This window comes from Aegilops tauschii, chromosome 3 (assembly GCF_002575655.3).
Source record: "Aegilops tauschii subsp. strangulata cultivar AL8/78 chromosome 3, Aet v6.0, whole genome shotgun sequence".
Lineage (NCBI taxonomy): Eukaryota > Viridiplantae > Streptophyta > Magnoliopsida > Poales > Poaceae > Aegilops > Aegilops tauschii.
In genome coordinates, this window is record NC_053037.3 from 607,129,491 (window position 1) to 607,201,579 (window position 72,089).

A 72,089-nucleotide genomic window follows, 5' to 3' on the forward strand; every position below is an offset into this window, starting at 1 on the left:
AAGAAAATTACGCCACGTTCCAGCGTGGGCAGGTGCATTGGATTGGCAAAGATGTTGAGTCATTGGTGTTCCAAATAAATTAGGTTGGCAACACGCATCTCTTCACCCCTTCGTCTCTTGTCCCAAGGAAAAAGGTGTCTAGGGTTCCTGTTTCTCGTTGGCGGCGTCGCCGATCCACCATGTCTTCTGTGGCCTTAGGGCCATGGGGCGCAGTGGATCCAAGCCCTTGTCGGCGGGGGGACTTCATTTTTAAGTGTTTCTTCAAGTTTTGTTAGGGTCTGTGTCCTGTTAAGGTAGGAGGGAAGACGACGACTCCCTGAGGATGGAATAAGGTTCTTCCCGCCGAACTCCTGTCCCGATGGTGCGTCTAGCATTGTCAGAGGGTATGTGGAGGTGTGTCTCCGGCGAATCTTGCAGGATTCGGTCGGTTGTTCGGATCCGGTCTTCGTTTGTCTATGTTCATGTGTCTTCAAGTTGGATACCTCCGACTATGCTTCTCTTCATCGACGGCGGTTGCTTTTCTGGTGAAGGCCTTAGCACGGTAACTTTTCGACTGTCTAATACAACAAGTTCTGGTGCGAGGGAGGAACGATGATGGTGGCGCTCTTCGACTCGCTTCAGTGCTTGTAGTCGTCGCTAGGTGGTCTAAGGATTTGTATGTAATTTTTATTATTTCTGGTAATTAAAACATCTGCCAGTGCAAAGCAAAGACCTGCCTAGCCACCGAACGGCCAAAGCGAGCAACATCGGCAAAACATCGAGGATATACAACAAGCAAGACAGAAGATCAAGAGACTGATCCTTGGCAAGAACAAACACCCCTCCAGATCCTAGTCATCTCCTCTCAGCCTTCAAGTTGTCTACTCGGTGGATTCCAACCGTGAATTCTGGCATATGCTTCTTCTAGGATCTTCTTGATCTTGATCTTCAGAGAAGCCTCCTTAGTTCTTCTTCGGCCTTGTTTTTTCTGCAGAATACTCCAACTAGTGAGGTAATGGCATATGCTAAAAATCACAACAGCAGGATCTTTTGGAGTTTTCTTCTCAAAACAAGCCTTCTTTCTGGATACTTCAATAAATAATACGTGGGTTCGTGTACAGTCATATAAAGAGGCGTGGATACACTTCTCCTCTATCAGCCAATCAATAATAGAACCAATCATCAAGCCTAAAATTAGTATACGTGAGTCAGCAACTCAGCATCACTTGTAAGTATGTGTGCGTGTGTAGGTGAGCGCATCTCCAATATCATCCTTATTTTTGGGCATGAGATGTTTTTAGGGCACGAGAGGGCAAAAATTGGCCTCCAACATCTGCCCAATCCTAAAAGTGTGTTGGATTGATGTCCATGCCCTCTCAGTGCTGGTGTCAAGAAAAGAGGAAGCAGCGTGGCGGCAATTGTACCGTGGTCGAAGACGATGACCTGCTTGCGCCTGGTTACAGATCCTTCTACTGCAGGGGTCTTCTCTCAAGATCCAGGAATGATGACATAGGGCTCCGGAGATCTTCTTGTGTTATGGATGTCTTAGGGCACTCTAGGTGTTCATGGTCCTTTATGTTTGCGTTTCAGTGTGCTTGTAAGGATCAACTACTTTGTACTGTTTCGTAATTTGAATGAAAAATTCTCAAAAAAAGTTTCACAAAAGCTTTTTGGGCAGCCCAAGAAAGAGGCTCCAAGTATAACAAATATAGGGCAGTTGGGCGGCTGCCGAAAAAATGTGAGGCTGCATCCAGACGATTGCGCGTGACTGTTTTTCTGTCGTCCGCAGCCGAAAACCTCGGATCCGCCCGCTGGCCGGCCACAGCACGCCATGGCCGACTTCGATGACACCGCTACCGACCCTGATATGGTGGCCGCCGCTCCAGCCCTCCTCTCAATGGCCTGCGAAGGCCCTGCCGCCGCCGCCGCCGATGACCGTTGTGGTGGGTTTGTAGCCCCGCGACCGGCTACCGCCATCGGAAAGGAAGATAGCTGGGCGAAGAAGCCCACTACTGCTGCCAAGCCTCGAGGAGGCAGCGTCAAGCGGCCGCCGCGCGACTCAGCAGTTGCGGTCGCGGTGAAGAAGGCCAAGGCGGAGGCAGCCACGGCAAAGAAGGCTGCTACTGTGGCCATGGCTGCAGCGGGTGCCCCGCGACCGCCACCACCACCACCACCTCCTCCTCTGTCCCCGCCGGTAGCCGAGTAGGAAGAGCCGTTGACGCCCACAGTCACAGTCACCGGCGCCCACAACACGCTCGATGATATGTCCGAAAGGTAAAAAAAAAATCTTTTTTTTGTTTTGATTGTGTTTGTAGTTGATTAGTGCAATGATAGGAGCATGTATTGATGCGTTTTATGTTCAATTGTACACATGTAGTGCCGACGATGAAGCATTTTTGAGATATACAAATGTGTCAAACGAAGAACTTGTCTCTCAAGAATTTGAAGAAACCTAATGTGATCATGACGAGCTTGAGTTGGATGGTGAAGAGCTTGATGAAGAGGAAAAGGGGTTTCTCGATTCTATTCCAAATGGGAGAACCGCAGACTGCACAACTTGTGAAGACAAATTTCTATGCACGGCAGGGAAGAAAATTTCTCTAGATGCGTCCGTCGAAACCGATCAACCAAGCTTTACCTACTGGAAAAGGATCAAGGAGTATTTCGAAGAAAGAACACAAGTGGATATGACCGCACGGTTGGGTCTCTTCGCCACTGGTGGGGTACCATATCCGCTGATTGTTTCAAGTGGTTATGTTTCTTGAAGAATGTTGATCACATAAACCCAAGTGATTGCAATGATGATGACAAGGTAGATTGTTGTCTCTCAATTATGACTAACTTTGTTCTCAAAAGTTTCTTGTAGCTCAACCTAGCTCGCTCAAGGGATGTACTGGAGTAGAGGGAAGAAAGTAGAGAAGAATAAGAAATGGAGCCTTCACTTTGCATCATTGTTGGGCCGAACTTGAGCATGATGAGAAATGGAAGACCTGGAAGACATTTGAATTTCCAAGCAAGAAGAGCTCGGTTGGGCATGAGGATGATTCAAGTGGTGACAAAGAGAAAAGGAGTGGCACTCCCAACTTGGTGATGGCTAAGTCCAAATGGCCAGATGAAAGGAAGAAAGATAACGGTACAAAGGCCGGCGACAATGATATCAAAGAATCACTTGAAGCAATTATGAATGCAAGGTAAAATGTATGCCGAGGAGAAGAAGGCTTTGAAGATAAAAGACATGAAGGAGAAGGCGGCTGCCGAGGCCAAGAAGGCGGTGACCAAGGAGAAAAGGGCAGCAGCCGAGGAGAGGTTGGTTGTAGCCGAGGAGAAGAAGGCGGAGGCCGAGCATTGTTGGGTGCAACTAGAGGAGAGGGAGCGGCGGCGGCCGAGGAGAGGTTGGCCGACGAGAAAGAATCAAAGATCATGTTCATGGACACAAGTGGCATGGACGTGAAGCGAAAGTCATTTGTTGAGATTTGCAAAGATCAAATATTGGCGAAAAAGTCCATGAGTATGATGAGCTTGATAAGTGGTGGCATGGGCGGCGGCATAAGTGGCAGCATGTGTGGCATGGGAGGAGGCATGAGCGGCATGGGAGGCATTGGCAGCATGTGAGTCATGGGTTGTGGCTTTGGAGGTACGATGAATGCCATGGGTGGTGTCATGGGATGTATGAATGGTGGCATGGAAGGTAGGGGTGGCGACATGAATGCACAAAGCACGACAACGAAGAAAAAGATGGACATGATGAAGGTAATGGTGAGGATAAAGAAGTTACAAGTGTCAAGGAGAGTTGAGAGACTATGTTACTTCCTCTATGTTGGCCATGAACTTTTGGTTATGTTGGTTAGCACTATGTTTGAGACTTGCATTTCAAATTCATATGCGGAGTTGAAGTTGACTTCATATGTTGTTACTTTATTATGTGTGTAGTGATTTTGCGTAATAATAGTGATGCAAACATTCATACCAATAAATCGTATAAATTGTGGTTGAAATGCATATGCAAATTGCCGGGCGACTGCCCTATTTTAGGACAGTTGTTGGAGCTATTATAGGGCTGCTATTGGAGACAACACTTGCTGGAGATGCCCTGGGGGGGCTCTTGGGGGCGCCGGCGAACTCCAGGGTCCCGAGGCGGCCGCAGAGGACCTGCGTGGACATGGACATGAGGTAGTTGATCATGTACACCACCACCGCCGGCGCCGCTAGACGCGCCAGCATCCCGAGCTCGATCGCCGCCGCCCATGCACGCCTCGCCAGCGGCACCGACGAGTCCGTCAGAATGCTCTCCAGCCGGCCTGACGCGTCCCCGTCAACCATGCTCATGTGGTACAAAAAGTGGCCCTGAAGGCTTTGGGGCGTGGCTGGAGATGCTCTTATGCCCTCATGGGCTCGTCCTCTCCCGTCCATCTCATACTATACTATCTAGGTCATTCGCGTGCCTCCGAGCCTCCGACGGACTGTACGCTGAGAGTTGGAGTGTTGGACCATATGCTCCGAGCCTCCGACGCCTGTTGGATCTTAATTATGGGGGGTTGATTTGGTGAGCTAATTTGTTTACGGGTGAGAGGTTGATGGATTGCAACCGGAGATTTTGAGTCACAATATGCTGCCACTTGCTGCTAGCTACTTCTAGTATATTATTCACTTGCCCACACCGTAGACCGACCGAAATGTTTCAATGAACATGCCATTATTGGACGTTGATGGATTTGACCAAAAGGTTTCACAAAAATTTTTACGGCAACGAGCCAAGCTCGTGTGTCATGGACCGATTTGTTTATGCATGGATGAGGTGTGTACGATACGGCGGAAAAGGAGTCCATCTTTTGTGCGTTGGCCTTGTGAAAGAATGATTTGATCGAACTGTCTCTTTCATTGATGATTCAAGGATTATATACATGGGAACCGTCGCCACGAGCGGTGGCGTCGGATCGTGGGGGCGTGGATATGTCAAACCGTTGCCATACCCGGCGGTTGTTTACACGAAGGGAGGATTATCCCTGATTATAGAATTAATTTAAAACCTAACACTCCCCTTAATCCTCGCTTGTCTTTGAGACTGATCATCCTTGAAATATTCTCCTTCAAAACCCAGTGGGAAAACTGAGAAGAAAATATACAATATGCCATGAAAAACTCCTTCTAAAACCCAGTGAGAAAATAAGGAGAAAACGACATGTATCGTCCATGCTTGCATTGATATTGCCTCATTAAAAACCTTACATGAGAAACCATTTGGAAAAACTCACAAAGGGAAAAAGAGTGCAATACTAAAGATCTCAACAGGTTATATCCTAGAATATTCCTCCCCGGAATTTTGCAAATCTCGTAGTCGTGTCATACCAATTCCAGTTACATATTTATGGAACAGAGAACTTGGTAAGGACTTAGTAAATAGATCAGCAAGATTATCGCATGACTTCGTTTGCAAAATACTTATCTCCCCCTTTTCTTGCAGATTATGGGGATAAAATAATTTCGAAGAAATATGCTTTGTAATATTGCTCTTAATATAACCCGTTTGCATTTGTGCAATACAAGCAGCATTATCTCCATAGATAATGGTGGGTGATTTCAAAGAACCAATCCCGCTTGAACTTTGGACAAAGTTCATCATTCTGTGAAGCCATACACATTCCCTTGATGCTTCGAACAAAGCAATTATCTCAGAATGAATGGTGGACGTTGCCACTAAGGTTTGCTTTGTTGACTTCCAAGAGAAGGCCGTACCTCCGTCTAAGAAGACAAAACCAGTCTGCGATCTGGCATCATGGGGATCTGATAAGTATCCAGCATCGCAATACCCCACCATGGTTCTCTCTTGATTTTCTGATAGAATAAACCAAGATCTTTGGTGCCCTGAGGATATCTGAAAATATTCTTCACACCAACCCAATGCCTTTTCGTAGGTGATGCGTTGTATCTAGCTAGTAAATTAACTGCAAATGCTATGTCAGGCCTGGTGTAGTTCGCTAGATACATTAGTGCTCCAATAGCACCGAGGTAAGGAAACTAAGGTCCTAATACCTCTTCATCATCACCCTTAGAGCATTTCTAGTAGTACCCCTAAACCCTCAAACCCTCAAAAATAACCGCTTTTTTACGGGTTGAGACGAAAAATTCCTAAAGAATAGAACCCCTTAACCCTTAAACCCTCAAAAAAATTTAGAGGCTCAACCCCTATTCTCCTTCCCAGCCTGTAGAAACAGGGGTTGGCCAGCCCAACCCCTCCCCGACCCGGTTCCATCGTCAACGACGCGCGGGAGGGAATTTTCAGCTCCCCCTCCCCGGATCTGGCCGCCGCCGGCCTCCGGCCGCCCTCCCGGCGCTCCATCCCCGGCCGCCCCTCAGCCTCCCCTCCCCGCCCCGCCGCGCACCGTCCCGCCGCCTCCCCGCCCCGCCGTGCGCCCTCCTCCCCGCCCCGGCCGCCCTCCCGCCGGCCGCCCCTCTCGCCTCCCCTGCGCCGCCGCGGCCCGGCCGCCCAGGAGCCGGCATCGAGGAGCCGCGCCGCCGCCCTGCCCTCCCGCCGGTCGCCCAGGCCGTCCAAGCCGCGCCGCCGCCCTGCCCTCCCGCCGGCCGCCCCGGCCGCCCTCCTGCCGTCCGAGCCGCGCCCCGGCCGCCCTCCTGCCGGCCGCCTCCGCCGCCTCCTCCGAGGTAAGGTATGTGCTTTTTTATTCATTTTGTTTCATTTTCTTTATTGTTTCATTTTTTAGCACTAATTAGTGACTGTCCTTTGCAGATGGAGATGAACAATGAGGAGATTGTCATGGACTCGATGTCCGATTCGTCAGATTGGTCGACATCCGACGATTCCGACATTGATGAGTTGTTGCAAGACGACGACGTCGAGATGATGAGCCTCCTCATCGACATGCAATCGTTTGAAAACCGCGTGAAGCTGATGGATCAGAGGAGAGGGTCGAAGATGGGGCGAGTCACCATCTACCGGAACCGCGCTCTCGGACACGAGCATTTGATGGAAGAATACTTCGCGGAGGTACCTACATACCCTCCTCGTCTCTTCCGCAGAAGGTACCGAATGCGGCGTAGTTTGTTTGTGAAGATTGTCACCGATTGTGAGGCCGCCTCCTATTACTTTAAACGTCGTAGATCCGCCGCCGGTATCATGGGGTTTAGTGCATATCAAAAGATATCGGCGGCAATGCGGGTACTCGCTTATGGCATACCCGCGGATTATACCGACGAGTATCTTCGCATTGGGCAAGATACAACTACGGAGTCAGTCCGTAGGTTTGCCAAGTTGGTCATCCGGTTGTACGGTGAGCAGTATCTTCGGGCACCAAACGAGGAAGATACAAAGAGATTAATGGAAATGAATGAAAAAAGGGGATGGCCGGGGATGCTTGGTAGTCTTGATTGCATGCATTGGAGGTGGAAAAATTGCCCAAAGACATGGCACGGAATGTATTGCGGTAAAAGCCGTGATGCTACCATTGTGCTTGAGGCCGTAGCATCTCAGGACACATGGATTTGGCATGCATTCTTTGGGTTGCCGGGAACACTCAATGATATCAATATCCTCAATAGATCTCCTTTGTTCAAAAGATTAATTTCTGGGGATGCTCCAGCTTGCAACTACAAAATCATGGACAATGAGTACTCAATGGGATACTATCTCACCGATGGCATCTATCCCGAATGGGCAACTCTTGTGAAGTCCATCAAGGAGAAAAATGGGGTGCCCTTAACAAGAAAAGAGGCTCATTTCACCAAGGCACAAGAGGCAGCCCGCAAGGATATTGAGAGAGCTTTCGGTGTTTTGCAAGCAAGGTTTGCCATAGTTCGTGGTCCAGCTCGGTTTTGGGACAAAAAAACCTTGGTGAACATCATGAAATGTTGTGTGATTCTACACAACATGATCCTAGAGGATGAGAGAGGGTTAAACCTCCCTTGTTTCTATGACAATGTTGGCACCCGTGTGCAACCGGAAAGAAACCCTTCTCGCATACACGCTTTTCTTCAAGCACATCGTGAGATTGAGGATGCAACCACTCATGGTCGGCTCCGGGATGATCTAGTAGAGCACCACTGGCAGTTGGATGGGCGGCGCATTGGCCCATGATGTATCTTTGTTTTACTTTTCTATGTCCTATTTGATTCGAACAATTAGTGTAATTTGCTCAAACATTGTTGTAATAATTTGAATGATTATTGTTTTATTCGGTGTTGTAATAATAACTAGAATGATTATTGTTTTATGTCAAATGTGATGGAATTTGTGATATGTCATATGATGAAATGTGATGAAATGTGTGATATATGAAATGACAGTTTTAAAGGTTGGGGTTGAGGCAAAGACTAGAACCCTCAAATCCAACCCTTAAAGCAGTTTAAGGGTTGGGTTTGAGGGTTCTAGTCTTTGCCCCTGTTTTTCAACCCTTAAAAGTGTCAAAAACTAGCACTTCTCAACCCTTAAAACTGCTATAAGGGTTTGAGGGTTTGAGGGTTCTACTAGTAATGCTCTTAGGTCTAAATTGGTCTTTATCTCTATCAAGAGATCTGACGACCATAGGTGTTTTTGACGGATATGCTTTATCCATATTGAACTTTTCCAATATCTTTTGGATATAAGCAGACTGGTGAACAAGTATTCCTGAAGAAAAATGTTCAAGCTGCAAACCAAGACAAATTTGGTTTTACCCAAATCTTTCATCTCGAATTCCGTCTTCAAATGATTACATGACTTATGTATTTCTCGTGTAGTCCCAATGATGTTCAAGTCATCAACATACACGGAAATTATACAAAATCCATCAGTGGATTTCTTGATGAACACACATGGGCAATCATTGTTGTTTGAGTAACCCTACTTCAGAAGGAACTCACTTAATCGGTTATACCACATTCTACCCGACTGTCTCAAGCCATATAACAACTTCAGTAGCTTTACGCAGTACATGTTGCGATTAGCTTTCGGATCCGGAATCTTCAGTCCCTCTGGAACTTCCATATAGATATCCGTCTTAAGTGACCCATATAAATATGCTGTCACCACATCCATCAATTGGATATACAAATTCATTTACACTTACAGTGATATCAACTACCGGTACGTGATTCCATGGCGACGGAAACCGTTCCGGCGGCCTCCGAACTTGCGAAGATCACGGGCGTTGCGGTTGTGGCGGCGAAGACCGCCAACACCATGGCGACGGCGACGGCCCTGTCAACGTCGACCGCCGCTACGAACAAGGCGCAGGAAGAAGGACGGGAGACCACGAGGCATCCTCTTACCTTTCCTTTCTTCCCTTCTAGTTCTCTTTTCCGGCGACTGTCGCCGGCGTGATTTGCCTATGTGTGCTCTGGGCAGAGGCAAGTGCTGCTAACGTGTGAAAGAATGATTTGATCGAACTGTCTCTTTCATTGATGATTCAAGGATTATATACATGGGGAACCGTTGCCACGAGCGGACGTGTCCGATCGTGGGGGCGTGGGTATGTCGAACCGTTACCATACCCAAACCGGCGGCTGTTTACACAAAGGGAGGATTATCCCTGATTATAGAATTAACTAGCAAAAGGGCCCGTGCGTTGCAACGGGGAAAAATCGCACATGGTATAGTCGGTCTTTTAGATTTGGCAAACTACGGTTTTCAGTTAAAGCATTACCGACTTGGGCATCTTGAGTAGCATTGTATATCAATGGGGGAGGAAACATCAACAATGTTTATTCCTTTTTTATCAGGTCAGTCTTGTAGCCACTTTATATAGCCACACAGTCTTTTTATTGTCACGTTATAGCTACATACATCAACCCACAACATGCATTCCTTCTTTACTGGGCATGTCATTGTCAAATTATAGCCACACCTCACTCTATGTTTTGTTTATTTCCAAAGAGGCTTGTTGATTGTCTCTTTGAGGATATATATATATATATATATAAATTGGTGAGATCTTGTGTAAATTAGTGAGATGGTACTATTAGTTAATAAGAAAACATTTTTGGTAGACCCAAAAGATGGCCTACCACAATTTGCTTGCCTTGGCCCAACACCGGCCTACCTGGCCACCCTTTTTAGCCGGCCCACGCCCGACGAACCCTAGCGCAGCTCAATCCCCTCCCCCTTCCCTTGTGCCTAAGGGTGATCATAAAAACCGAGAACCAAAGACCAAAGCTGAAAAACAAGAACCAAAGTGGAAAAACCTAGGACTGAAACTTCTTGTTCAATCGGTTAGCGAACGACAAAAACCGGAATTATTTCGTTGAGTTCGGTCGTTGGAATCTACTGACCGAATTCCCAAATTAACTACAGGGAGCTTTTCCCCACCCTTTTTCTCAGCCACAAATGTAATACCTACACCACCTAGAATAAAAGAACCAAGAACAAAGAACGCAACTCTCGCATGATTTTGTACCTTCCCAATAGTGGAAAATCCCTTCTTTTCTTTAAAAATCGACCGGCCCAATTATTTTCTTTGCGGGACATTTTCTAGCAAACCCCAGCCAGCCCAAGGCCCAGCCGGGCCTCCACTTATCCCCACCAATAGAGAACCCTAGCCCGATTCTCATCGCTTTCACACTCGTCTGCCTCCCTCCTTCGATCCCCTCGACCTCACCTAGCGCCGCCAGGACAGAAGCAGCACGCGGCCGACCCCCTGCACTGCTGCACAGGCCGGCCGCTGCCGCTGGCGAGGTCCTCCACCGCCGCCACCCCTATCTCGTGCACGTTATCCTCCTCCCTCTGCGCCCCATCGTCCCACTCTCACTCTCTCTCTGTTCTTCCCTCTCACCCTCTCTCTGTTCTTCCCTGCTGCTGAAGGAAGCCATGGCCGCCTCCTTTCAGTTCGCGCCGCCGCTGTCGGTTGCCCTCGCCGATGCATTCCCGGTTGCCCCGTCGCCGGCATCCCCCATTTTCGATGCTCCCCTCTGCTCGTCTTCTTGTTGCCCCCTGCAAGATTGCGCCGCCATGGTCCGTGGCATCGACGCCGGCGAACTCCTCGCCCCCGGACGACTCTTCATTTTCTCCTCCATCTCCGTGCGTGCCTCCTGTCTCGCTGCCACTGTCTGATGCGACGCCCGAGCGCAGCAAAAAGGATTGCGGGCTGAATACTTTAAAATGCAGCGTGTTCTTTATAACGTGCTTTATTATTACTAGCAAAAGGGCCCGTGCGTAGCAACGGGAGGAAATAAATCACATACCCATATGTTGTAGGTCAAGTTGAAACAAAAGGTGCCACGAGAAAGACTGTAAAGATAAAATACTGAAGATTTAAGTTGGACGAAAATCTTGTTACAGAAAAAAGAGCTAGTAAAGAGAATGCAATACGTACTCGTTCTTTTTCCAAGATTTGATTTATGAATTCATGGTCGATGCAGTATATCACATCACTGGCTGCTTCCATATTCTCTCAAGGCAACGTTTATATTATGCTAATCTCGTATCCCGGCACCTAGCTAGCCGCCAGCTATATAGGTGATGTTCCAGACAACTTGAGAACGTATATGAATTGGTGAGAATTAGTCTAAATTGGCGAGGTGGGACTATCCAAACAAAAATATCCACGCATCATCACATCAGTATGCTTTCCCTGTTGGCTACTGACTTAGCACACAACACCTTTTTTTTAGGGTACTTAGCACACGACACCTGAGGTTACAGGTTCGATCTTCACCTCAGGCATCCTTTTTTTTCGGTGGCTTGCGCGAGAACTGGAAACATGACTTGTGGCCCAGGCCCAGCAACGTAGCTACGAACAACCTACGACACATTTAGCCTATACTTACGGAATATCCTGACGCTCACTGCGGCAGAATGTCGAGCTAACGCACAGAGGCGAGCGACCTAGCGATCATGATGGGCCGGCCCAACTACGAGATAGTACACGCGCTACAGTATCCTTTTTGGTACTTTCTGGAAGGTTCCTGACCGGTTTTGGGAACCTTCCGGAAGGTTCTTGAACCGGTTTTTTCTTTTTCTGTTTATTTTTTTCTTTCTCTTTTTTTCTTCTTTCTTTGTTTTTCTGTTTCTTTATTTCATTTTCAATTCCTTTTTCTTCTCTTTCTATTTCCTTTTTGTTCTTCAGATTTGCAAATTCCTTTCTGTTTCTTTTTTCTTTTCTTCTTTTTTTTTTCTGTTTGTTTTCTTTCTTTGGTTTCTTATTTCATTTTCTCTTTTTTTTCAAAATATTCAAATTTTGTTTGCCTTTCCATAAAATGTTCAATTTTTAAAAAAATGTTCTCAAAATTCAAAAAAAATTCTCATTACACAAAAAAGTTCAAAACTTTCGAAATTAATATAATGTACCAGACTTCAATTATTTTGTTCACGTTTTCAAAAAATGTTCGGGCTTCCAAATTTGTTCGGGATTTTTCAAATTTGTTCTCCGTTTCAAAATTTGTTCTCAATATTCAAAAAATGTGCGTGCTTTAAGAAATTGTTCGCGCTTCCTAATTTGTTCTAAGTTTCAAAATTTGTTCTCAAGATTAAAAAAAATGTTCATGCTTTAAAAAAAATCTGCGGTTCCAAATTTGTTCTCAAGATTAAAAAAATCCGTGCTTTAAAAAATGTTCATGTTCAAATTTTTTTCTTGATTTCAATATTTTGTTCTCTAAATTCAAAAAATGTTTGGGATTTTAAAATATGTTCATTTTATCAAAACTTTGTTCAAGCTTTTTAGTTTTTCTACTAAAATTTGGAAAGTGTTCGCTTTTTAAAAAACACTTTTTCAAAATAATTTTTGCATTAGGAATTTGAGTAAATGTTCGGATCTACATTACATTTAGCTTCGCACGCCATGGCAAACCAAGAATGTGTCTATCGCGTTGGCTAGGGTAGTGCATACAAAGATAGGTGGAATCAGACGATCGTTTGATGATCAAACGTAGGAAACGAACTGTAATATTAGTACCACCTCGGATATAGAAAATAATATAGGTGAAAAAAACTGAAAGCGTAAATTCACGGCAAGAAACGTATTGTGACGGTGAACCCACGGAGTCAATCCGTGCTTTATTATTAGGGAGAGATTATTATTATTACTAGCAAAAAATGCCCGTGCGTTGCAACGGGTAAAAATAAAAAATGCGTGCACCTTTGCCTGCTAAAACCACTATAGCACCGCTATAGATGATTAATTTTCCACTGTATAAATAGAGTGGAACAGAAGTTGTTGAGGAATATTTAATCTAGAAGATATGTCATTTTATTCACTGTTCGGCAAATATGATGCAACAAAAGCTAAGAATTATGTGACTGATAAATCACATCTTGTAGAATATACATGACCATTGATGTGGATATAAATATTAAGGGGGAGCATAACTACTTGGCTTTTTTCACGGGTTTAATAGGGTTTTTATTCCATAGTAACACGGTTATAATTTAGAGGTAAGATTTTCTCTATACATGAAGGTTCTAGATCCAACCACACAGTCATGCTATGATACGACTATATCCTGCTAGGCAATCTGCAACCTTTGTTCCATGGACTCACAAATCCCACAATCTCCCTTCAAGGCGTCTGGTACAGAACAGGCGATGTACTCCCCATGACCCTACCCTTTGGTCATGCGATTCACGAATCAAGTTGATTAGTCGACTGCATGCATGAAGCACTGATTTAATCTCCCAATGGGCTCACGAATCCCACTCTCTCCCTCAAATATGCGTGTCTAGATTTAATCGGAGAGCCCCCACTCGTTCCATCATGGATCACCTCATAATTAGCCAACATAATTAGCCAACATATAATCCGATGGTCTCTCTCTTCTCTTCCTTTAATTCCACCACAAACGCCTCACAAATTCTGTTTAATTTAGCCAACATATAATCTAGTAGATTTTCTCCCTCTGTCCCAATAAATCCAACATCCATGTCTCATGGATCTTGGGTAAAACGTATATAAATTGACGCGAATAAGTTTAAGGGAGCAATATGGGACTAATGATAATTGATTGTTGCAGCTTATACTCGACGGGAAGTTATAAGCTCGATCCCTAGCGAAGTATTATTTTTTGGCGCTTCTTTTTCATGACTTCCAGCAAAGCCCATTCTTGTTGCTGACGGCTCAATAGAGAAGACCTTTTTTTTTGCAGCTGAGAAACAATGTAGCTTGTAAGAAGTACGCACGAAATGAACCGAAAACATAGGTACTTTTTCTACAGACTTGTACATGTAGCTAAGTTGAATTAGGATTCTTATTATGGCTACCTGCATGTTCAGCTGGCCCACAACCTCCACGTCTGGCTGTAGTCTACAACTAAGAAATAACTTTGCTTTATTCACAACAGCTAGCAGACTCAGCTGGCTAGAATGGCGTGACTTCAATTTCAGGGTTAGCGAGGTCACGTGTTCGAATTCTTGCAACGCGGTTCCTTTTCTTTTTAGCTTTTCCTTGGATGTCCACCTGGGTGAACCCACTGTATATATATATATAGGAAAATTGCCCGTGCGTTGCAACGGAAGAAATCGATGGGATGCACTGTATATATATATATATATATATATATATATATATATATATATATATAGGAAAATTGCCCGTGCGTTGCAACGGAAGAAATCGATGGGATGCATAACCGGCTACGTGATAGGGTTAAGTGCTTTTATGGGAGGCTACCATGGGAGGACTTTACCTGAAAATCAGAGATCACAGTTGATAAGGAGGAGCCGGGGGAGGCCAATGGCATGGTTACAAGCGGTGGCAATAGAGCAGTTGAGCTAGTCATCAATCCACGCAACTGCATGAGCTAGAATTTTTCATGACTATTATTTTTGTACTGAGTGAATTTATATTTATCATAGTCAGGATTAATAAAGCTCGAGAAAATCTGACATTAAAAGAAAGTAACTTATTCTTTTAGTATGTACGCACTTCATGCCAACCCAATAATTTAGATGCAAGAATGCGTTGAAGGGACATGAAACTGTGCTCCAAATAGGTCATGTGATCTCCAAAGAGATTGACGTCCTATATGAAAAATGAAAACATGAACATTGTATTATTTTTTATGGCTAGTCATTTTCAAAGAAACCATGATAGAGAAGCTGCATAGCAGATTACTTGGTGGCATCAGGATAAAGAAATATAGTACATTATATGGCTCAATTAGAATGTAGATTGCTTAATATTGATCGCCGACCACTAATTTAGGAAGTGCATAGAGCTGTCGAAATGATAATTAGAATGTTGAATGCTTAATATTGACCGTCAACAATTAACTCAAGAAGTGCCTTACTTGAGAGCAGCTAACAAATTAGTAGGAGTATATGTTCGACCAGTTGCAGCTACATTATTGCATAGATCTGCAAGAATACTAAAATGACTTGCAAACTACTTATGACATGAAGCATCCGTGGGAGAGAAGAAAAACTGATTTAATGAACTGAAGACGGTAAATCTTTAATAAGATATGTGGCACAACATATACAAAATCGCAGACTGGTCAAGGGATCCAACTTTAGAGATTGATAACTGAAATTAAACGCATCTTTTTTTTGTGGGGTGAAATTAAACGCATCTCATTTAACAGTTTCAGGTCATCTAACTCTCACAATGAAAAGCCATAAATACAGTAATTAATTTACAGCATGACATATTATACGGATATTGTCTTTCAAAAATTCTAGCCTAGTTACGTTTCTTCTTTGCTTGAACAAAACATCATAAAAAATGCTAAAACATATATATTCTTTAAAATTCAGTAATCCATGTCACACAACCCGAAGAGAGAAGAACATAACTGCTAGTCGGAGGTCATCAACTAACATGTTCAGTGTTTCACTTAGTTAACTTTTGAACACTTGTATCCTTGTAATTTGGAACTAATCGAGCAGAGAATAGGAAGTAAAAGTATGTCCTCTCTCATGAAACATAGCTGTACAAATCTAAAATTTAACTAATAGAATAAGAATGCACTAAGCTCGCATGAAACATATTAGTGCAAGTACTACCTCGTTGATCTGCCCCCTGCTTTTGCTTAGGCCCTCTCCTCCGTACTAATAACTCCTTTGGATGCTTCCGTCTTGTCTGCTTGACGGGGGAAACAGAAAAGTTCTACAGATAAGTCCTCCTGTCTATGAGATTTTCGGTTTTTATAACATAAGACTTCTCTTAAAATTCATCGATGCTTTTTGTTGTTATTAATTAGTAAGAAGAACGCTCGTCGACGCGCGGCTATCAGTGTGCATCGCCTCAGGCGACGGCTGGCATGACCTTGAGCCACTGGGCTTGGTCAAGCGGCTTGCCAATTGCATAGATGATGAATCCTGCGACGGCGAAGACGAAAGCCGGCTTCTGCATCACGTTGTACATGCGCCAGCAGTCGAGGCTCCTGAACTCATCCCACTCGGTCAGGATGCAGACGGCGTGCGCATCGCGGACGGCCTCGTACGCGTCCGATGTGACGGTGACGGGCTGCCCGGCGGGCTCGCCCACGGCCCACCGGCTGCAGGTGGCGAGGGTGCGCGTGGTCCCAGTCAAACTTGTTCATGGCGAGGTCACGCCTCACCTGCGGGTCGTAGATGCTAACGACGGCCTTGTCGCCAAGCAGACCTAGGCACATGTCGATGACCGGTGTCTTGCGGGTGTCACCGGTATCCTTCTTGAAGGCGAACCTAGCATGGCCACCTTCTTCACGGCGACGGTGTTGAACATGGAGGAGACAACACGGTAGATGAAGCGGCTCTTGCAGTCGTTGATGCCGATGACCTGCGGCCTGCCTCCATGGACGTCCTTGAGGACCTTCACGTAGACATCCTTGAGGACCTTCACGGCGGTGCCCTCAGCGAGGAACCTCCCGATTGGACAGGATTTGGTTCAGGACGCCATGGCCGTTGTGGGTGAGGATCTTCTCGATGGCTTTGGCGGTCTTGACGGTGACGGGCACGGTGAACTTCTCGACCATGATCTTGTTGGAGTGGGATATGTCGACGATCATGCATGCGCTCACCTAGTAGGTCAGGATCGGCCCGCGGCCTTGCCGGTGCCGAGGCCGCGGCTCTTGGTGGGGGGTGTTGACGGAGACGGAGACGAAGTCCGCCTCGCCGACGTCGGTGCTGAAGAAGAGGTTGCGGCCGCGGCCGCGGCACTGCTTGGCGACGTCGTCAAGGCCGGTCTCGTAGATGGGGAGCCGGTCGCTATTGCAGCCGGTGATCCGTGCCTTGGAGATGTGTATTAAACCGATATTTATGAGAGAAATTAGAGGAGACGTGGGATGAAGAGTTGGACTACAACTAAGAGTCTACGTTGAGAGGGGAGTTTAACATGCCGAGAAAGACCAAGATGAACAGACGGAACAAAAAAAAAACTGGACACAACACACAAACGTTATTTATTTGAGTGTGGGTTGATTCCTAAAAACTACAGGGACTTTTCTGCAAAAAGGACGCGACGGTGAACCCGACAAAGTCAATCCGTATATAACAGGCACCACCAGAGCACCTACACCCACCCCCTCCGGCCATCGAACCAGAACTCTATTTGTTCAGGTTTCAAAATTTTGTTCGAATTTTTGATATTTATTGACGATTTTAAAAACGTATTCATATTCAAATATTTTAAGAAAAATCGTCCACACTTGTTTTCAAGAATTGTTGAAAATATTTAAGAAAAATAAATAGACCTGTCGCTAAACTACTTTAACTGGGGCGCTGCAATTTGAGCATAATCAACAGCTAGCTCATGTGGTTGGCGTCCCTGCTACCTAGCGTGAGGTCGTGAGATCGAACCCATCATGTGTGATTTTGTTTTTCGTGCTATTTTTACGTTCTTGTTTCCTGGTTATGGGCCGGCCCGATTACGTACGCGAGGTTTCAGCCAAAGCTCGACTGGGCCGGCCCGATTACCTACACCAGGTATTAGTAATTCCTTGCCCCGGTCGGACGAACCACGCCACGCCCCACCCGAGTTTACTCCTCCGCCTGCCGAAAGGCAAGCAACGTACACACTTCCGTGCCTGTCCAACGTAATTTTTATTTTCAGTCAAAATAAAATTACACCGACGGTTCGTTCCTAATTCCCACATCCCACAGCTCTCGCCCCCATCTTCCTCGGAGAACCTTCTCCCTCCACATGGCTGGATGCGAGCGGCTGCTCCGATCAACATCGCGACGGTTTCGGCGAGTTGATTTGGCTGCGGGAGGATTCGCGGCGTGGTGGGTGGCCTTGGCGGCGTGCAATACTTGGTGGCCTGGTCAACGGTAGGCTACACGGCGGGCGGAGGGAGAGGAACGGCTCGCCCACCTGCAACCTCGTCTCCAGCAGGAATCGAGTAGGGCCATCGCTCCCCCACCTCACTCTCCACCAACAGGCTGCTAGTACTTGATGATTGCCACTCGTACGTGAGTACCACACCAGCCACCTGCAACGAGATCCCCTATCTCCAGATCCAAGTTACCTGAATTTCATATGCCTCCCAAGGTTAGAGAGATTTTGATTTCGGTCCAATTTCCTCGACATGTGACCCTGTTTTTAAAATACATAGAGAATTGTGACCCATCTTTGTTACTGTAAGCAGTCTCGATTGTGAATATCCCCAATTGCGTCAATTTTTTCTTTCTTGCATCGAATTGTCTGAACCAGTCCAATTTTTGTTATGGTGGATTAATACTGGGTTAGATTCTATGATTCTGTGATGGACTTAAACTCAATGTGAATGATCTGATGTAGGCAGATTCAGTTGCAGGAGCTCAAGTTTCTGTTCTTGGTTGGATCAATCAAAATCTTGTTTATGTGATGGTATTATGAAAATAACAAGTGGAGGCTTCATATTGCAGGCAACAAGAAGAGCACGCATTAATTATATTCTTATAATGCTGGTCTTGTTTGCTTTCAAAGTAGGCTGCCCATGCATTTTTACAACACATACTCATGACAAATGGTTCGGGGTTCATTCACCCATTCATCTTTTCCTACTAGCTTTTTCTCATCATTGTGTGTGAGGGAGCTAGTTCTCTTTGTCTTCATGTGCTTGACGCATGGGGTGATCTTGAGCCTGAGTCCAGCGATCTTCTTTTTTTAGTTGGTTGTGCTACAGATTTTTGTTTCAGGTTTGGGGGTCTAGTACTGTTTTTCATCGCAGAAAGGCCTGCTAGTCGTCCATACATACTACGGGCTTGCTTTATTTGCAATTGCTCTTTTCTATGCAATTTTTATCAATGCTGCCTTTTCTTCTTCAAGAATTGTGAAACTGTTATTAAAATCCTACTTGTTTAATCAGATGCCTAGTTGTTTATTTTAATTTCAGTTGACTGTCTCATATATTATTTTTGAAGGTATCACCACGAGAAGGAGAAGCAAGGGGAAGCTACATTTCCAAGCAGATGCCAACTGTTGCAATTGGAGTCTATAACTTGTTCTCATGGTATGCACAGTCGTTTATGTACTTTCCTGGGTTTACATGCCCATATATTCTATGCTAGTTCATCATAGCCGTAACCATGGTTTGACTGTTCGTTTCTATTTACCAGCAGTCATGTATTAATCATTTTTTAATTATTTCTCCATCCTAATTGATCTTGCACTTATTGACTAAATAGGTGAATGGATATTTTATCTTGTATGCTCTGTATACAAGTACTATGTACTTCAATAAATACTAATGAAAGTACAAAATTGACATGCAAAAAAATTGGCTCACCTTCTGTGTGTTGCCAAGGAATAATTTCTTATCCATTATGTGATGAATTCTCAATTTTTCTTTTCTGATCATGCTCATTGTTGCTACCCAAATATAAAAGTACATAAAATTTGGCACATTTACTGAAACAAAAATTCTATCTGTCCAATATCTACTTTCTGGTAGAGCTTGCAGACTTAGCATGTATTTTACCGAAAAAGGGTTGCCCCCCGCTTTATATTATAAAGCAAGCATCACCACATACATCCGAGCGAACCGATACAAACACACCCACCACGACACATAGCACACGCCCAAGGCAAGATACAAAGGTGCCGGGCACCGACACACCACTCGGACGACAACCAAGCAAACTAGAGATGAACCAAGAAGAACTACTTGGAGCCACCGAGGAGGGGTGAGACGGACAAAGACGGAGCAAGGACTCCAGGACGGTGCCTCCCAAAAGGGTATGACCACGGATAGCCGCCACCGTCCGATCCGAAGATCAAGTTTTCACCCGGAGCCACACGGAGGAGTGGGAGCACAGCGACGGAGCCTTCAAGAAGGATACGACGTCTGTCGACGCCGCCGTCACAGAACAGCGCAAAGCCACCGTCGCAGACCCGGCCACCAGCGAGGAGGACCCCTAAGGACCGCCACTGACCACCAAGAAAACTCACCAGGGAGCCCATCTGCGCTGCCGCCGTCGTCCAGCCGGCGGGACGCCTGGATCCCTACTAGCACGCCCACCAGCCACCGCTGCTGCGCCTCCACCACCACCAGCCGCGGCCACGGTAGGAGCGGACGCCCGCAGCCCGCGCCGCCCTCGGCCCGCGCCGCCTCGGCCCAGATCTGGCCGTCCGTCGCCGCCGGATCCCACCGCACACCACTGCTGCTGCAGCCCCTTCACGTTGCCGCCCACAGCCCGCGTCTCCGCCGCCGTCTGCTGCCGCCGCGCCGCCACGCCCCGAGCCAACGTCGCGCCGCCGCCCGACCCTGAGGCCCGCGCCCGCCGGGTCGAGCAGGGGAAGGAAAGTGCCCCGCCACCGCCAGCACTGGCCGGGCTTTGCCCGCCAGTACGTCGAGGCGGCGGCGAGGGGAGGGAGGTAGGAGGAGGGGGGGAGCTGGAGGCGGCGCTAGGGTTCCCCCCCCCCCCCCCCCCCCCCCCCCCCGGCGCTCGCGGGAGCGTCACGGGAGGGAGAGGGAGAGGGGGGGATCCCTGATGGTTTCTGTCTCGGCACTTGGTATTTCTTCCATGCGGGGTGTTTGTGTTAATGCCTGAGTGGGAATTGCTGCAACAGCAGTGATACACTTTGGGAGAAATCTGGGATAAAGGAAGGTGCAGGCTCAAAATTTCATTCACTAGTTAGTTTTGAAATAGTTCCTGACCGTAGTTGTTCCAGAATCCTGCTTTGTTGCATTTATTACTAATAAGCAATCAGATTTGCGGGTTCCTACTCTATATTGGAGCTTGAATATTTAGCACCTCTTTTGGCACATTCTGTAAACAAACAAAAAAAACATGACTTATGTTTACCGCATAACAATTAATCCCATAGGGAAGGTCCATGTCATCTTTTTTGCTTCAGATTATTATTATTGCCGTAAGGCATTGATCTTGTTCATCTTTAACCTATTTACATGTCTCTCAGAGCTATCTTTTAAAATATGATTAATTACTTGTAAGATGTGTATTCCTCAGGTGATTTACGATTTTAGTGATTATTTGTGTGCTTGTCCATTAAATGATTATCCAGTCTGCTATTGATAGCCCATCGTTTACAAAGACAGTTTATGGGCTCCAGATTTATTTCTATTAATCTTGTGCTTCTAGGAATTGGTGGTGGCAGTCGTCTCAAAAAGACAGTGAGTGCAAGGCGCTGGTTTCCTATGATGTTCTGTTATGCAACACCGTTTTGCTTTTCATTCGTCGTCCAACAGATCAAAAGTAGTCTCAGAAGTAATGAAGGCTGTGCTTGACGCCTGTAAATTATCTGATTGACGAATTCTGAATCATGTGGTCCTGTGGAGACATTTTTCCAAGTTCCCTTGATATACTATTAAACCTGGTAGGTGTATAATTGTATAAGTACACCTATAAGCGTCATCTGATATAGTGGATGCTCTCAGTCAATGACTATACTTATTGTCGCCTTTGTTGTATGCTCTTCCCTTTCTTTGCAACCAGTGGCATTGTTTTAGTTCTGGATCTTTCTTAAAAGAGCAAGTTGTATATGTCTCCTAGTAGAGAAAAGGCAAAGCCGTATACTACCTCTGTACCGAAATACTTGTCGTTAGGGAAAACAAGTACAAGTTCCCCAGCAACAAGTATTGTGGTACCGAGGGAGTATTACACTGAATTTATCAAGCAAGCATGCAGTTCTTCTATGACTACAAATGTTTTGCAATAATATATAGGAAGGAATCCACGCATTACCACTACATTAGTTCATGACTATGATGCATGGGAAAGGAACTATGGTGGTACTGTTTATGCCATTTATTACATGTAATTATCAGCAAATTATAAAACATTGGCAATCCGAAAAAACAAAAAATTGGAATTTCCTGTACGTTCAACTTTTGCAAAAATGCCTATGTAATCTTACGTTGGCTAGAGTGGTGGGGATTGGTGAGGTAATCTTACAACTCATGCACTGTTTCTACGTTAGCTAGTGGGGAGGTAATACGTTAGCTAGCTAGTGGGCAGGTAATCTTACGTCTCATGTAAGTGATTACGGGAGGCTGGTTGGTTTGCGGTGGCGCACCATCTGGCTAATAGTCACCCTGGGTGACGAATAGGTAAATTAACTGGGACACCTAGGTGCCTGGGCACCTTGTTTGGGTCAATCCGTTAAGCATTTGGATGTAAGTGACGTGCATCATTATTGATTTGTTTCCTAATTTACTCCATGCAAGACTTTCCATATATACGAGATAGCATTAAGCGTTTGATTTTTTCCTAGTTTACTCGCATTCTTTCTACAGTGACACTTTCTACTCATACAATTCAAATAAATTAGATTCGGCAACCATCTGATCATCTACGTTCAATTTTGAATCATTTTTTCTACTTGAACTTAAGACATGTACATGTACGTGTTCCTAATTTCCTTTTACGTAATAAAAATATTTGTTCATACACACATACCTGATACCCATGTGTACATATTATTAGACCGTGATACCAGTTGATGGGTATCTAATTAAAATATGTACAAGTTGGTGTTGGTATTATACTTAATAAAAATATACACATACCTAAAATATTTTATGTAACAAAAAATACACACATACTCGTGGTATTATACCTAACAATAATATTCCGGAATATACCTAATGATAATATACCAGTTGGTGGGTATTATACCAATTGTTGGGTATTATACCTAATGAAAATATTTATGGGTGTTGGTATACCTAATGAAAATATTTATGTGTTGGGTACATATTATTAGACGATACCAATTATTGGGTATCATATACAATTATTTGCGCCTATGTACTTCAAAAATAAGTAGATATAATACCTACGTATTTTTGGGGTATGTACTCATGCATTTCATGTCGGGGTATGTAGTTATAGGAAAATACGATGAGTACGCGCATACCTAAAAAATATCGAGTACTTTCAATTTTGTGTATCCATAGATATTTGAAGTATGCAGTTGAGTATTATACCTAACGAAAATATTCATGTATGGGTGTTATACCTAATCAAAATGTACACATACCCGGGTATTCATCCAATAAAAATATACACATACTTAAGATACGCTTGTGTACATTTTGGTAATTCAGTCAAAATATGAATCGTGCATACCGTACTAACTACGAATAGTTTTTCCTACATTCCTACGGAGTATCACATTAATTTCTAATTTCTATCTCCTGTTATGTCTATCAACATGCAATGTTGCCATGCATGCTACTTTTTTCTTTCCCACGAAAGGACTCTTGCCATGTATGGTGCATGGAGTCATATTTATGGCATTCTTTTTTTTGCGGGGTATATTTATGGCATTCAATAAGTATTTATGCCACAATTAATTTGATCATAAATTTGTAATGGAATAACCAGTTAACAACAATACCCGTTACAACAGCACACATCTAAATGCGATCGAGTGGTGGAAAGGCAAGGAGCCTGGACACCTAGGTGCCCCAAACTGTTGTAAATTGTGTGGGGCACCTAGGTGCCTGGGCACCTAGACCCATTACGGCAAGTCATATCCATTAGTGCATGCTATACAATCCACGTAATAATAGCTTTCCATATTCTGTTTGCATGCATTATTACCATAATGGTCTACGATTGCTTTCCAAAAAATAGTATTCTATTTATTTGCTAGCAATAGTCCTTTCCAAAACAAAATTGTACGGTGTTTCTTCTATACTAATACATGCTAGTGTCGGTTCTACAAAAAAGATGGTGTATCTACGTATATACACAAGATATATTTAATTTCAAGGTATCTGAACTTTTAAGAAGAATTAAGGCCAGTTTGAAATTTTTAACGACTAATTTATCTGTATAATTTAATGTGACCAAATAATATATATGCAGTACGAGCCTTTCCTACTATTTCAATGGTCAACAAAAATATAATACGTCATCCTAGTTATGTTTCTTACTTTTAGGTATGTAGAAAGCATGTGCGTACCGAGAAGCAATAGTTTTGCCTGTACATATACCTAAGATATTGTATCCATATACGTTTTTTTAATAAGGTGAATCATGTTGTACAATTGTTACTCAACAGGTATTGGGTGCTTGTATTTTGGGCGTTGTCATATATACACATCAAATGTATGATACCCAATATATCGTATGACTAATGTATGATACCCCATATATCATATGACTAATGTATGATACCCATGGTTTCATATACCCAACGATGATAAGAGTACAACAGACCTCCTATTCGGTATACGTTGGGTATACCCATGGTATCATATACCCAATGTACTGTATCCCTAATGTCCACAAAAAATATGTATACTCATTGGGTATATCAATATACCTATTGAGTATACCATTGGTATCGTATAACCAATGGATGTTCTTGTGTATTTTTTAAATGATTTAATCTTCAAGGTACCTAACATTTAAAGAAAATTAAGGTTGGGTTGCACTTTCTGACAATTAATTTCCCTATACAAATTAACGTGGACAAATAATATAATATGTCATCCTAGTTATTTTTTTTGTGTTTTAGGTTTGTACAAAACATGTTGATGCCGACGGCCAATTTTTTCATTCGTACATATACCTAAGATATCGTATCCATATACTTTTTCTAGTACACTTATATTCCTTGGAGATGTACACAAAACTGATATACTTTTGCATGGGGATATACCAGAAAATGATAGACCCTTTGCTGATACATGTATACTCGTTCGAGACATACCTGTAAATGATACTGGAGACATACCCAAAAAAATGTATACCCCAAGAATATAAATAAATGTGACATACTCGGAAATTATATACCCAAAATCCATATACTCGCATGTGATGTACCCCAGATTAAGTACGAACTATAGGTCGAGAATACATCAAAGGTAGGTATATGCCCAAAACATTAGTATGTGCATTTATATAATATGCCTTACCCGAACCGCACTCTCCTCATCAAAAAACCAAAAACTCGAACCGTCCGCACGTCTTTGTCATGCATGCATTATTGGCCGGCATGTGACGAAACACTCTACTACAGTTTCAAAATAGGAACGAAACACTCTACTATGTTGCCGTGTATGCATGCATACAGACATACAGTAATATATACGATATACACGGTGTTTATTGAAGCAGTAATAGAGTACTGTATATCTTGTGAACAAGCTATAGTTAAGACCCCAGTATGTCGGTCGATCGAATGGTATATATATAGGCCAGTACACCTGGCAGAGCAAGAACCATACCTCTTGTCTCTCATGAGAATAATTAATAATAATATTTATGTGCATGCATGCATATGACCATTACCGACTCTCACTGCATGCGTCATACTCCCAAAAGGGTATGGGGTTCTCGCAGGCTCGCACGCACTAGATAGCAACCTTCCATCTGAAAAAGGCATTTTCTCTATTAACCTTTTATCCGAAAATGGCATTTGGAGACTGGACTCTAGATAACACTTTTTTCCATCATAAAAAGCGTTTGTTACATGTATAAGAAAATGTATATTAACATATACTTATATATATAGTGTCCACACACAAAAATTTATGAAAAATATATTTTTCATATCTGGTGCGTACAAAAAGGACATCCATAGTTAAAAACTTGTTACCTTCTTGTTGTTTTTGGGCCAAAATTTATCTTTTTTGTGTGGCCTCCAAATACCCGTATTAATTGTACTTATCATGTATATGTAACAAGGAAAAAAAATAGTGCACTATAGAAAAATAGCGGCGGCCTTAAAATACGCTATTAGCATGCTATATCGCGCTATAGAGTGCTATTAGCGAGTCTTTATACATCGATTTACTTAGCGAGACAATTCCTGAAACGCTATAGCGTGTTATTAACGACGCTATAGCGCGCTATTTTTTTCAGTAATATGTAATTGGTCAAAAGTTTGGGAAAATTTCAAAATTTTAAAATAACATTTTTCTTGCATGACTTTCAAAATCTGGGATCATTGTAGCCTGGTCTTCAAAACTAGGCGTCCCCTCCGACCGCGCTTTCATTAGAAAAGAAACCTACTTAGCCTTTGGCGCACATGTTGGTGTCATGCATGGGGTAATTAAGTTCATTGGATGCTTTGCACGCGGCATCTTCGTTGATGTTAATTGATATGGTACAACTTGGAGTTGCACATAAATTAGCAGCCATCCTGTAAGTGGAATGTGTGAAAGACCATAACTGGTACATGCAGGTGGGGGCTTTTAATTGCTGCCCTGGACATGATGCTTGCCAAATTCGAGTTGGGTATGTCATATCAGACCACTGCTACTAAGTTTCCTTTTTATTCTGGCAATCCTAGGCTGCACCCAAGCGCCCAATCTCGGTCACATGGACTAAGCTAATGATGCTCTCCAGTTTTCTTTTTTTGCTAATAACGTTCTCGGGTTTTCAGGCCAGGCTAGCGTCAGATTATCCTGGGCACAAACAAAATAACGTAGATGCAGGGAAGTGCCTGGTCAGGCGTGTTTGCTCCAGGGAAGCAACCAAACAAGTTCATTCTATTTGTACTCAGCAAAGTTTGCACAACGCCTGACTAGCTTGTTTGATAAACAAAAGGAGTTCTGTAACGTGGTACTCAAAAAACCTTTCTTGTGAAAATATATGTCGGCTATCTATGAATATACGACAAACTACTAATATTTCATTTAAATTAAGTTGGCTTATAAGAAGTAATAATATCTATCAATCTAGACGTATACAATGTTTAAATTGTGCAGATACTTTTTTTTTTCGAAAAGGAAATTGTGCAGATACTTGACTTTCAGATTTATCAGATGGAAAACCAATGCATAACATCATCAGCTTAACTCGAATAAAACTTGACATAAAAATATTTCAAGATCTGCGAGTGGGATCTTCTGTAGGTTTGCTTCTGTCGGTTCATGAATTTGCATGTGGCTTTGATTATTACTTGTGTCCACAAAGGAGGAAAACAGAGAGGTTTCTAGTAGAAGTGGACACTTTCAGCTGAAAACTTAACGCCCCAAACTAAACGAGCCAACCAAACTAGATTAGTCGATTTTTACAAAAAAAATAGTTTGATGTTTGGTTGTTCCTTCGGTTTTTGTCACTCGAAGACAGACTATACAAATATACCTGATGTGATTAATTACCATCTCTGCACAGAAGTGCACGGACATCCAATTCCAATAGCAAAGCCAAGGCCAAGGCCACAACACACCTAATGTACAAGAAAGGGCAAAAGCCTACCTACGAACCTAGCTATAGTAACCTTGTTGGTTACTGTTGTCGCTTTCAGAATGGGCAAATCAACATTCCACTAATATCTTAAGAAAAAATCAATTATTATAAGGAGAAAGTGAGCTGGTGCACTGAAGGGAAATCCTATGGAGATACTCGCACTTGAAACAACCAATTGGAGCAAAAACCTATTGGTCAATCCGATCCAAATTAATTGACGCACACTTAGTATAACTTTATACTAAGTGTGTGCCAATTAATATGAATCAGAGGTACTTTCTATTGTTCAAGATATCTGGTTATTATAGTAAAAGAACACAAAATCACTAGGAACATCCAAGTCAATACTTCAGGAAATTTAGCAAGTTAAATGCACGAAACCACCTTTTACGATCTCGTTGGCAAAAACACCATGGCTATGGTGATCTTTTTTGCATAAACCACCAATCCGCAACTTAGGGCATTTTAATGATTTTTCCTAGGTGAGGTCCATCCATAAGTGCCGAGGTGGCAGCTTGTCTGCATGTTACATTCAGATGGACGTGTGACCCATCACCCAGCTGGGTCATCTTTTCCAGTTCCCTCTCCCCTGTTCTCCTTCAGTTGTACACATCCTCGCCAGTAGCAGCACGCACCCTGCGAGCAGCAGATTGACAACCAATCCATTCCTCTCTCGTTGTTCCCCCACTGCGTGCCCTCGACCTCTTCTTCCTCACCGCCTCATTCATCTTCACCTTTCGTGGCCACGTCGTCGGTATTACCGGGACATCTTTTGATTTTGTCCTTGAACTGCTCGAGGGTAGCGGCCTCACGCACGAACTTCTTGACTTCCCGCCAAAAAATGGCACTCTAGCAGAGTCGACATATCTATCAGATTTGCCATAACTTATGAAGCGCCCTGCATATTTGGCCTTCAGGTTCCCTCTTTGTCATCCCAGGGCCAACTTTTGAAGCGCTCTCCAAATAAAAGTTGCGTGTGGCGCAAAGGAAACTTCACGTGATCCACCGCCTCATATGGGATGACATAGATATTTGGGGGAAAAATATGTCCAACTGACAAATCGACCTGGAGTCTGAGTTTCCACATCACCTCAGCAACCTCAGTATACCGCATATGGAGACTCTGCTAGAGTTGCTCTGATTGGGTGATAGATCCGATGCGGCATAAGTCATTGTGATATCCTATGAGCTGGGTACCCGGTATGGCCGGCGCTGGCTAGGTCCTACTGTCAGTTGGAGTCCCAGTTATCTTGCCATGCTTGCAAGATTTAGGCAGTTATTTTTTTCTTTTTTTTTCTTTTTTTTCTTTTTTCGAAACGGAGGCAAAAGATTTGCCTCATTCATTAAATAAGAGAGAAGTGTTTTAGAGTGTTACAAATGATCCGTATGCCCGGCATGGCAACTACTCGCGCACAAGAATACACCTTAGTTTTTTTGCTCCCGCGAGAACCCAAAGCTTGACGTCGTTGATGATAGCATGGAGAAGGACCGGAGGCGGTGCGCTCTTGTGTCGGAAGACCCGAGCATTACGCTCGTTCCAGATCGTCCAAGAGACTAGCATTGTAAGTGAGGCCAAGGCTCGTCGGTTTGGGTTTTGCAAGCAGGTTCGCTTTTCCCACCATTCCAAAACGGATCCATCCAAATGCCAAGAGGAGGTGTCCATGTGCGCTAGACCAAATTCAAGGATGACCGAGTTCCATAGCCTTATGGTGTAGCGGCATTTGTAGAAGAGGTGTGCACCCGTCTCGCCAACACGTTTGCAAAGCGGGCAAAGTCCACAGTTTTGCCAACCGCGCCGCTTCAATCTGTCGGCTGTCCAAATCCGGTCTTGGATAGCCAACCAAGCAAAAAACTTGATCTTAGGAGGGGCCCAAGCCTTCCAGATCATAAAGTCCATGGGCGAAAGTGTCAGTCCAAGAAACTGAGCCTTGTAGGCGGTGGCCGCTGAGTAGGACCCGTCGTTGGCGTGTTTCCAAATAATGTCATCGTCAGTTTGTTGCAGTTATTACTACACCAAACCGTGTGTTTCTTGCACTTCATGTGTGGGTTCTAGTGCAATGTATGTCCAACTATACTTGGTATGGACCATGCGTCGCCGTGAAATTGATGACGATCGTGGTGTACACGGATCGGGGGACGATGGGGCAAATAAATCTGCGGCTATGTGAACATGCCTACGTCTTGACAAATACAATTGCATGCATCGCCGTGAAAGGGATCGCGCGAGTGGCACCTGACACCAACTAAAGGCACGGCCAGTGCTCCATGCATGAGAGAGAGGGGAGGAAAAAGAGATAGAGGTGGTGCTTCTACGTGCTTCTAGTAGTCTTCTACCGCCAATGCTTCAGGCCGGCATGTAAACAAAGCAGGTGAAAATGCCAAGGATTCAAGGAGATGACAATCTAGTTTGGACCAGGGTTGTGGTTGGAAAGGTGATGGGTGCAGCTACCGGCCGCCTCACTGGCCCGTGCCTTCGCGGAGGCAATGGGCAATGGGTGGGTGTGGTGCCCGCGTAGGCCATGCCATATCAGCGCGCGTGCAGCGCGAGGACGACCGGGAAGCAACGCCGGCCACAACGTTGCGGGTCCCGTCATCACTGTGCGGACGAACCGGCGCCGTGTGGAGCAGCCGGGAACCAACGAACGAACGCGGTAGCTGTCGCGTTGAAGGAGCAAAAATAAATCGCAAGTCTCCCACGCCCAAGCACGTGGGCGGGCAATCCACTATTTTATGCATGAGACTCTCTATAAGTATGGATCGCCGACGACCCGGAAGGCCATCAAGCAGCAGCAGCAGCAGCAGGAGGATCGGAGCTCCTCGCTCGCTGCGCTTCCAGGTTAGCTATAGTAGCCAATCGACCGAGTACGTCTCTCGACTCTTGTACTGCTACCAAGGTAGCTAGTTAAGAGTAGTAGCTACTGAGCATGGGTGGCCACGGGGACACCCCAAGCCGGCTGGAGAGCATCCTGACGGACACGTCGGCGCCGCTGGCGGAGCGCGCGTGGGCGGCAGGGGCGGTCGAGCTCCGGCTGCTGGCAAGGCTGGCGGCGCCCGCGGTGGTGGTGTACATGATCAACTACGTCATGTCCATGTCCACGCAGATCTTCTCCGGCCACCTGGGGAACCTGGAGCTCGCCGCCGCCTCGCTCGGCAACACCGGCGTCCAGACCTTCGCCTACGGCCTCATGGTACGTCACGACTCTCTCATCTCATCTCTATATACGTTGACATCTCAAGTCATCAACCGTCGCGGCTCGCCACCATGACGTGCTGCTATATATGGATGGACGGCCCGTGCCGTAAATCCCAATCCGGGGCCGGTGCCCCTACACCAGATCAGGTCGTGTCGATCCCCAAACTGCAAGCGTTGGCCCTCACCGCCACCGGCCACCTTTATCCGACGATGGCAAGGAGAACATGGGAGGAAGTGGGAACGCGCCAAGGCAGGGGTGTAGAGCACCCGAGCTACCCCTAGGAGCGACTCGAGTACATTCTAACCCCTTGGTGGGCGTAGAAGTATCATCATCGAGCACTGAAAGCCACCAAGTATAATATCCATTCCAATAAAATTAGAACACCTCAAGATTACAACCATCATTGGGTGTTCATCTTAAATTAATGTAGACCTATATCTTAGCAGTTTTATATTTTCAGGAGAAAACACTAAGAGAATAACCTAGATAAAGGGAAGAGAAGAAAATATTTATGATTGAAACATCAACTCGCTTTTTATAGCCGTACCGAGGCTTGTACTGCGGTATGGTTGAATTTGACTCCTCCGTGCTGTGAGGATTTGGTGGCTTGAGATTGTAACCCTGTCATTATGGAATGAAACTCTCTTTTACCCCGCGAAAAAAAGGGAAGAGAAGAAAATATTTATGATTTGTTGACAGGAGGAATAATGGAAAGAGCAGGACACCCATAAATGACATCTAGTAAATGTTGGTTCCTGTCTACGACACTCATGCACAACACAAACAAACAACAACACATCCATAGATGAGCTAAATTAAGCATGTAATATGATCCGAGCATTGGCATGATGAATCATTGATTTTTTTTTCTAAGAAACGAACCATTGAAATTTACGAGCTTTGCCACACCTATGTGTCCTTATCTGCCGCGGGGGGGGGGGGGGGGGGGGGGGGTTACAGGTGATTTGACAGGTTTTAATTAGGGCTTAGTGAGGCTCGGGCCCACCCTAAAATTCAGGGGGAGGTTTGATTAGTGGGATAGGAGGGTTTCCTGAGTGGAACGAGATCCTCTGACACTGCGAGGGAAGTCAGGTAGAGCTATAACTCCATGACTTTGCTTCGCCACAGCCGCACTAATAGCAAGGTGGCACAGTGTTTAACTACAGTAATTACGGATATTAATCGTCTACAGTACATTATCTACAGTGCCTGCACCGCCTCTCTGACTTGCCTTATTTTTTCTACACAAAGAAGTATTCTGCTTCTCTGCCTTTCCTTTTGTATGTCAAAGGAGCCGGCTCCTTCGCAAGTTTACGTACAAATCATTCGTAGGTCTAGCATTTTTTGAAATTTACATACAACAACTAATAGCATGATGAGCAGAGCACTCGAGTACCTCCTTAACAAAGAAAGATTCTAGTGATATAGGAACTTAAGATAAGATCGATCCTAGCGCTTAATCATTGTTTCTGATGCAATGTATGTCCAGCCATAATTGCTATAGAAACATAATTTTGCGATGGAAACAACGTTTCGGGATGCAACATCATGCTTGCTAAAATGATGGTCATGCTCCCATGTGTATGGGCATCATGGCCGCACATGGTGTCCATACCTACTACACCCCCCCCCCCCCCCCCCCCCCCCCCCCCCCTCCCCCCCGGATCGGGTGATGAAGGAGCCACCGGACTAGCTAGGTCTGGACCGGACCGCCCATCGCCTTGAAATGGGTCGCGCCGGTGGCAGCCCAGCCACCACCAGCTACTATTGTCAGCCGGTGGCCAGCGACAGCGGGCGCGTGTACCTCGTGGGCTTGCGTGGACGGCGACTTGGAAGGCAGGCCCTGGTCTGGCCAGACAGCCAGAGCGTGGTAAGTACCACCGTCGGCAGTGCCGTCAGCGGGAATACAGGCCTGTTATTGACGGTACAGTCGCAAGAGGTAGCTGTGGGAGTGAGTGAGCAAGAAACCAATCTGGAAAGAGCCAAGCCAATCCACTATTTAGCCGGCCGGAGCGTCAACGCCAAGAGGGAACACAACACACACACATATACGAGCTATAGCTATAGGCCATAGCTCCGTAGTTTTTCTCCTGTCCTAGCTAGCTACCAAACCTCACGAGCATCATGGCTGGCGGGGAGGAGCATGAGCATTTGCATGACGCGCCGGGTCGGCTGGAGAGCATCCTGACGGACACATCGGCGCCGCTGGCGGAGCGCGCGTGGGCGGCGTCGACAGTCGAGCTCCGGCTCCTGGCGCGGCTGGCGGCGCCGGCAGTGGTTGTGTACATGATCAACTTCGTCATGTCCATGTCCACGCAGATCCTGTGCGGTCACCTCGGTACCCTGGAGCTGGCCGCCGCTTCGCTCGGCAACACCGGCGTCCAGACCTTCGCCTACGGCCTCATGGTACGCACGGAGTCTATCCTCTCATCTCTATACGTAGCCGCTATGCTTCGATGGGGTAGATCGAAATGTTTGATGCGTTTGTGTTTCTCTGGCCGGCCTACTTGGAGCCCATGATCTTCGGGTAGATCGAAATGTTGGGTAGATTTTTGAGAGTTGACAGAGCAGATGCTCTCCGACGGGTATGGATCTTGCAGGAAGTCCCCTTGTGGCTTGGCAAGATGATGGCCACAAACCCACCAACGTACAGCTTAGAACAAGTACTCTTCCTGTTACAGTAAGTAGCGGATTAGATTGTGGCAGCCCTGGAGTGGATTAGCCTATGATGTCGTGTGCTTATTAGTAGAGGTGGATTGGATTAGTGGGAGTACTACTACTAGTACTAGAGGCATGGAGTGGCCTTGGCGAGAGGTCTATGCATGGCATGGCAAATCGCAGGCCCATTTGGCACAAGCCAGTCATTCATGGCGACTTGGAACTGCCTCTTCACTTTCTTGCTGAGCCGTCCACGTGGCAGGGGTGAACATGGTCGAGAGCGACGTGTCCGCGTGCCACCAGCTTCGAGCTCGATCCATTCACCCATCTAGGAGATCTGTTGCCCTACCCGGCCCCTAGAAGGTTGCTGGAAAGAAGGCATGCATGGAGAGAGGTAATGTCGGGATGTGCACAGTGACCACGTTAAATAAATGCAGTGTTTCTGGGTCCTACTACTGCCTAACAGTCGCTTGATAGCAGGCTTATCTTCAGCTTAATTTAATCAGAGTCCTATCAGTTATGGACTCTTGTCTCTCTCCACGCAGAAAATAAAATAAAATAAAAGCTTTGGACTGTTGTACTGGCATTTATATATACTCCTCTCTCGATCAATGAATAGTATCCACGGCTACATGATGGCCACAACCACAACCCACCCGCTGCTTAGACGGAGCGTGACACTCATATTTCCTACGTAACACTAGTATAGATTAGACTACATTGTGCGCGACAGGTCTACTCCCTCCGTTCCTAAATGTAAGTCTTTATAGAGATTTCATCATAGACCACATACGGATGTATATAGATGCATTTTAGAGTATGATTCATTCATTTTGTTCCGTATGTAGTCTATAACGAAATCTCTCCAAAAACTTATATTTAGAAACGGAGGGAGTATTTGGCATTCACAAGTAGGGCCAGTCATACATGCATGGCGTGTTTTCCATGCATGGTCGAAAGCGACATGCCACCTCCCACTCTCTCTTCTTTCATCTACATCCACACACATGATCCCCTCAGTCTCTCTGTCTCTCTCTCACTCTATTTCTTGGCTTCTTCCCTTGTCAATCACACGCCACATGGTGCTTAATTTGTACACTTCCATTTATTTATTTTTTGACGCGTCAACGGCGGGCTTACGCCTGCCTGAACCTTTATTGCCAACCGTCGGGGTGTTACAGATCTCAGGGAGAACAGAGAGTACATGGGGGTTAAGGAGGGAATAAAATTACATGTAGCGGGGGGCTAAATTCTCCCGGCAAGGTGGAACAACATGGAGCCCCAGTCCCTGAGTTGAATTTGTTTTTGAATATTATTACAGCGGTGGGACCAAAGTTTAAGATCTTCCGCAGCGGAGCTTGCCACATCATGAATACACTTCCATTTAGATCTAGAAGATCTAGATCCTCCCCTCTCTCTTCCTTTCTCTTTTTGGGCGTCTTCAAGTACTTGGACCGTTCCCATTATGGACTATATGTGGTCCTCTAAAAGATAACGCTGTGACCACCTCAATAAGTGCAGTGTGTCTGCTGAAGTCAAGGCAGCACGTGCTCCATGTTTACCCACCATCACACGGCTTACAGATTTTTCAGTGCTACGTAAAATATTATGGTAATCTTCACCACACAAAAAGAAGAAGAAAAGGTACAAATCTCTAAGCAGAGCACACTGTGGGGTGATCATATTTTATTACTGCTTAAAAATTGTATTGCCAATGTGTAAGCAATGCATGCTTGCCATCCTTGACAAATGACGTGACCTGTCCCATCAGTCTTGGACTATTGTCGACGGGTCGATATATTCTCCTGAGCAGTGCTAGACAGACGACGGCTGTGTGCACGATAGCCAAAAGCATCCATTAGATCGCATTATGCTACAAATCAACACCGTTCAAAGAACGAATCATCCAAAGATCGTCTCTTAACTGTCGTGTGCAGAGTAGTTCCGTATTCTCCTCTCTCTATCAACCAATCAATCAACTGATAGCGTCCGACAAGAGCCAAGCTCGTTTGTTTATGGGTGAGAGGTACTAGTAATTTGTTTATGGGTGAGAGGTTGATGGATTGGCAAGGCTCGGCGGCACCTATACGTCGCCCTACTTAAAAAAAAGGTCCCATGTCATTTGGAATGTTTGTCTTCTAATCTTAACTCTAAATGTTGTTTGGACCCCACTTAGTCGTACAAATCATGGTGGTGTAGCTGGACGCTGCACATAAATGGAAAATCTGGACACGTCAACCAGATGCACCTACTCAGTAATGATGTATTATAATTTTAGAGTCTTTGGATTCTCAATGCGCTTCTTGAGATTGATAAATTGCCTTCGCTGTTGTTTTTAGTTGATCAACAGTTTATCTTCATTGTTTAATTTCCAAAAAAATCAAGCAAACAATCCAAAAATTCGAACCTCTTTCCTTGTTTATTGAAAACACAAGTAGATGTTGTTTTCGAAGAAACATGCAAAAGCGTTTTGCAAGTTAATTAAGGCTGAAATTTGATCAACTGAAATGAAGCCCATGAAATTACCTCCAACTGAAGATGAAAGAGGAACGAAATTAATTAAGGCTGTAGTGCTACAACACAGTGCACTTGGGTAGATCTTTGTGAGAAAAAATACTAGTCGCTACCAGTTTTACCTTTCCTTATTGTGTTTCCATGGACTCCTACTTTTCACCCAGATCGAAGCTATATGTTAGCTCGAATGCAATCTGTGACAGTCCTAACAATTAAGACATTACGTTTTTGTTTTTGCAGCTGGGCATGGGCAGTGCAGTGGAGACCCTCTGCGGGCAGGCCTACGGTGCACACAAGTACGACATGCTCGGAATCTACCTACAGCGCTCCGTCATTCTGTTGGGCTTAACCGGCATACCACTTGCTGTGATGTACGCTTTCTCGGAGCCACTCCTCTTATTGATGGGACAGTCACCGGAGATAGCCCGCGCCGCATCAATCTTCGTTTACGGCCTGATTCCCCAGATCTTCGCGTACGCCGTCAACTTCCCCATTCAAAAGTTCCTGCAGGCCCAGAGCCTCGTCCTGCCGAGTGCTTACATCTCGACAGCAACACTCATTCTACATGTGATGCTGAGCTGGGTGCTCATGTACAAGGTCGGCCTTGGGCTGCTCGGTGCCTCGCTGGTGCTGAGTGTGAGCTGGTGGATTATCGTCGGAGCGCAATTTGTGTACATTGTCGTGAGCCCGACGTGCCGGCACACGTGGACGGGATTCAGTTGGCAGGCCTTCTCCGGTTTGCCGAGTTTCTTCAAACTCTCCGCCGCGTCTGCCGTGATGCTGTGCCTTGAGACATGGTACTTTCAGGTGCTTGTGATCATTGCTGGACTGCTCCCCAACCCTGAGATTGCCCTGGATTCCCTCTCTATATGGTGAGTGTCATTGGACTTTGAATCTTGCTGTCATTCCTAGTAATAAGTCTGCAGAGTTGGTGCTAATTAACTTGTGATGCATGTGTGGGTGCTAATTAACTTGTGATGCATGTGTGCAGCATGACGATTTATGGTTGGGTGTTCATGATCTCCGTTGGGTTCAATGCCGCTGCAAGGTTCGCAAGTCTATACTCAAAGGCCTTGATAAACATTACCATTTCTTGCTGACAACTAGCTAAGTACTCTAACTAACTAATTGATACGTTTTCACTTCAGTGTAAGAGTGAGCAATGAGCTTGGTGCCGGCAACCCCAAGTCTGCATTTTTCTCTGTGTGGGTCGTGACCGGGCTCTCTGCAACAATCTCTACCATCCTTGCTGTTGTGATCCTCTGCCTCCGCAACCACATCAGCTACTTGTTCACAGATGGTAAAGCAGTTTCGGACGCGGTGGCAGATCTCTGCCCGTTGCTTGCCATCACGCTCGTTCTCGGTGGCATCCAACCTGTACTGACAGGTAACTTTTAGAAACTTTCTGCATGACGAAATGTGCTATCTTCATTAATCTTGTCTGGTCCATTAGTACAACTTTCTATAGTGTTCATGGCAGGTGCAATTTTCAAACAGCAGGAGCTGGTTGTATCACTGGCCCGTCTATGTTTTGTTTAACGTCACAATTCCTATGCAATTTCAGTTTTTTAATTCAATCTATATTTTGTGGTCATAGTTACTAAATTCTAATGTACCTTACCGGCCGTGCGCAAACAATTATGCCTATCCTGTTATTTTAGGGATATAGTAGGTTTCCGTACCGTGATTTGATTAGTTTTTGTAGTCAAGTACAAGGAAAGAATAGGCTACTACAAGATGTAGGCCCTTAGGGAAGAAAAGTGAACGTACAAATGAAGGAAACAAGTCTACCATGTTTTGTGATGCATATTTTCTCACTTGAGATACCACGCAGTCATGGTGATTTAAATGTACTAACATGCATGGAAACATCAGGTGTTGCCGTTGGATGTGGATGGCAACAATTTGTTGCTTACGTGAACGTCGGCTCTTACTACATTGTAGGCGTTCCACTTGGTGTTGTTCTCGGTTTTTTCTTCAATCTTGGCGCAAAGGTGATGGATCTGTCTGTGATATTTTCATATATATTCCGCGATGACAAAGTCTCTAGTCCTGTGTTCTAACTTGTTTAAATGGAATCACATGCCTACTTGCAGGGTATTTGGGGTGGCTTGATTGGGGGAACAGCCTTGCAGACGGCCATTCTGCTGTGGGTCACAATCAGAACTGACTGGACCAAAGAGGTATTCCTTATTACTACAAGAGCAAAAAGTTGAATTTATATTTCTGTTCTTTTAAACGAAATTTGAAATGATGAATATCAAACTAACTCCCTGATGTCCGAGGATACAGTCTACCTTTCTTGTCGCCATATATGTTGTCATAAGTGTCACATACAGACTGTTGCTTGCTCATTGTCGTTCCTTCCATCACATGATTTAGAACCTTCTTGAGAGTATATGCCTAATGCAAACTGATCAAATATATGCGTTCAAAAAGATGCACTACTTAACTGTATTGTGTTTTTTCTACATTTTTCAGGTAGAGGAGGCACAGAAAAGGTTGAACAAGTGGGACGAGAAGAAAGAGCCTCTCCTTGCAGGGTTCAAGGACAATAACAAATAAGTGGACCAGTCTAGATTTGCGTTTCCAGTTATCCGATTCAGAAGTGTGCTGGCTATAAGACTCGCCGTCGGCGTGGGCGGGAGGGGCTAAATTCAGGTCTCTTTATTTTCGCGTAGATATCTGTGAGTTTATGCCTCAATTTTTTGGATGACACGCCAGTGATGGGCTTCTTAGTACATACGGTAGTCTTGGTTAGCATGTTACATCTTTCTTTCGTCGAATTGTCTTTAAGTTATTGGTTTTCCCGTCTTTCTTGGAAGGCCATTATTTGGCGACTTTGTAATACATTTGTAATTAGCTTGGCATGATGCTCAATCAGGTAAAGAAAAGGGTGTGAAGTTTTGGATAGGAGACCGGAATAAGTGTTGTGGTTTTAGTTCAAATTTGAACTAAAACAACGACATTTATTTTGGATAAGAGGGACTAGTAAATAGTTACCCTGCATTGCGACGTGTTATAAAAATTATAGTATTTAGCCCGTGGTTTACCTGCCCATATTATTGCGACTGTGTGAAAAAGTGGAATTTTATTTGATAAACACTCCTGTTGTAACTTTATTGACTTATCAAATAAAATACAATTTTATTTGATAAGTCAATAATTGGTGTGACAATTTAGGCGGTTTATAGCAATGGAAAAAGCAGAGATGGAAGGAAAAAATATCAAAATAGTAAGAGGGAGTGTGGAATTTACTAAGTTAGACGAAGGAGAACCGAAGGACAGAGCTTTAATGTTTTTTTCTTGAAGTTAGGAGATATTTTAAAGTAGAATATCCTCTCCGCATGCACACATGAAACGCAAGGTGCAACAAGGTTTGTGCTAAGTCAAACTCCTTTAGGTTTGACTAAGCTCATAGAAAAATATGCTAACATATATATACAACACCTAATGTCATCATTGAGCTTTTTTTATCAACCTTGCTGCACCAATGACCATGTGAGTAGTCATCTGTGGACTACGGGTCCATACCAATAGTTATGTGAGGCTGGTCATGGTGGGAGTAACATAAGTAGTAACATAGATGCCACATAAGCAAAAATGATGATGTTGCAAGTAGTTAATGAGAAAAGTGGCAAATAGAGTAACATAATATGTTACCATCACATAGCGCTTCCCAATGTTAAATGAGTTTACAATGTAATAAATGAAGACATCTATGTTATCACACCTATGACAGTACCCACTATGAAGATAATAACATAGACAAGTAACATACACATGTTACTAGTCTGAGTTACTCTCCACTATAACTAGCCTGACTATGTGTCCATAATAGTAATTATGTGGCTTCTACTCTCTCACGTTCTTCCACTACTAGAAAAAACCCTATAAGTACACAGGTAACAGTAGCGTGAGGAGTAGCGCGGGCCCAATACAAGCGCTGCAGGTGGCCGTTAGAAGTAGAGCGGGCCCACCAACCCCTCGTTGCTAGTAAGTGGGCTCCATAGTGCCTCCACTAGTTGACAACAGTCTCCGGCCCGCGTTACTACTAAGCCCGTTAGCAGTAGCGCGGTTGAGTAACAACCGCTGCTATTGTTGCCAGCCCGGGCCCAGCCACCTGACCCCACTTAGCAGCAATACGTGCCCTAAGCCCGCGCTACAGCTAATAGGTTTAGCAGTAGCGCTGGCCTAGGGCCCGCGCTACTGCTAAGTCAGCCCTATCGTCTTCCTCCACAGCCGTTCCACTACCTCTTCCTCACTCTCCCTCTCTCTCTCTCTCTCTCTGAGTGTCACCGCCGCAGTCGTCGCCCGTCGTCGCCCCAGAGGTATCTCCCTCCCTCCTCTCACCGCTCGCCGTCCTTCTCCCTCCTCCCTCCCTCCCTTCTGCCTTCCTCCATCCCGGCCTCCTCCCTCCCTCATGCCTCCCTCCCTTTTGCATAGTTTCCCAAGCAAACAAAAAATATAGTTTCACAACCAAATAAATTTAGCATAGTTTTACAAGCCGAATAAAAATTAAATTGTCTCAAATACATTTTTAAAAAAAGATACATCTATTGGTTGCCAACATAAGCCCACGTATGCTCAACCAAATCATTTTGTAGCTGCATGTGAGTTTTCCAATCGATCGGCATTTTGTCCTGTCCTGACCGCTATACCGGCATCACATACGTGGAAATTCAATACCACCCCGGAGGCCGCCCTCGCGCTGCGTTGATCGATTAAAATGAACACGCACACAGTATACTAGCCACTATAGTGTTTGATTTGAACATAGCATGTGAAGCTCTCAAGAGATGCAAAGAGAGGCATGGAGCTTACTTGGAAGCCCTGCTCCACTATTTACGGGTGCCGGATCGAGTTCCAGGCCTGATGGGACCTCAACCTGGGATCCCAGAGCATGGTGTTGTTGAACGCGAAGCCCGACATGGCAACATGAAACCTCTGGAGCTTGTTGGCATCCCCACTCATGTGCCACCCCGCAACTTGGTTCTGCTTGCATACGGGGCCTTCCAGCACCATGTCTTGACCGCCATCGGAAATCGTCAGAACCGGCCATGTGCCGAACCTCCTAAATCAATGACAGGCTAGCAGCAGCAAAGTCAACAATAAGTTTGAGCTTTACACATCATCCAATTTTATCAACAAGTGCCAGAAGAAAAGGTTTCAGATTCATTTGCTTGACAGGCTAACAGATAACTGCTGTTCCAGGCAAGGAATGTATGCTACTACCAAATCTTGTAAGAAAGCAGAATTATAGTCAATTTTAGCAACGCCATGGATGAAGTTTTGATATTTGAGCTCTAGATGTGAAAATTTGCTTTGCCATCCTAGAAAGCAAGCATACATGGAGCTCGGATCTTGATTCTTTTTTTCTTTTTTAACCGGGCTTTACCCCTTTCTATTGCAAAGAACGGAAATACAGCCAGTTCCAACGGAAAAGTTAGGGGGAGGGAAAGAGGTAGAGCGAGTTAAAGCACTACCAGGAAACCCACCACACTCGCTCGCCGTCGAAACGAGTGTTATAGGGCGAAAACCTGGGTAGCACAAAATAGAGTCTAGCCTATTACATCTTCAGAGTCAACCCAGAACAAACGCAGTGGCATGCAAGCCGGAGAGTACCGACACCCCTGGACAGATGCAAAAGAAAGCAGCCGCACCAACTTGACAGCCATCTCCCCACCGAGAGCACCACGAAGCATCAGGAGCCTTGGATCGGTTGTTTGGCAGCATCACACATCTTCATCAGCTGCATCGTGCTAGTTCTGATAATCTCCGCTCCTGTACGCAACTCCCTGGCGACGTCTCCCTGCTGTAACCCTGTCCAATATAGCAGAAAAGAGCACAGAGAAAACACAATCTCAAAAGGAGTCTTAATTTGTTTCTTTTCAAAGGTAGCCCGATTACACGCCAACCAGATAGCCCAACAAGTGGCTGCTAAGCCCACAGTGTAGAACGCTTTCTTCCAGGAAGAAACGTGTGGCACCAGACAAAGTATTGCCAGTTATTCTTCGGGCATTTGTCAGTGCCTAATACCACCCCAATAGATCGGCATACAACCTTGGCCACTGGACAAGTAAAGAAAAGATGCTGAGATGTTTCTACCTCCTTGCAAAAAGAACAGCAAGGGTTCCCTGGCCATTTTCTCTTTTTCATCACTCGTCTGGTAAGTACCACGTCATGTGATAGCTGCACTGGAAGATTTTTATCTTAAGAGGGATTTTAGCTTTCTATATCCACTTGTAGTGACATCCACTAAGAGGCCTTTCCAGAATTTTGTATACTGATTTTGTGGTAAAGTTGCCAGTCTGGTTTAGACCCCAAAAAATTCAATCATTCGTCTCATTTAGAGGGACACTTCTAACTACAGCACACAGTTCTTCCCACTGCTTGGACAGTTCAGGGGTAAGTCTACGTCTGAAGACATATGTGTTATCAGGCCCATCTAATTTGTTCAGGGTGCTCTTCGGATAATTACAGATCTCGAACAACTGTGGGTATTGTTCCTGAAAGGGAGGTAGCCCATTAATGGAATCTTTCCACACCCTATCTATGTTTCCAGCCCCAATCTCAATTTTCCTGCCCATCATATATATTTCTTTCACTTTGAGCAAGGCTTTCCAGCATGGTGAATCAGAGAATTTGAAGGAAATATTCCATTAATACACCCTAGCTATATTTCACCGCCTCGGATCTTGATTCTTGAGATTGACTAATAGAAATTTGTCAATGATTGCACCTTTCGTACGCATACGCGGCTGAATCTGAAGGAAGGATTGATGAGATGGGGCGGGCTACCTAATCTGGCGGAGGCGGTTGAAGAGCGGCAGGGGCGAAGTAAACAACGCTGTCGAGGCAGTGGTTCTCGACGACCTGGAGGTCGGCGCTGAGCTGGTGCGAGCGGAAGTCGACTGCGGGGGAGGCGGAGGCGTTGAGGGCGTCGCAGCAACCGACGTAGAGGTGCATGACGGCGGTGCGTGGAAACCGCTATACCGACACCGTATGCATACGTGGAAATTCAAGAGAGAACAAAATGTGTCAATGGAGCAAAATAAGAAGAAAAAGAAAACAATTAGTTGTATGTAGCCATCTAACAACATGGTGATAAACCTCTCAAACAAATGGGAGATCCCTCTCGCAAGCTTTGTTTGGACCTTATTGGCCATGCCTTTCTGCACGGGGTATTAACAGCTGAGATTCTTAGATCGCACCAGGTGATCAGGAGGCGACGAGGCCCTTGCGCGTCCCCGGTGACGCCTCCGGTTCCCTCTCTCTCCGTCGGCCACTCCGGCGGCGGGAGGGAGGGGGAACCTCGGGTCTGTTCGCTAGGTGGGTGTGTGGTAGGGTTAGGGTTGAGGGAGACGCTGCCGAGGCCGTTGCGGTGGTGTCGTGTCGGAATAAATTTCTCCGGGCTCCGTTCACGGTCAGGCGAGGCTTTTGCCTTCGTCTAGGAGCCAACGGAGGTGGGGATCCCCGGGTCTCGTCGAGGTCGCAGGCTTTGGTGGCTGGAGGTCCATTGGCACTGGCTGGGTCCTCAGACGGGCGATGGATTCAGGGAGACGAAGACCCTTCTTCTTCCTTGTTGGTATGATTTGCTGTTGCTGTTCTTCTCCTTCCTCTGTGCTGATGCTGGTGGGAGATCCTGCTTTGCCCGGGCGGATGGCCCGGCCGCGGTGCTGGACCGGTCGGATGACTCGAGTTCTCTTCCTTTCGGAAGGGACACTTTTCGCGGTACTCAAAGCCAAAGATGGCGACGGCTGTTGCAGGTGTGTTGGATTGATGTCCATGCCCTCTCAGCGCTGGTGTCAAGAAAAGAGGAAGCAGCGTGGCAGCAATTGTACCGTGATCGAAGATGATGACCTGCTTGCGACTGGTTGCAGATCCTTCTGCTGCAGGGGTCTTCTCTCAAGATTCAGGGATAATGACACAGGGCTCCGGAGATCTTCTTGTGTTATGGTTGTCTTAGGGTACTCTAGGTGTTCATGGTCCTTTGTGTTTGCGTTTCAGTGTGCTTGTAAGGGTCAACTTCTTTGTACCGATTCGTGATATGAATGAAAAAATTCTCAAAAAGAAAAACAGCTGAGATTCTTCTTGTTAGTTCCTCCATAAAGAAATATAAAAGCGTTTAGATAACTAAAATAGTGATCTAAACATTCTTATATTTCTTAAAGGGGGTACTTTGCATGTAACCACGTTTGTGGAGCTGTTAGTGGAGGATGAGAGCCAGATGGAGGGCATACCCGCAGACTACTCCCAAATAATGAACTGGCGAATATGTGCCATTTGGATCTGAGAGCCCGGTCTATCCCAAAGGGTGGCGGGCTACGGCGAATCTAGATGTGATTATCCCTCTAAAATAGTGTCATCGGCAGCTCTGTTCATCAGAGCACTAACTCGTTTGACAGATCAGTTTACTTTCTGATCCCCTTTGCAATCTCTGCTTTTGCTCTCTGCGTCTGGATTGCGATGCCTAGTTGTTTCTCGTTTGTTGTGTGTTTGTGTCCTTCGACCTTGACGCTAGTGAGTAATACACGGGTGTCATTCGCTTCTCTTTGTCCTGTCTCTTTATCCCATTGAACTTTTCTCAGGATTAGATTAGTTGGCATCTGACTATGACTCCTTTGAATTTTCATCTACCGGGTGTCAACCCTTGGTTGACGGGGACAATGCTGCTGTGTACAGCTGGCTTTCTGTCACTGTGCAACTAGTTATTTTCATGGAAATATTTCTAAATCACGCAACGCTAGATTGGTTCAATTTCATGATTTCTGTGTCATGCAAACTTCTCATAATTTGCAGTGTATACGTTAAGCTGAATAATGAAGGATGCGGTTCAAATCACTACAGAACTCTAGTTAAATGACACAATTTACAATCAGTTGATTATAAAAAAAGCATAAGTTGAACTTTTTAAGAATCAGATTATGCATTTGTTTGCGCACATCACCACTATCGCTTTCGCCTTCGAACGATTTCTTTTTTCCTAGTCTCTGAATAAGTTTGTACCTTAGTTGTTGCAATGCATTTATGCTCATGTCTATTCAAACTTTCTCTCAACCCAATTGCTGGTGCTCTGTTTCAGGCATTTACATAGGGGTTGAGCCTTGAAGATTGGGCTTAACAGGTGCGGAGGCATTCCAGGCCGACTTACCTTTGAGAAGCAGGAGCAGCTCTTGGCAAGACGTTGCTACATACTACTAGTTTTCGCAGTACGACTTTTGAGAAATATTTTGTAGGATGGAGACAACTAGTGGGCAACTCAACTCTTTGCCATGTAAATGTAAAAATTGTCACGATTTGTGATTCATTTGTTGAGACAACAGGCATCCAGTATGAACAATCAGGAATGTGTGTAAACGAGTAACAGCTGACTTCAAGCATGGTTTTGACTACAAAATTCATGCAACATGAGATTGCTTAGCACGCCGCTGCAAACCAGGATAAAGCCAGCATGATCATATGGTAGGAGTATTTCGGATTACAAGATGTCTAATAAAATAAGATTGCTCATCTAATCTCACAGACTAGTCTCAATTTGGGGAGTCCCCTCCGATCAGCGGATCATCAATCCTTGCATCCCCTGCCCGCCATCTTCAGTCACCTTGTTAGCTTGGATTGTGTTGATAGCATTTGCAATGTTTCCCTGTAGCAGAATTTTAAGAGGAAACTGGATTAGTTGCTCGGTAAGCACCTAAAAGTTCTCTAGGTCACTGTACGAGTTACATATCTGACATTCATCGGGAAATCAGAAAGCTATGCATGCTTGAACTAGTTTGCAGCTGAAATTTTCTACTGCAAATTTTAGAGGAGGTAATTGTGAGAGGCTTACCCTCCACACTCCAAGCTTTGAACGTAGACTCTGCCATTGTGGCATCCCAAAGACCCTTGCAGTATGCCGGCTGAAATTACATTTCAGAACAAGTATTAACCAAAAAGGAAAGGATAACACTGTAATATGGACCAAGAAAGTCTTGTGGACATGAATACCTGACAATGACCAATTGATTAAGCTGGTCGACTTTGCAGTCCAAAATCTTTGATGAAATTGCTTTCACAATCCAATATTCCACCACATCATCATTGATCTAACAAAGAATTAAAAAAGTCAATATAACATTAAATCAAGTGAACAACAATAGGAAGGCAAGGTAAGCCGATTACCTCAAGGGCTTTTGTAATTGCAGAGTAAGGAATTTCCCCAGAACAATGGCCACTCAGATCAAGCAGGGACATCAGACGCATTTTGGTTATGCAGTCCTCATGAACCAGTCCTGTAAATGGTCCACCATTAGATATCCAAAACTTGAAGCAGCGTAGTATTGCTAGCATTGGTTCACCAGAACGTACCATATCCTTGCAGCAAGGTAGAGTTAGCAGTCTGAAACGCTAAATAGGATTCAAGCCTCTGAGTAAGGAATATCTTCAGTAGCTCGTAAACTGGCTGATACTTGTCATCTTTCTCGAGCTGTGCAACAGCTGGCATATCGAGCAGGTCACACTGCAATAAGCATATTTCCATCAATACAGCATATAAGGTATGGAGCCAGGGCTAGATTTTTAACTGGCATTAAACCACATGTATAGTTTGCCAGGGTTAAAACTTGCTAACTAAATCCCTCAAGAATTTCAGAACCTACTGTTGGCATACAAGGCACAACGACATACAAAGCAGTAGCAGAGGAATTGCGCAATGCAATGCAATGCATAGCGGCACAAGTTTGTGGAAGCAATAATCCATCAAACCAAAAGAAGAAAGCTTGTAAGGGACATCTTGTCACAGTTTTGGCTTGGCTCGGTCTGGTAGTAACCAGAAATATTTAAGGTTGACAAGATTACCATTTGCAGGCTAGTGCGAGCAGATAACTTTAGTCTTCTTACATCTATCTAATATAGTGATATTTGACTGTCATAACCAAATTCACATTTGGTGACATGATTGGAGAATGGCATGTTTCTGGTATGGAGAAAGCGATGCATTATGGCTCTCACGAGATTTTTCCACACGAACACAAGCCCTAAGATGGAGGATAAAAGTACCTGATAGAGGTCAGATGACTTGACAAACTCAACAATTGCTGCAGCAGCTTCTTCCTTTGCCGCAGCGATTGCATCAGCATCACCAGCCGATCCATCGAACGTGGCCAGGTACTTGTTGAGAAACTTGAAGTAGTCCTTGGTCATGCTGACAATCATCATCATCATCATAACAAGAAGGGATCGCATCATCAGTATACAAGAATCTTGCCATGTTACTTCTTACACACTGGCTAAAAAATGCAAGGAAGTTGGAAGCAAAGGGCCGCACCCCTTGTGGTCTTTAAGAATCCTGGTGATGGCAAGGAACAGCTCCCTCTGCTCCGGCTTGCCGATGCCCCAGTAGGCAACAAAGGCGTCGATGTTCTTGAAGGTGGGGACGACGCAGTCGGCGGCGGCCTTCCCGGCGGCGGCGGCGGCGACCTCGAGCGCCTTCCTGTAGACCATGGCCTTGCCGGAGAGGCTCGGAAGCAGGTTGTACAGGCTGAAGAGGACTTTGATGCGCAGCGTGGGCTTGTCGGCCGGCGGCTGGTGGGTGAGCTTGGCGCAGATGAGCTTGGCGATCTCCAGGGCCTCGTCCTCGGATCCGGCCATGGTGACGAGGTTGCAGATGACGGTGAGGATGCACTCGAGATCTGCGGCTGCACACAGCAACGCGGCGCAATTCAGAAAGGAGCGGACGGAGACGGAGAGGGGAGGGGCGGGCTGACCTTTGTCGGGGGCGCTGGGGGAGAGGAGGAGGAGGTCGGCGGAGGCTAGCATGAGGGTGGCCATGTCGAGCCAGCGGCCGGCGAGGAGGTGCTGCTGCGCCTCGGCGCAGAGGCGGGCCACCTCCGGGTCGGCGACCTCCGGGCCCGCGTCGGCCCAGGCGAGCTGCGCGGTGGAGCGCACCACCGCCAGCATCGGCTCCTCCTCCGTCGTGTTCACTATCGTCGCCATGCTCGGATTCTTCTCTCTTCCTCCGCCGCCGCCGCCGGTGTGGGAGAGGGAGAGGGGGAGGGGATGGGGAATATGATTAGGGCTGGACTTACGAACGAGCTTTTAGGCTCGGCCCGTTACAGCTCGGCCCGATAGGATGGATAGTTAGGCGAGCCGAGCTATGAAAATAGGCCCATTCCAACTCGGTGACTCGTTGAGGCCCAGCCCAATCCCGTCGGCCGCGCATGGCGGCGTTAGGTCACAGCAAAGAGAGCACGCACGGGACGCGGTTTCCTCACCCTTCTCCCTTTCTCTGCCACCCCTCTTCTCGCCGCGCCGCAAGCTGGACTCATCGGGCTCAGCACCGACGGCGACGGCCGACGTCGCTTTCCCTCACCACAGCGGACGTGTCTCCCCTCCTTGCCCGGCGGCCACTCGCCCACTGCACCACCGGCCGGATCTTTCCCTTGTCCGTCGACCTGATGACCCGGTGAGAAGACGGCCAGCGACAAGGCCAGGGGGTTCAGGGTGGTGTCGCGTCCAGGTAAAAACTTCCCATGCGCTCGTCCTCTCCTCCTTCTGCTCTGGCATTTCTTTTGACCCTGTCTTCTTTTCATCCCTCACATCGCTGTGGACTCACTGGGTTACCTTGCCGGCAGTGAGCCCTCCTTTCCCCGCCACCTCCATCTCCACTCTCATTTCTTACTTCTTCTACGCCCGCCCCGCTCGCCTCGTGGCTACGCTTGTCGAAACCCTAGTTTTCTCTGTCCAGGTGGCTAGCCCTGCGGTTGCTGCCTTCATGGCGGACACCGACGTTGGGGATGCCGCGGTGGTGCGGCTTGGCCTGCACCTATCTCTGGCTGACGCGCGGGCCTTGGCCGCACGGCTCCCCCCGGGCGTCGTTGTTGCCCCACCCATCGCCTTCAAGGCGAGAGTTACTGGGCATGGACGTCCCCCTAGCCTTTCGACTCGACGTCGTTGTCGGTGTCAAAACCGGCAGATCTCAGGTATGGAGTCCTGAACAGTGCGTCTAAAGATCAATGGTAACAGGAGACAAAGGGGACACAATGTTTACCTAGGTTCGGGCCCTCTTAAAGGAGGTAAAACCCTACTTCCTGCTTGATTATATTCGATGAGTATAGGGATTACAAGAGTTGATCTACCTCGAGATCGTAATGGCTAAACCCTAGCTGTCTAGCCTATGAGAATTCTGATAGCCTCTACGGACTAAACCCTCCGGTTTATGTACACACCGGAGGGACCTATGGTTGTACATAGTCGGTTTATAAGGGAAGGAAATAACATATCCGGACACCAATCTTGCCATCCACGCATAGGGGAGTCCTACCCGGACATAAGGGGAAAGTCTTCTGCTTGTATCATCACGGCCCATCAGTCTGACCCATATCAAATAGCATGGACACCCGAGGACCCACTAATCCAGGACTCCCTCAGTAGCCCCTGAACCAGTCTTCGATGACGATGTGTTCGGCACGTTGATTGTCTTCGGCATTGCAAGGCGGGTTCCTCCTCCTGAACACTTTAAAACAATTATGTATCCGGCTCTGTATAATTGTTACAACCCTTAGCCACGAAGGCAAGATATCCAGACCAAACAGTGTTTTTTCACTGACAACTTTTTCGGCGAAACGTCATATCGGGCTCTTTAACATTTCGAACCGTTTTTACGCCTCCCGCTTCGCGTTTCGAGGTATAGCCTCCATTGGTACGTCTTGTAGAAAATAGAGATCATGCCCGCGCATTACGGGATCCTCATCAATACAGTTTTGGGTAATCCAACCGTGCCATTCGCACGATCTCTTCGGGAACTGGCAAGTTTTAAGGCTTGAGAGGGGTGGCGTTTGGCATTTCACCGCCTATATAAGAGGGTGAAGATTCCTTCTTTCTCTCCAACGCCTTTCTCCTAGCTCTTGCCACTAGTAAAAAACAGGGCTTTGGTCCAAGCCGGGCCAGCCCATTAGTCCCGGTTCAGTCACGAACCAGGACCCATGGGGGCATAGGTCCCGGTTCGTGAGGCCAGGGGGCCGGCCGGGCCTCGTGGGGCATTGGTCTCGGTTCGTCTGGCCCCTTTGGTCCCGGTTCCAGCCACGAACCGGCCATTGGTCCCTGTTCGTGGCTGGAACCGGGACCATTGGTCCCGGTTCATGGCTGGGACCGGGACCAAAGGGGGTCCTTTGGTCCCGGTCCCAGCCATGAACCGGGACCAATGGGATGCCTATATATACCCCCTCGCCCGCGAGCAGAGCAGTGGAGTGCTCTGTTTTTCTGGCCGGCCGTGGGAGAGCTTTGTGGTGCTCTAGCTCACCTCCTATGCACATGAGGTGTTTGATGAAATGCCCGAGCCACACTTAAGCTTTCTCCTCTCGAAGCTCCTTGTCCAAGCTCCATTTCCTCGAGATTTGTCTAGGTTTGGCGGTCCATCCTGCCCCGTCTCCGTCCTCACCGCCGTCGATTGCCCGCGCCGATCTCGTGACCGGCACCACCGTGGTGAGCCTCTTGATCTTATCTTCTTTCTAAAATAAAAAAGTTCTTACTTGTATGATTTAGATAGATACTTGTGTAATTTTCTTACTTTTATTATTGTTTGTTATTATATAGTGCGATGGTTTTGGTATCCGCCTCCGTCGGCCCTCGTCCTGTCTATGATTCGGATGTGGTATACATTATCTTTTATAACTATTTGGTTCATTTAGTGTTTATAACAATTATGCCGACCAACGTGACATAGATTTTTTTATCTAGGAGGTATGTGAACCGGAAATTCCAACCGACCCTATTGTCGAGAGGTTCAATTTAGTTGAAGAAGAAAACAATTACTTGAAGGAAAAATTGAAAAAAATTGAGGAGGAGAAGATGATATTGGAGTTGCGTGCTGCGGATGTCGTCGATGATCACAAGATCAAGATGGATGCAATGCGCTTGAAGATTAGAAAGATTAGAAAATACGTCATTCATACCGAGGCTTGATATCGTTATGCCGTTGGATCAATTGTTACCTTAGTTGCGATTATGATCGCATTTGTTGTTGCATTGAAATGTTTTACATAGTTTCAATGTATGGTTTAATTAGATGCTCTGGAGAGCTATATGTTGTTCAATGAGAACTATATATGTACTTTGGTTTTAATGTGATGATGAACTTCTATTAATTTGGTCACTTATCTATTCATGATGTTCTTGATAAAGCAAACAAGCACACACGAGAATATTCACCCCACGCTATTACTCTCCGGCAACGGTGCCAGAAAAAGGTCTTGATAACCACAAGTATAGGGGATCAATTGTAGCCTCTTTCGATAAGTAAGAGTGTCGAACCCAACGAGGAGCTAAAGGTAGAACAAACATTCGCTCAAGTTCTATCGACCACCGATACAACTCTACGCACGCTTGACGTTCGCTTTACCTAGAACAAGTATGAAACTAGTTTGTAGGAATAAAACTACGAGTACTTTGCGAGAATAAAACTACGAATAAATTGCGAGGTAATAAAAGTGGATAGCTTTTGTCAATAAGAAAGTCATTTGTCCCTAGGCAATCGATAACAAGTACCGGTAATCATCCTTGTAATTTTATATGAGGGAGAGGCATGAGCTAACATACTTTGTCTACTTGGATCATATGCACTTATGATTGGAACTCTAGCAAGCATCCACAACTACTAAAGATCATTAAGGTCGTAAAACCCAACCATAGCATTAAGTATCAAGTCCTCTTTACTTCCATAGGTCATACCCCACCTACTCGGGTTTAAGTTTCTATCACTCTCGCGACCCACCGTAAGCGAACCATGAACATATTGCAACACCCTACAGCGAGGGCCCCTCACGTTTGCGCGAGAACGGAGGGCACCGTAGGACAACACCATGAATAAAATATACAATCGCACCAACCAAGATCACGATTAACCCACAGGACAAAGCGGATCTACTCAAACATCATAGGATAACCATATATCATTGGGAAATAATATATGGAGTTGAGCACCATGTTTAAGTAGAGATTATAGCGGGGAGAAGGGGTGTTACACCGCTGCAAAGAGGGGGAGAGAGTTGGTGTTGACGGTAGCAAGGTTATTGATGTATATCGTCGTCACGATCGTTGCCCCCGGCGGCACTCCGGCGCCACCGGAAGCGAGGGGGTGAGGGCCCCCTCCTTCTTCTTCTTCCTTGGCCTCCCCCTAGATAGGAGGAGGGTTCCCCCTCTGGTCCATGGCCTCCATGGCTGTGGAGGGGCGAGAGCCCCTCCGAGATTGGATATGTCTCTCTGTCCTCTTCTGTTTCGCATTCCCCTGATCTGGCCGAAAACCATTTCTTATATTCTGGAAGATCGGTAACTCCGATTGCACTGAGATTTTAACATGATTTTTTTTCCGGATATAAGCTTCCTTGCGCCCGAAGTAGAGCTCCAACCGACGTTCGAGGAGGGCACAACCCACCACCGCGCGCCAGGGGCCTCTGGCGCGCTCTGGTGTCTTGTGGTGCGTGTGGGCCTCCGTTTGCGGTGATTCCAACTCCCAAAAATCACACATATTCCAAAATAATTCTCCGTGAAATTTTATTGCATTTGGACTTCGTTTGATATGGATACTCTGCGATACAAAAAACATGCAGAAAACAGGAACTGGCACTGGGTACTGGATCAATAGGTTAGTCCAATAAATCATATAAAAAGTTGCCAAAAGTATGTGAAAGTGGTATAATATTGGCATGAAACAATAAAAAATTATAGATACGACGGAGACATATCAGCAACCCCAAGCTTAATTCAAGCTCGTCCTCGAGTAGGTAAATGATAAAAAAAAAGATAATTTTTGATGTGGAATGCTACCTAGCATAAACTTGATCATATGTCTAGTCATGGCATGAATTTGAGACATAAGTGATTCAAAGCAATAGTCTATAATTTGACATAAAGACATCAATACTCAGGCATCCCAACAAACAATCATGTCTTTCAGAATATCAAATGCTAAAGAATGTTATCCCTACAAAATCATATAGTCTTGTCATGCTCTGTCTCCCTAACACAAAGTATAAATCATGTACTACCCTGGTGTCAGCCAAGCAATTGGTTCATACTTTTGAACGTGCTTTAGCATTTTCAACCCTCACGCAATACATGAGCGCAAGCCATGGATATAGCACTATCGGTGGAATAAGTATGATGATAGGGGTAAATATAGAGAAGACAAAAAAATAAGAAAGTCTCACATCGACGCGGCTAACTAACGGGCTATGGAGATGCCCATCAATTGATATCAATGCAAGGAGTAGGGATTGCCATGCAACGGATGCACTAAGAGCTATAAGTGTATGAAAGCTCAATATGAAACTAAGTGGGTGTGCATGAAACTCTACTATGAAAAATTCCCACTAGTATATAAAAGTGACAACATAGGAGACTCTATATGAAAAACATGGTGCTACTTTGAAGCACAAGTGTGGTATTTGCATGCCCCTTTTCTTTTCTTTTTCATTCATTTTTTCTTTTTCTTTTTTTTCTTTCCTTTTAGTCCGGAGTCTCATCCCGACTTGTGGGGGAATCATGGTCTCCATCATCCTTTCATCGCTGGGGCAATGCTCTAATAATGAATAATGATGATCATCACACTTCTATTTACTTATAACTCAATACTACAAAATATGACTCTATATGAATGCCTCTGGCAATGATCTAGCGTAACATGTATGAAAATGATGAACGGTGGCTGAGCCACAAATGCTATGTCAGCTATATGATCATGCAAAGCAATATGAAAATGAATGCTCAAGTCAAACGGAAGCGATGGAAGTTGCATGGCAATATATCTCGGAATGGCCATGGAAAAGCCATAATAGGTAGGTATGGTGGCTGTTTTGAGGAAGATATAATAAGGCTTATGTGTGATAGAGCGTATCATATCACGGGGTTTGGATGCACCGGCGAAGTTTGCACCATGTCTCGAGGTGAGAAAGGGCAATGAACGGTATCGTAGAGGCTAGCAAATTGCGGAAAGGTAAGAGTGCGTATAATCCATGGACTCACATTAGTCATAAAGAACTCATATACTTATTTCAAAAGTTTATTAGCCCTCGAAGCAAAGTAATACTACGCATGCTCCTAGGGGGAAGGTAGGTAGGAGTTAACCATCGCGCGCCCCCGACCTTCACACAAAGGTAGACAATCAAGGATAAATTGTGCTCCAACTTTCATAGCATAACGAGAGACTATACGTGCATGCTTCGGGAATCACAAACCTTAACACCAATATTCTTACTAACCACAACCGTTTACTAGTACCTCCCACATATTATCATCTCTATATCGCAAAACTACTGCAAGGAATCAAACATATCATATTCAGTGATCCATAAGTTTTATGTAGGATTTTATGACTAACCATGCAACTGACCAATTCCTTTTGTCTCTCTAAATAGATATAAGTGAAGCATGCGAGTTTAATTCTTTCTACAAAAGACCATGCTCTAACAAATATAAGTGAAGCAAAAGAGCATTCTTCAAATAACGGTTTTCTATGTGAAGAGAAACAGGCAATCCAAACTTCAAATGATATAAGTGAAGCACATGAAGCATTCTATAAAGCCATACTCAAAAGATATAAGTGAAGTGCAATGAGCATTCTATAAATCAACCATGGACTATCTCATACCAGCATGGTGCATAAAAGAAAAATGAAAACTAAATGCAAAAGACGCTCCAAGATTTGCACATATCACGTGAACGAAACGAAACCAAAAACATACCGATACTTGTTGAAGAAAGATGGGATGCCTTCCGGGGCATCCCCAAGCTTAGACGCTTGAGTCTCCTTGAATATTTACTTGGGGTGCCTTGGGCATCCCCAAGCTTGAGCTCTTGCCTCTCCTCCTTCTCCGCATATCGAGACCTCCTCGATCTTTGATCACTTCATCCACACAAAACTCAACAGAAAGTTCGGTAAGATCCGTTAGTATAATAAAGCAGATCACTACTCTAAGTACTGTTGCAAACCAATTCATATTTTGTTTTTGCATTGTAGCTACTGTAATATAACTTTTCCATGGCTTAATCCACTGATAGAAATTGATAGTTTCATTAAAACAAGCAAACAATGCATAAAAAACAGAATATGTCTTAAACAGGACAGTCTGTAGTAATCTGAACATTAACCATACTTTTGGTACTCCAAAAATTCTGAAAAATTTAGGAAAAATAAACAATTTGTATAGAAAGACATTGCAAATAGTTTCAGAACCGTTTGACATTAAAATAAACAATTTGTATAGAAAGACATTGCAAATAGTTTCAGAACCGTTTGACATTCCAGTAAAAAAATGTAAAATCGCGCACTACAGCCAAAGTTTCTGTTTTGCACCGCACAAACCAACAAGCAATGTAAACATCCTAAAGGCAAATCTTGGCACATTATTTTTATAGTACAATGGAATTGTACAAGGGGATAATTATTTTTGTGAGAATATTCATGAAAAATTCTACATTGTTTCCATGAGCAAGAACACAAGTGTTCAAGGTCGACTCACTTCTCCAATGCATAACTTCCAATCGCTTCTCTTTTGTGAAAAGGTTTTTAAGTTCCCCTCTATTTTTTTAAACTTTATAAAAGCACTCAACAGAAATAAATGACTCTCTAAAACTTCCGGGTTGTCTCCCTGGCAGCGCTTTCTTTAAAGCCATTAAGCTAGGCATAAAGTGCTCAAGTAATGGATCCACCAGGATCCCAAGGTATATCAAATACAATTTGAATCAACAATGATGTAGCATTTAGTAGTGAGCACAAAGCAACATATATCATGCAATGACGAAGTCTAACTCTCTTCCTATGCATCGGCATGTCATAAAAGAACAATTCATGCACATCAAATAAAGGCCAATACATAACATAAGCAGTTTCTTGCAATTTTATCGTGTTGGAAACATAAAGAGGCGGAGATGTAGTTCCTCTCTCATAATAATTGCAAGTAGGAGCAGCAAGCACATGCATATTACATTCATCAAAATTATCATGTGCAATGGTAAAAGGCAACCCATCAACATAATCCTTAATAAGAGCAAACTTCTCCGATATAGTGTAGTTTGGAGAATTCAAAAAGATAATAGGACTATCATGTGTGGGTGCAATAGCAACAATTTCATTCTTAACATAAGGAACTATAGCAAGTTCGTCTCCATAAGCATCAGTCATATTGGCATCATGGCCATAAGCATAGCAAGCATCATCAAAAAGGGATATTTCAAACGAATCAATGGGATCATAGCAATTATCATGGCAATCATCCTTCGGTAAGCACGAAGGGAAATTAAATAATGTATGAGTTGCAGAGTTACTCTCATTAGCAGGTGGGCACGGGTAGCTAATCTGATCTTCCTCCTTTTGTTCTTTGCTCTCCTCATCATCTTTTTCATCCAATGAGCTCACAGTTTCATCAATTCCTTCTTCCATAGTCTCCTGCAAAATATTAGTCTCTTCTTGGACAACAGAGACTTTCTCAATAAATTCATCAATATTGGAATTGTATTTATAATTATCATAGCAATATTTAAGGATGGCAAAATTTCCAGGTCTATAAACATCATCATCAGAAGCTTCATATTTTTCAAACAAAGATTCAATTTCATAAGCACCCTTAAAAGCAACAAATTCTTCTATTCTTTCCACATCATAGTAATCATATATACCTTTAGCATAAGAAGCCAAGGTTTATTATCATTAAATTCGCATGAATAGGAAAGGTGTGGAACCTCAATCTTAGAGCAACAAGTATAATCATATCTCAAGCATAGATTCCAAGCATACCATTGCAACATATAAATTTGATCCCATAAAAGTTTCCCTTTTTGTGTCAACCGATAATCCCTAAAGTATTCACGTTGATCCAGCGTTACCCCCATTATCATGTTGAATTGGGTTTTCTCAGGATTATCAAAGTAATGCATAATATATTTTACATAACGAGCAACGAGGGTTTTAGGAGGTTCCCCATCTCCATGAGTAGCAAGTACATCTAATTTTTTTGGTGTTTCGTGTTCTATATCCATAACTAAAGATAGAGAACAACTTAGAACAGGAAATAAAAACTACTTAGTGATAAAGCAAACAAGCACACACGAGAATATTCACCCCACGCTATTGCTCCCCGGCAACAGCGCCAGAAAAAGGTCTTGATAACCCACGAGTATAAGGGATCAATTGTAGACTCTTTAGATAAGTAAGAGTGTCGAACCCAACGAGGAGCTAAAGGTAGAACAAATATTCCCTCAAGTTCTATCGACCACTGATACAACTCTACGCACGCTTGACGTTCGCTTTACCTAGAACAAGTATGAAACTAGTTTGTAGGAATAAAACTACTAAATCTACGAATAAATTGTGAGGTGATAAAAGTGGATAGCTTTTGTCAATAAGAAAGTCATTTGTCCCTAGGCAATCGATAACAAGTACCGGTAATCATCCTTGTAATTTTATATGAGGGAGAGGCATGAGCTAACATACTTTCTCTACTTGGATCATATGCACTTATGATTGGAACTCTAGCAAGCATCCGCAACTACTAAAGATCAGTAAGGTCATGACACCCAACTGTGACGCCCCCGTTTTGACCGTACACTAATCATACACGCAAACGTGTACGATCAAGATCAGGGACTCACGGGAAGATATCACAACACAACTCTAAAAATAAAAATAAGTCATACAAGCATCATAATACAAGCCAGGGCCTCGAGGGCTCGAATACAAGTGCTCGATCATAGACGAGTCAGCGGAAGCAACAATATCTGAGTACAGACATAAGTTAAACAAGATTGCCTTAAGAAGGCTAGCACAAAAGTAGCAACGATCGAAAAGGCAAGGCCTCCTGCCTGGGACCTCCTAACTACTCCTCGAAGCCGAACTCCACGTAGAATCATCCTCGGGATCTCTAGCTCCTGGACTCCAGCATCTGGTTGCGACAACCAGGTATAGAAAGGGGAAAAGAGGGAGAAAAGCAACCGTGAGTACTCATCCAAAGTACTCGCAAGCAAGGAGCTACACTACATATGCATGGCTATATGTGTAAAGGGCCATATCGGTGGACTGAACTGCAGAATGCCAGAATAATAGGGGGATAGCTAATCCTGTCGAAGATTACGCTTCTGGCCACCTCCATCTTGCAGCATGTAGAAGAGAGTAGATGGTAAGTTCACCAAGTAGCATCGCATAGCATAATCCTACCCGGCGATCCCCTCCTCGTCGCCCTGTTAGAGAGCGATCACCGGGTTATATCTGGCACTTGGAAGGGTGTGTTTTATTAAGTGTCCGGTTCTAGTTGTCATAAGGTCAAGGTACAACTCTGGGTCGTCCTTTTACCGAGGGACACGGCTATTCGAATAGATAAACTTCCCTGCAGGGGTGCACCACATAACCCAACACGCCCGATCCCATTTGGCCGGACACACTTTCCTGGGTCATGCCCGGCCTCGGGAGATCAACACTTCGCAGCCCCACCTAGGCACAACAGAGAGGTTAGCATGCCGGTCTAAATCCTATGGCGCAGGGGTCTGGGCCCATAGCCCATTGCACACCTGCACGTTGCGAGGGCGGCCGGAAGCAGACCTAGCCTAGCAGGCGATCCAGTCCAATCCGGCGCGCGCCGCTCCGTCGCTGACGCCACGAAGGCTTCGGCTGATACCACGACGTCGAGTGCTCATAACTGTTCCCGCGTAATTGGTTAGTGCGTATAGGCCAGTGGCCAGACTCAGATCAAATACCAAGATCTCGTTAAGCGTGTTATTTTTAAGTATCCGCGGACGCCGACCAGGGCTAGGCCCACCTCTCTCCTAGGTGGTCTCAACCTGCCCTATCGCTCCGCCACAAAGTAACAGTCGGAGGCCGTCAGGAACCCAGGCCCACCTCTACCGGGATGGAGCCACCTGTCCTTTCAGCCCCCTCATCAGAATCACTTGCGGGTACTCAACGAGCTGACCCGACTTTAGTCACCACATGTGTCATGTATATAAAGTATATAGTATATACCCGTGATCACCTCCCTAGTGATCACGGCCCGATAGTATAGCATGGCAGACGGACAAGAGTGTAGGGCCACTGATGGAACACTAGCATCCTATACTAAGCAGTAGGATAGCAGGTAAGGGTAACAACTGTAGCAACAATGACAGGCTATGCAACAGAATAGGATTAACCGAAAGCAGTAACATGCTATACTCTTCTAATGCAAGCAGTATAGAGAAGAATAGGCGATATCTGGTGATCAAGGGGGGAGGCTTGCCTGGTTGCTCTGGCAAGGAGGGGTCGTCAACACCGTAGTTGAACTGGGGGTCGCCGGCAGTCTCAGGGTCTACCGGAAAGAAGTAATGATGGGGGAACACAATAAATAACAGAGCAATCAAAAGCATCACAAAGAAAGACATGGCAATACGCAGCGCTAGGGGTGACCTAACGCAATGCTAGGAGATATAGGTGAAGGGGGAAAACATCCGGGAAAGTATCCCCGGTGTTTCGCGTTTTCGGACAGTTGAACCGGAGGGGGAAAGTTGCGTGTTTGCTATGCTAGCGATGTGTGGCAGATGAACGGGCTGCGTATCCGGATTCGTCTCGTCGTTCTGAGCAACTTTCATGTACAAGTTATTTTCATCCGAATTACGGTTTATTTTCTATTAATTTTCAAAGTTATAATAATTTTTTGAATTTATTATTAATCCGAATTACAACAGTAAGCTGCTATGTGTACCCGTTATGGACTAGTCACAGTGGCTTACAGGTGGGGGCAGTGGGCCTGGTTGACCCAGTCAACAATTGACTGGTCAACAGGTGAATAGTAACAGGGGTCCCGCGTGTCATTGGCTTGGCCATTTTCAAATAGATTTAACCTTCTAATTATCAGCAGGGTCCACATGTCATAGGATACAACTAAAACAAAACTAAAATAGTCTAACAGGAGCTTGTTTTAGTTGGGGATTAGCACCTAATCTAAACAAAGGGCCCGGCCCCAACGTGCATTAGCCCAAGGCCATGGCTGTGACGCACGCACGGGCACAGAGGCCACGGCGGCCAAAGCTAGCAGCGGCAGTAAGCTAAGAAGCAGCAACGCTAGGAGCGATGGCGGCGTTAGCATCAGAAGCAGTGCGGGCAGCAGCGGCAAGGCAGCAGCCGACCAGGCGCGCGCGCAGCAAGCAGCAGTGCAGTAGGAGCAGCAGCTACGAAAGTAGGGGCACGACCTAGGCGAAAATACACGCGCGAGGGCGCGACCTGGTGTGCGCCCGGTGCGACAAAGGGACGGCCAGGGGGCGCACGGGAGCGGGGCAGGAGCAGCATGCGGAGGGGGGGGGGGGACGCGGCCGACTAGCAGGGCGCGCGGGAGCACAGCCACGGGCGCCCGCGGCCACGGCGACCTTTAACTACGACGGAACGGCGACGAATTGGAGGGGGAACGAGGGGAATGGGAGTGGTGCTCACGAGGGGAGGCGGAGGACGCGGCCGGCGTGGCGGAGGAGCTCCGGTGAGGTAGATCGGGCGTGGGGCAGCGACGGCCGTTGGCGAGGAAGACGCGTCGATCCCGTCTGTGAGGTGCCGCCGAGCTCGAGGTGGTGGTCGGAGAGGATGAGGCGGATGATGGCGAGGCTCCTAGCGCGGTCCTAGGCGGCGGGGGCGACAGTGAGCACGTAGACGACGGCGGCCATGATGACGGTGGCGGCGGTCTAATGCGGGGGAGGAAGAGAGTGGCGTGTGGGGGACGAATGAGGTAGCTAGGGTTCCGTCGGGGGTGTCGAGGTGCGGCCTTATCCACCCAGGGAGCCGCGGAATGGCTGACAGCGCGACATCCACGGCGTGGACGGTGTGCGAGCATTGCCAGCGCCATGGCCTCCCTCTTCTGTTCAAGTGGTAGGAGAAAAGCCCACTGGTGGGTTGGGCCTTCTGTAGTACTAGGCTTTTAGGTGAACAGTGTTAGGCTTTAACTTTTCTTCTCTTTTATTTTTTTATTTCTCTGTTTAATTTTTCTACACTTCTTTGCATTAAGTAGAGCCACCAATGCCTTTTGTAAAACAAGAAACTTGCCAGATCAAATACTAGGCATTATTTAGTATTGCCACAAAAAGGTTGGGTGATCATTTGAATTCATTTGGATTTTTCATAAATGAAAATGGATTAATGGGGCTGTTTTGGTCACTGATTTAATTATTTTAGGGTATTCAAATACTTCTAAAAATGTTGGTTTCTCCACCATTATTACTTAGGATTTATTTGTCACATTTAGCACATTTTAGTTTTTTATGTTTGAAAACTTTTATCATTTAACTTTATTTTAAATTTGAATTCAAACGGGACTTGATTCACCGCGAGACTAACAACGGTAACCGTGGTGACGTGGCATCATTAGTAGAGGGTTACTGTAGCTTAACTATTCGGGCGTCACAATTCTCCTCCACTACAAGAAATCTCGTCCCGAGATTTAAGTGGGAAGTAAGGGGGAAGGGATTTGGTTACGGAATTCTAACGAGTCTTCTCGGTCTTGTTTGCTCTTCTCGAAGAGGTCGATCCATTACGTTCATGCTTTTTTTTCTCTCTTTTTTTGGCTCCAGGTCATCATGATGAAGTCGGCATCCTTTCTTCGGGAACTCCATCGTACTTACGAAAGAATAAAGGGTGGGTATATTCCGGGAGAACGGACCTCTGCAAGGTTGACTATCTGGTAGCTAACATCGGGGAAGGTGGTGGAAAGTAACTCTCGAACTGAAACTTAAGAAAATATCGAGAGTAAGTAAGCAGGTACCATGAGAAGTTTCAAGCGGGTAGGCAATCGTTCGATGCCTGAACAAAGTGTGAAAGGGTTCTAGAGCAACGAGAATAAGTATTGCGTCTGATACCAGAATAGAGCACTAGGAAGGTGGCCCGTGAATTAAATATGAAGCCAAGCGTGAGCAATAACCAATAGAAACAGGGTTGTACAGGAGAGTCAGGTTTCGATCCTGAGGAACTGTGGGTTATGGGCCCACCATGCGGTTAAAATAGAAAGGGGGGGGCAGACATCTTGCACGGTCACGATAGCAAGGCATGTCAGAGGCTAGCCTGTTAGTTATGTCGGCAACAACATCGATACCAAGGGCGAGGGACGGAGAGAACCATTTTCCTGCTCGTTGAACGAGGCGGACCAATAGGCAAAGTTCTCGTCCATCGATGGTTACCGGGATGCTATCAACAATGGTAACAGGGTCTTACTGACAGAGTTGTACAACGAGGTGCTTACTAAGCAGGGAATTATCACTGCTCAGTTAAGTCAGATTACAAGAAAACTTAAATAAGACAATGGAAAGGAAAATGCGATTATCAGGTTTAAACAGAACAATGGAAATGAAAATGTGTATATCCTTCCCAAGGACAAGCGGAGCATGATATCCATGACAGGATAGAAAGTAGAAAACCATTTAGGTAAGGGGGAGGAATTTCATGACTTTACCCATATAACGGTGTTTGTCGCATTGGGCTTTAAATGTTCTTATTGAAGATCGGAGTACCGCAAGCATGCGTCGAGATAGCATTGACAAGGTATTCAAGCAAATTCAGACTTTGGATACTCAAAGGATTCATCAGGTACAACTTATATAATAAGTCTTACAATTTCCTCATGGAGAAATGGATAATCTTGCTAAAAAGGAAACTATAACAATAGGGCCTCCGGCCAGGTGTGCTAGGGATGACATTATCTTATCGGGTCATATATAAAGACCAATGTTATAACTCTTGGAAATATGTTCCAACCATCATATCTGACCGAGATTCAGATCTGATTGGTGTTAGGATAACTCAGACTCAGGATGCCTGAGAAGAAAGGTGCAACACAAATTGTCGAGATGACATTGTAAGATTTTCGGGAATTGAACTATGGAAGCGAGTTCCGAAACAAGAGTTCATCATTAAATCAAGGAGAGGATGAGGAGGTGGCTGATGGTCTCGGCGACAATTCATCGAGATTTCCAAAAGATGGATCTCCACAATTATGTGAACAAGGATATAACATTTAACAGATCAAATGATATAATGATGTATGCTCGAGGGAAACATACACAATTAATCACTGGTTGAAAGGTGCACCCGAAATATGGGCTTAGGTAGCAGGATCAATGTTAGAATGGTGATTCGATAACCAATGGTCTAAGAATGAAATTTCGACCATTAATTTCAAAGCAATAGGGTTGCTAGAAGTACAGAATCCAAGCAACATGGTTCACGTGTTGGTATCCCGGTTAGAATCAACACGGGGACCAAGAAAGAATGGTGAGGGTGAGAAGTATCACAATACCAAGAATTCCTTAAGAGGTGGAGCAGTCCTGACAACATCCTTGACATAAAAGATGGTAATACTCCAAGGTAAAGAAGAACAAATGCTGGATAGCAAGGAACTCAAGGTATAACACAAAACACGAACAAGTTTGTGTTGGAGGGAAGGCAGTAGAGTGGTCGATGATAACACTAATCATCGAGGGCAAGGATGGTCTTTCTCATCATGAATTCAATTGATATCCTGGAAGAGCTCAGAATGATGATGATGATCATGACACATTTGTCGAGAGATTTCATGAAGATGTAATCGATCGGCGATGACACCAAGTCAAAGGAATGATGAAGCAAAACGTTATTGGAACCATGGGTACGACACAAACTCGAAATCAAGTTTGCTGTTCAAGGAGAAATGATATGACGAGGAAGATTGACGTAAGGTTAGCTCATCGTTGAAAATTGTGCTCCGGAAAGAAGGACCAGGTAGCACAATTAAAATTTAGCACAATAATGATATAGCCGAGCAGGCTAGGACTTACGTGATCGAGTTAAAATTCGTAAGTAATGAAGGTTACCAAGAGTTGTTTAATCATGGTGCGAACTCGATTCAGTTATCGGTGTCTTTGAGTGTTTAATAACTCAGAGCCCGTGAAATATTGGAATCAGTGAGAATGTAGCACTTGATGAAGAACTCATAAGAAGTTATGCAGTTCCATGATAATCTCGAGATACCAGGGGGGTAATACTCGACGACAGATCAAAGTAGAGGTTGGACTAGGGTATTGCTCTGCAGAAGACAAGTGCTCAAACTAGCACGAGAAATGGAATCAAGGAGAAACATGGTCGGAACCATGTCCACAGATACAAGATGAACTTATAACAAGGGGATAATTATTTTAGGAGAAGCTTCCATGATAAGGTATACATCGTGTCCATGGGCATGAACACAGGGTTCAAGGTCGACTCCCACTTGTTCAATGCATAACCTTTCATTCACCTCTCGTATTCGAAAATGACATTAGTTGTTGAAAGTTTTTACCTGATGCAATACCAGATAAGTATGACCCGTGAAATCTTTCGGGTTCACACAGATTAGGGAAGGCGTAGGTTCAACCCATCGGGGCATCTTAGAAACATATACCACAAGTTTCAAAAGTAAATACACAAGCTCGAAAGCAAAGCATGGTTGGCCAAGCAGAGGATACAATTTTACCAAAGGCACTATGTATCAGGGGAATAATTCACAAGGTGATTGAATATGAATGACACTGTCGGATAACAATCCAACAATGGATCGGGCGATCCGCAACGGAGCTAATGTGAGTATCGGTACTCACTTAGAGGAAGAAAGAATGCAGAGGCATCAAATTCAAGAATCACCTGATTAGTCTGATGCTTAAATATAAAGAATTTATGGTTTCCAAAACGAAGAATCAGAAGCAGACGCTCTGATTAAGGATGGATAAGTTGAGTAGACTTAAAGGTACAACCGACGGCAATTCGGTTGGTCGAGAACCAGTTCATGTTTAAAATGATGTCTGATCCGGAAGGATGAATTCCAGGATTTTGACTGAGGATTGTGAGCATTCACCACATATCAAATCAAAGGTTGAAAACGACGATGACAAGGGATACTAATGAATATTGCTAGACATATGGAACGCAACCATAATGCAAGCAGACAAGTATTTGCACAGCAACAGCTGGCAGAGAATTACCGGAAGACCGGATAGTATATCAATGTACCTTGTGGATCATATGATCTACTAGTAATGAACAGTTCCTCGATAAGGGTGAAGAATTATTCGTAGGGGTATTCATGCGGCAAGGAACTGCGGGGTAGTAAGCATAAAGGATGCTTGGAACATACCCAACCATAGCATTAAGTATCAAGTCCTCTTTACTCCCATACGTCATACCCCACCTACTCGGGTTTAAGTTTCTGCCACTCTCGCAACCCACCGTAAGCGAACCATGAACATATTGCAACACCCTACAGCGAGGGCCCCTCACGTTTGCGCGAGAACGGAGGGCACCGTAGGATAGCACCATAAATAAAATATACAATCGTACCAACCAAGATCACGATTAACCCACAGGACAAAGCGGATCTACTCAAACATCATAGGATAACCATAGATCATTGGGAAATAATATATGGATTTGAGCACCATGTTTAAGTAGAGATTACAGCGGGGAGAAGGGGTGTTACACCACTGCAAAGAGGGGGAGAGAGTTGGTGTTGACGGTAGCAAGGTTGTTGATGTAGATCGTGGTCACGATCGTTGCCCTCGGCGGCACTCCGGCGCCACCGGAAGCGAGGGGGAGAGAGCCCCCTCCTTCTTCTTCTTCCTTGGCCTCCCCCCTAGATGGGAGGAGGGTTCCACCTCTGGTCCATGGCCTCCATGGCTGTGGAGGGGCAAGAAACCCTCCGAGATTGGATCTGCCTCTCTGTCCTCTTCTGTTTCGCGTTCCCCTGATCTGGCCGAAAACCGTTTCTTATATTCCGGGAGATCCGTAACTCCGACTGCACTGAGATTTTAACCCATTTTTTCCGGATATAAGCTTCCTTGCACCCGAAGTAGAGCTCGAACCGACGTTCGAGGAGGGCACAACCCACCACCGCGCGCCAGGGGCCTCTGGCGCGCCCTGGTGTCTTGTGGTGTGTGTGGGCCTCCGTTTGCGGTGATTCCAACTCCCAACAATCACATATATTCCAAAATAATTCTCTGTGAAATTTTATTGCATTTGGACTTTGTTTGATATGGATACTCTGCGATACAAAAAACATGCAGAAAACAGGAACTGGCACTGGGCACTGGATCAATAGGTTAGTCCAATAAATCATATAAAAAGTTGCCAAAAGTATGTGAAAGTGCTATAATATTGGCATGAAACAATCAAAAAATTATAGATACGATGGAGACGTATCAGGGTTTCATGCCACACTATAATGTTGGGACCAAGCACGGAGAAAGAGGGGTTATGAAGGAAGACAGCGAAGAAGAAGAGGATGATGACAACTATGTGCCCCCTGAATACGGTGATGCTGCAACAGGGGAAGCTAAAGATCAAGAGGAACCAGATGATGTGCCCGATGATGATCTTCGCCGGGTCATATTGTTGATGCAAAGAGATAGTGCGAAAGTGAAAAGGAGAAGCTGAAGTTCGATCGCATGTTAGAGGATCACAAAAAAGGGTTGTACCCCAATTGCGAAGATGGCAACACAAAGCTCGGTACCGTACTGGAATTGCTGCAGTGGAAGGCAGAGAATGGTGTACCTGACAAAGGATTTGAGAAGCTACTGAAAATATTGAAGAAGAAGCTTCCAAAGGATAACGAATTGCCCGATAGTACGTACGCAGCAAAGAAGGTTGTATGCCCTCTAGGATTGGAGGTGCAGAAGATACATGCATGCCCTAATGACTGCATCCTCTACCACGGTGCGTACGAGGATTTGAGCGCATGACCGGTATGCAGTGCATCGTGGTATAAGATCAGACGAGATGACGCTGGTGATGTTGACGGCGAGCGCCCCAGGAAGAGGGTTCCTGCCAAGGTGATGTGGTATGCTCCTATAATACCACGGTTGAAACGTCTGTTCAGAAACAAAGAGCATGCCAAGTTGATGCGATGGCACATAGAGGACCGTAAGAAAGACGGGAAGTTGAGAGCACCCACTGACGGGTCGCAGTGGAGAAAAATCGCGAGAAGGTACTGGGAGGACTATGCAGGTGACGCAAGGAACGTATGGTTTGGTTTAAGCGCGGATGACATTAATCCTTTTGGGGAGATGAGCAGCAATCACATCACCTGGCCCGTGACTCTATGTATGTATAACCTTCCTCCTTGGTTGTGCATGAAGCGAAAGTTCATTATGATGCCAGTTCTCATCCAAGGCCCTAAGCAACCCGGCAACGACATTCATGTGTACCTAAGGCCATTAGTTCTAGAACTTTTACAGCTGTGGAATGGAAACGGTGAACGTGTGTGGGGTGAGCACAAACAACAGGAATTTGACCTGCATGCGTTGCTGTTTGTAACCATCAATGATTGGCCTGCTCTCAGTAACCTTTCAGGGCAGACAAACAAGGGATACCACGCATGCACGCACTGGTTAGATGAGACCGAAAGTATATACCTGGACAAATGCAGGAAGAATGTGTACCTGGGGCATCGTTGATTTCTTCCGACCAACCATCAATGTCGAAAGAAAGGCAAGCATTTCAAAGGAGAGGCAGATCACCGGAAGAAGCCCGCCATCCGTACCGGTGATCACATACTTGCTATGGTCAATGATTTACAAGTAATCTTTGGAAAGGGTCCCGGCAGACTATCTGTGGGACGCGCACCCATGTGGAAGAAGAAATCTATATTTTGGGACCTACCCTACTGGAGAGACCTAGAGGTCCGCTCTTCAATCGACGTGATGCACGTCACGAAGAATCTTTGCGTGAACCTGCTAGGCTTCTTGGGCGTGTATGGGAAGACAAAAGATACACCAGAGGCACGGGAGGACAAGCAACATGTGCACGCAAAAGACGTCATGCTTCCAAAGCAGTATGAAGGTCCTGTCAGCTACGTTCTTACCAAAGAAGAGAAGGAAATCTTCTTTGAATGCCTGCTCAGTATGAAGGTCCCGTCTGGCTTCTCGTCGAATATAAAGGGAATAATAAATATGCCAGAGAAAAAGTTCCAGAACCTAAAGTGTCATGACTCCCACGTGATTATGACATAACTGCTTCCAGTTGCATTGAGGGGGCTTCTACCGGAAAACGTCCGATTAGCCATTGTCAAGCTATGTGCATTCCTCAATGCAATCTCTCAGAAGGTGATCGATCCAGAAATCCTACCAAGGTTAAGGACTGATGTGGCGCAATGTCTTGTCAGTTTCGAGCTGGTGTTCCCACCATCCTTCTTCAATATCATGACACACGTCCTAGTTCATCTCTAGTCGACCAGATTGTCATTCTGGGCCCTGTATATCTACAGGATATGTTCCCCTTTGAGAGGTTCATGGGAGTCCTAAAGAAATATGTCTATAACCGCGCTAGGCCAGAAGGAAGCATCTCCATGGGCCATCAAATAGAGGATGTCATTGGGTTTTGTGTTGACTTCATTCCTGACCTTAAGAAGATTGGTCTCCCTCAATCGCGGTATGAGGGGAGACTGACTGGAAAAGGCCTGCTAGGAGGGGACTCAATAATATGTAGGGACGGGCATTCTTGGTCTCAAGCACACTACACAGTTCTACAGAACTCTACCTTGATGACCGCGTATGTCGATGAACACAAGAACATTCTCCGCTCAAACACCCGGAGAAGCGTGACGACTGGATTACATGTGAACACATCAGGACTTTCGGCAGTTGGATGCAAACACGTCTCAGGGGTGACAACACTATTTCTGTTGAGCTGTACTCGTTGGCCAGGGGACCATCTTCGACTGTATTGACTTACAAAGGGTAGGAGATAAATGGGAATACATTTTACACGATTTCCCAATATCAAAAGAGCACCAACCAAAACAGCGGTGTCCGCTTTGATGCAGCAACCAAGAGGGGAAATAACACATATTATGGGAACTTGACTACTGACATGATTTTAAGGTCCCTTTGTTTCAGTGCAAATGGGTCAATCTGTCAGGAGGCGGGGTACAGGCAGACCCACAGTACAGAATGACAACAATGGATCTGAACAATCTTGGGTACACAGACGAACCATTCGTCCTAGCCAATGATGTGGTGCAGGTTTTCTATGTGAAGGACATGTCTACCAAACCGAGAAAAAGAAAAGATAAGGAAGCAAATACATCATACGATGAGCCAAAGCGCCACATAGCTCTTTCAGGAAAAAGAGACATCGTGGGATTGGAGGGCAAGACAGACATGTGTGAAGATTATGAAAAGTTTCATGAAATTCCTCCCTTCAAAGTCAAGGCTGACCCAAGCACCCTGTTAAGTGATGAAGATTATCCATGGTTACGGCGCAATAAGCAAAGGACACAAGCGAGGAAAAAGTGATGACTTTCTCTCCACAACTATTATGATGATGCCTTTGATCTAGAATATCACTGCAGTTACATGTGAAGAAATGAAATGCCTTTTGTATCAGATGAGTTTCCGTATGAAACCGTGGTACTTCGAAAGAGATTGTCCGTTTTGTACACGAAGTGCGTCCATTTTTTGCCGTAACCCTCTCAACTTTTTAGCACAAGCTATGTGGGTGAAATGATGATACCATGCCAACTTTCAACCTCTTCAGAGTTCATTTGTAGTGCTTTTGAATTTCAGGGTCATTTAGCTTAAAAATCAATAAATGCATGAAAAATACCAAATGAAGTCAGAAAGGGTTGAAAATTGATGATGTGGCTTTGAATGGTGCATTTTGAACACAAAAAGGTCTGGAGTTCAAATAAGTTCAAAAAATGAAATCCATTTGTATCAGATGAGTTTTCGTCCGAAACCGTGATACTTCGAAAGAGATTGTCCGTTTTGTACACGAAGTGCATCCAGCTTTTGCCGTAACCCTCTCAACTTTTTAGCACATTCTATGTGGGTGAAATGATGATACCATGCAAACTTTCAATCTTTTCAGAGTTCATTTGAAGCGCTTTTCAATTTCAGGGTCATTTAGCTCAAAGAATGAACTAATAGCAAAGAGAATGAACTAGAAAACTTTTATGAAACTCTAATAGCAAAAAGAATGAACTAAAAATAATCAATTAAAATATTCTGTTATGATCAACTAAAACAAAACTATAATACTCTTCAATAGCAAAAAGAATCAACTGAAAAGCTTTTATAAAACTCTAATAGCAAAAGGAATCAACTAAAAAGATTTTATAAACCTCTAGTATTTTTGAAACTAAATTTTTATAAAATTTATGCAACTTAACTTATCAAAGTATTTTTTGTTCAAAACATTAATAGCAAAAAGAATTTTCATAAAGAATTTTTTGTTAGAAACTTTAATAGCAAACTAAAAGAACAAAATTTGTTTTTGATTAAAACAGACATTTAAACTAACCTAAAAATTACCTAAAGCAAAATGAATCACTCAAAAACTCTAAAAATTAAGTAAACCATAAAACAAAAAAATACAGAAAAAATTTAAAAAACGCCGCCTATAGGGCCACCACGGCCTGCATACGACTAGAATTTGAAACTAAAATTTTATAAAATTTATGCAGCTTAAATTATCAAAGTATTTTTTGTTCAAAACATTAATAGCAAAATGAATTTTCATAAAGAATTTTTTTGTTAGAAACTTTAATAGCAAACTAAAATAACAAAATCTGTTTTTGATTAAAACAGACATTTAAAATAACCTGAAAATTACCTAAAGCAAAATGAATCACTCAAAAACTCTAAAAATTAAGTAAAGCATAAAAGAAAAAAAGTACAGAAAAAATAAAAAAATGCCGCCTACAGGGCCACCACGGCCTGCATACGACTAGAAACACAACTAGCATGTTGGGCCAGGATGTAGGCCCGCAGCGGGCCCAGTAGGCCCACAGGCATAACACGTTATATTAGGCCCGTAGGCCTACAGTTCAGAGGAGTTCAAGAGGGATGAGGCAGCCGAGATTATAAACCGATGCGGGGCGCTCCCTACTAGCGAGGTCGGACTAAACTCCCACCACCACGCGCTGTGCCAGCCCATTGGTCTCGGTTGGTGGCACGAACCGGGACCAATGCCACCGTTTTGTCCTGGTTCATGGTACCAACCGGGACCAATGCCTCCCTTTGGTCCCGGTTCGTGCCACCAACCGGGACTAAAGGGCTCTGTTTCCCGCCCTTTGGGTTGCTGAAAACTGACCTTTGGTCCCGGTTGGTGGCACCAACCGGGACTAAAGGGGGGCATTGGTCCCGGTTAATGCCATGAACCAGGACCAAAGGATTTCCTATATAACCCAACACTTAGGAATCTCCCCCACCCGCCATTCTTATCTCGAACGCCGCCAGGCTGCTGCTCTGCTCCTCGACGCTGCGCCCCTGCCCCGATGTCACCGTCGCTGTCGCTGCCATCTCGTCGACCCCGTCACCGGCCTGCAGCCGTTGCCGTTGCCGTCGCCCGCACCCCTACCCCGGCCCACCCCCGTCGTCGTCGTCGCCCTGGCCCGCCCCCGTCGTCGCCGTCGCCCCTGCCCCGAGCGCGCGCCCCTGCCTGTTGACGTCGTCGCCGTCACCGTCCTCGCCGCCGACCCCGCGCCCCTGCCCCTCCTCATCTTGGTCTGGCCGGCGCCCTCCCTGTCCTCCTCCCTCTCCAGTTTCCCTATTTTTTTTCATATATATGCATGTTTTTTTGTTCATATATATGATGATATGTATGTGTATATATGATGATATGTCCTGATTTTTCATAATTGTTTTTGTTCATATATATGATGATTTTTAATAGAATATGATGTTTTTTGTTCATAGATGATCATATATATGATGTATGCATGGATGTGGATGGAATATGATGTTTTTTGTTCATAGAATATGATATTTTTTTATTCATAGATTTTTTTGTTCATGAGAGAGGCGGGTACGTCGGACATTCATGAGAGAGGCGGTCCGGTCGTCGGACATGTCATTAGGCATTTTTTGGTTCATAGAAAACTCCTAGGACTTCGACATGAGGGGGGACGTCGATCAACCCCCCTCTCGCCCGACCAAGCTCTCGAGTCAACCCAAACCGGGACTGAGATGTGATAGGTAGTTTTTTTTTGTTCATTGAAAACTCCAGTAACTCTTCAACGGGAGGGGGGACGTTGATCAACCCCCTCTCGCCCAACCAAACTCTCGAGTCCACCCAAATCGGCCGAACTGAGATGTGATAGGTAGTATTTTTTTCATAGAAAACTCCGGTAACTCCTCGACATGAAGGGGGACGTCGATCGGTCAACCCCCTCTCGCCAAACCGGGACTGAAAAAGCGTTGTCGATCTACCCCCCTCCCCGATAACTTCGGCATGAGGGGCGGGACATCGAACATGAATTTTGACATATGCAACATTT

The 72,089-nt window shown here is 45.1% G+C and overlaps 2 protein-coding genes, 1 long non-coding RNA gene and 2 pseudogenes across 4 annotated transcripts; 2 read left to right on the forward strand and 3 right to left on the reverse strand.

Moving 5' to 3' along the window:
- Positions 1-16,038: 16,038 nt before the first annotated feature.
- On the reverse strand, positions 16,039-16,601 carry LOC141021095 (UDP-glucose 6-dehydrogenase 2-like; annotated as a pseudogene).
- Positions 16,602-16,652: 51 nt separating this feature from the next.
- Positions 16,653-18,019, reverse strand: LOC109783871 (UDP-glucose 6-dehydrogenase 1-like; annotated as a pseudogene).
- A 7-nt stretch (positions 18,020-18,026) lies between these two features.
- On the forward strand, positions 18,027-21,801 carry LOC109783885 (uncharacterized). The gene is made up of 3 exons (XR_002237765.4): positions 18,027-18,365; positions 19,220-19,308; positions 21,401-21,801. It is a non-coding gene; the product is annotated as an uncharacterized lncRNA (long non-coding RNA).
- Positions 21,802-30,262: 8,461 nt separating this feature from the next.
- LOC109783886 (protein DETOXIFICATION 40) lies at positions 30,263-38,746 on the forward strand. 2 transcript variants are annotated; one of them, XM_020342465.4, is made up of 7 exons: positions 30,263-30,657; positions 36,076-36,707; positions 36,827-36,883; positions 36,984-37,222; positions 37,711-37,829; positions 37,932-38,018; positions 38,317-38,746. In XM_020342465.4, the coding sequence occupies exons 1-7, from the start codon at positions 30,394-30,396 to the stop codon at positions 38,398-38,400; spliced, it is 1,482 nt and encodes a 493-aa protein (XP_020198054.1). In that variant the 5' UTR covers positions 30,263-30,393; the 3' UTR covers positions 38,401-38,746. The 2 variants fall into 2 exon arrangements, with proteins under 2 accessions (XP_020198054.1, XP_020198053.1); XM_020342464.4 differs by lacking the exon at positions 30,263-30,657 and adding an exon at positions 32,677-33,069.
- A 6,367-nt stretch (positions 38,747-45,113) lies between these two features.
- On the reverse strand, positions 45,114-47,921 carry LOC109783887 (uncharacterized). The gene is made up of 8 exons (XM_020342466.3): positions 47,583-47,921; positions 47,144-47,513; positions 46,876-47,020; positions 46,186-46,336; positions 46,000-46,109; positions 45,826-45,923; positions 45,668-45,737; positions 45,114-45,481 (listed from the first exon to the last, which is right to left on the reverse strand). Exons 1-8 carry the CDS (start codon positions 47,809-47,811, stop codon positions 45,392-45,394), a joined length of 1,263 nt encoding a protein of 420 aa, XP_020198055.1. The 5' UTR covers positions 47,812-47,921; the 3' UTR covers positions 45,114-45,391.
- Positions 47,922-72,089: the final 24,168 nt, after the last annotated feature.

Coding starts and splice junctions, on each gene's coding strand:
- LOC109783886 (XM_020342464.4), top strand. CDS start 32,788: ATGGCTGGCGGGGAGGAGCATGAGCATTTGCATGACGCGCCGGGTCGG. Junction 37,223..37,710: donor CATCCAACCTGTACTGACAG/GTAACTTTTAGA, acceptor TGGAAACATCAG/GTGTTGCCGTTGGATGTGGA. Junction 37,830..37,931: donor TCTTCAATCTTGGCGCAAAG/GTGATGGATCTG, acceptor GCCTACTTGCAG/GGTATTTGGGGTGGCTTGAT.
- LOC109783887 (XM_020342466.3), bottom strand. CDS start 47,811: ATGGCGACGATAGTGAACACGACGGAGGAGGAGCCGATGCTGGCGGTG. Junction 46,110..46,185: donor TACCTTGCTGCAAGGATATG/GTACGTTCTGGT, acceptor GACCATTTACAG/GACTGGTTCATGAGGACTGC. Junction 45,482..45,667: donor CAAAGCTTGGAGTGTGGAGG/GTAAGCCTCTCA, acceptor ATTCTGCTACAG/GGAAACATTGCAAATGCTAT.